General features: G+C 38.4%; 2 protein-coding genes across 2 annotated transcripts in view; one reads left to right on the top strand and one right to left on the bottom strand.

The window, feature by feature from the left end:
• Positions 1–4,747, top strand: part of LOC130610393 (5-hydroxytryptamine receptor 5A-like) — a 16,789-nt gene extending 12,042 nt beyond the window's left edge. The window contains exon 3 of the mRNA XM_057430226.1: positions 3,542–4,747. Within this exon, the coding sequence (XP_057286209.1) occupies positions 3,542–3,874 (333 nt within the window). The 3' untranslated portion in view covers positions 3,875–4,747. The remainder of the gene's footprint in view (positions 1–3,541) is intronic.
• Positions 4,748–12,752: 8,005 nt separating this feature from the next.
• Positions 12,753–64,960, bottom strand: CCDC93 (coiled-coil domain containing 93). Its single transcript, XM_057430334.1, has 23 exons — positions 64,675–64,960; positions 63,419–63,532; positions 61,587–61,681; positions 59,077–59,188; positions 53,655–53,753; positions 52,243–52,299; positions 45,592–45,692; positions 42,942–42,981; positions 41,434–41,526; positions 40,911–40,961; positions 39,812–39,898; positions 35,105–35,221; positions 30,852–30,914; positions 30,610–30,683; positions 29,990–30,071; positions 28,600–28,671; positions 27,402–27,473; positions 27,027–27,135; positions 23,796–23,878; positions 20,633–20,670; positions 19,145–19,229; positions 14,584–14,697; positions 12,753–13,135 (listed from the first exon to the last, which is right to left on the bottom strand). Exons 1-23 carry the CDS (start codon positions 64,714–64,716, stop codon positions 13,082–13,084), a joined length of 1,854 nt encoding a protein of 617 aa, XP_057286317.1. The 5' UTR covers positions 64,717–64,960; the 3' UTR covers positions 12,753–13,081.
• Positions 64,961–72,089: the final 7,129 nt, after the last annotated feature.

Here is a 72,089-nt window from a genome sequence, read left to right as displayed (position 1 = left end):
CAGTGAGGAAGTTGTTTCTAATATCCAGTCTAAACCTCCCCTGGCACAGCTTAAGACCATTACCTCTTGTCCTATCGCTTATTACTCGGGAAAAGAGACCAGCACCTCCCCTCTCTATCCCCCATTCAGATAGCTGTAGAGAGCGACAAGGTCTCCCCGATTCTTCTCTTCTCCAGACTGAACAACCCCAGTGCCCTCAGTGTTTCTAGTAAGACTTACACTCCAGACACCAGCTTTATAGCCTTTCTAAACTGATGCATATCAATGCATATTTTCTGATATGAACAGCACTTAAGATTAAATCTGTGTTTAACTTCAAAAATCTAGTTAACTTGTTCCTTGAGGAATCTGTCTCCACAGCAGGGATGAGATGCTAGCAGTCCTGTAGTAGCTGAGGAGTTGAGGCAGGGAGGAGCACAGAACTGCAAAGCTGGCACATTAACAGGGGTGTTGTGCACAGGAGTGCTGAGCACAGGGTCCCACTAGAAATCCTCTGTGAAGTCTGATCCCTTTTGGGGTAGTGCAAGCCAGGAGCAGCTGGCCAGCGGTTCGCAGGTCTGCCAAGTGGCTGGGCACATGCCAGGGCTGGCACTTGGAACAGTACCCCATGTTGGGAATGACCAAGAGGCAGGTGTCATGGTGGGTGAGCCTGATGGTAAGCCAACTGAGCGAGGGTTGTTCACAGCATGTGTGGCTGTCCAGTTAGAAACAACATAGGGGGTGAGCATTAGATACTGATCATGGAAAGCTGAGCTTTCTTGCAGCTTCCACAGTTTACATGATTGTTCAAGGCACAGGCTGAAGGACCTTGCTGAGTAGGGACACTAATTGCCTTTTTAAGATCATGCTATGTGTCCTTTTCAAAGGATTTCTTATGGAAAATTAAAGCAAAATATCTCCAGTCTGCCAGGGATATTTACGCAGTTTATTTAACGGAAGGTTCAATGAGAGATCCCAGTATTTTTCCTAAAGCACCAGGCTGCTATTTGCACTTTATTATTACTGTTACTACAACATTATTCAGAATTCCCAGATAGAACTAGTGAAAAAATAATTGTGGAAAAAAAAAAATTTATTACAACAGAAAAAGTAGAAATTCTGTAGATAGGCAGTTGACTACGGTCTTGTAATTTACCAAAAATACCAGGATCTATTTTCACTTGCTGTTTAGTATTCAGAGGCCTGATCTAACAACCAGTGGTTTGTGAAAACTTCTCTGATTTCAGTAGGTAGCTTGGCCAGGCTGTAAATACACGTTCTATTAGGAAAAACACCTAAAGACTGTTGTATCTTCTATAAAAATAAATTAAATGACTTTTTCCTGTAATACATAATTAGGTGATAAAAGAGTTGCTACTAGTAAATTCTGCAGTTCAGTTACAAGCCTTCTAAAACCTTATGTACCAAAAAGGCTCCAATTTGATATGGCACACTGCAAGCTCTATCTTCTGAGTAAGAGTTGAAGGTTAAATGTAGTGCCAAACCATGCCCAGTGCTAGTGACAAAGTCCTTTGTATGGCTCTTCCCAAGAGGCATACTTATGTAGCTATTCCTCAGGGCTAAAACATAATCTTTCAGGGTTGCTTGTCACAAATTCGTCCTCGTGTTATACATTCATCCCTTTTGCAGAGTGTGATTAAGGATGTGCAGAGCAAGTCTTTCTGGAGACAAATGGTGTGATCCTTGCTACATGAGGGGTGTCCCATTTTAATTGTCAGGACAGATGTGATTTTCATTTTCCTCCATTATTTTCCTGCACCCATAATCTGCTGCTGATACATTTTGCAGCCGTGTCTCATGTCTGAGGGTGAAGACAGGGATATCCATCTTGAAGAGTGATTGTTCAGCCTTTGCCAGTGCTTCCCTTTCCCTGAGTTGCTATGCTAATATCAAATAGAAGCCCTCCATCTATTATAAAGCTTGTATAAAGGTGGCACATACATGTGGAATATGTAGCTGATTTAACAACAAACTGTCTTTGGAGTGATGACAAAGTCTTGCAGTGTCTGTGTATTATCACTCAGGCAAATTTCAGAGCCTCAGATTGTATCCTTAAACTGGTTATTTTATTGCACTGTCTCCATAACTGAAGCAAGTAGCAGAACTTTAAACTCGCAGATACTTTAATCTTCAAATTAAAATCATAAGGAAGTATCTTTTTCTGGTTAGACTCTGAGCACGGAATAACTTGTGCCCAGAACCTGCTTTCCCCAGCCCCACTGCCACCTGGAGCACTAGGCTGTATTCACTGCACAGATTAATGAATTGCCCTCAGTGACAGAGGACAAGAAGCATCATCAGCAGCCTGGAGTAGCTGAAGTTTTCTCCTCGCTTGTGTAACTTCTGCTCAAGCCAGAGTTTGAACTGAAGGTGTCTGAAACCATGTTTTTCTGGCAATAGAATATGGTTTTTTTGTCAGAATACAGACTAGATCTGAGTGAAATAGAGGACAGGTGACAGAACAGGAAAAAGAAGGACCAGAAAATGCTGCTTTCCAGCAAAGCTTTTTGTTGATTACTACTAGAGTATTTTAGGAGCTAATTCAAAATGGTGGCACAGGGCCTGAGGGTGCATCATTGCAGGTGCATCCTTATGCTTCCATTGTCATATACTGTGTTGGCATTGACCAGGCAGCATCAGGTGCGATCTGTCACTCTCCCCAAGGGAGAAGTGCCTGTGATGAGATAGCCTCTGTCAAGAAGGAGCAGAAGACACCCACCTTCTGTTTTTCATAAGGGACTCTTCTTGATGGGTTTACTTTTCCAAAGTATTCAGTTTTATTTCAGGCATTTATGGTATTTTTTCTTTAGGGGGTAATGGACTATTGGTATTTTCCAAAGATAAGACACATTTCTTAAAACTTTCCTTTAACTGAAATCCTGTTCTTTCATTTAAAAAGTTCTGATGGAAAAAAAATCCTGCAGATTTAGCCTAGTTTGTTGCGGTATGCTTTGTCCCTTCTGCAGAACAAGTGATAGTGCCAAGCTCCTGCACCCGCCAGAGGTGGGATTCTGAGCTGTGTGTCCAGGCAGTTAGGCTAAATAGCTTTAAGAGCAGGCATATGTGGCAGGTCCCTTCCTAATACCATAGGCAAGTGAACCAAAGGGCCTGCATGAAATGAAATTAATTTATGATTTAGGCCTGAGAAATCCTAAAGGTCATGTAGCAGCATCAGAGTCCAGGTTAGAGATGGGCAGAAGGCACTTGCCTTTGTTGCCTTTGTCAGCCTTCCTTACCACCCTTATTTCTTACTAGTTACCAAGGCATCCAGTAAAGTAAACTGAGAAAGAATGCCCACAACACATAATGGCATTGGCTACTTAATTTTATTTAGTATTGTCAGTCACACTCAGAAGGTCTTCCAATGTAATGAGAAGTCTGGTAATTTTGGCACTCTGGGGCATTTTCTTTCTTTGAGCATGGAAGGAAGGGAGTTGGAGCCTTTAGTGGTAGGTGCACAGATGTCATGCTGTCATTTAAAAGTAATAGTTCACTCAAACAAACTGTCTTGGTAAGAATCTGTGTTTGCTTTTGTTTTGAGGTGAAGGAAGCTTCACATGAACCACAGATGGTGTTTACAGCTCGTCATGCAACTATCACTTTCCAGACAGATGGAGAAACATGGAGAGAACAAAAAGAGAAAAAGGCAGCTCTGATGGTTGGCATCTTAATTGGAGTTTTTGTGTTGTGCTGGATCCCTTTCTTTATTACAGAATTAATAAGTCCCCTCTGTTCCTGCAACATCCCAGCCATCTGGAAAAGCATCTTTCTTTGGCTTGGCTATTCCAATTCTTTCTTTAATCCTCTCATTTATACGGCATTTAACAAAAATTACAACAGTGCCTTCAAGAACCTTTTTGTAAAGCAGAGATAAAACGGGAAACAGAGTAGAAAATTATTCTTTTCTTGCACAATACAGAGATTTCTTGAGGGAAATGTGTGTGATGGGTACAGTTTTCATGCACAAGAGCTACCTGAGGGCATTTAGGAACAATCAAAAAGAAGATGGAAGATACTTGGATATAAATCTACTGTCAGTTTACTGTTCCCTCCTGGAAATACATACATATATCCTGCTCCAGGGACTGGCAAATAAGATTGAAGCAGTGAATACCTCCTGTCTGCTCTTGGAATCAACACGTTATGGTCTGCGAGTGAACCACTGTCTGTGTCTAATACCATGACTGTCAAATCTAACTGGACTGATCTCATCTAACCAGCTACAGGTGCCATTCTGTAGCACTCTCTTCATTAGCAGAGGCACCAGTGGGAACTGCTAATTGAGCAGTACTGAAATGTTTGTGATATGGGCAAGATGCCGGCTTCATTTCTGAGATTTATTTGGAAGGGAATAAATATGCTGTATTCAATCAGTTGCTGAATTGATGTGAAATTAAAATGGATGAACAAGCAGCTCAGAAACACACCCTAGTATGACTGAAGGGCTGTGTGTTCTCTAGCAAGCAACAGTCCTTGAAGGGAAGTCTCAGTGAAATACAGGACACCTATGTATGTTCCCTGGGGTCACATGAAACTTTAGAGCCAAGTGTAAAATTATTCAGAGCTACTGGAAGTGTACTCTCACTGCTTGCACAGGAGAACCTAGCATGGAGTGTTCACCTGCAGTGTACTCTCTCACTCTGCAGGGCTCAGGCTCTCCCTGTTTTCTTCAACCTAGGGGAGCTCCAGGCAGACACCTGATACCACTGAGTGAAGCGGGACTGTCTGTGTTATTGTTTCATGCTACCATAAAACTAAGTCTGCACCTGTATTACAAACACCAAACGTGTTCAATCATCAGGTTTGCTGGCAGCACCATGTGGCTGCTTGGCAGGAGTCAGTATCACCTGTACTGCACTGTCTGGGGTCCTTGCACTGTAAATGTTGTGCCCATCACCCTACTGAGAAGTGCACAATATGTAAGCTTGCATCACCTGCCTCCTGCTATAAGAAAGGTCTTGATGCCATCAGCTCTAACTGACTCCAGAAAGCCTAGTGACTCAAAATCAAGCCATAAATTGTTTTTCCACGATCTCACACTCATGTCCCAGCAATATATACATAAATAAATTAAAAGATAAGTATTTCCATGTATACTGGAACCCAGTCTCTCTGTTTGTTTGGGTTTTGTTTCCTCCCCTTACCTGAGAAGGGCTGCTGAGTATTTCTATTGTGGCAGCTTTTTACAGACATGGAGTCCCAGACCCTCTCCCATCTCCGGCTAAAGCTGGTTTAGCTACTGTAAGGACAAAACATTGTAGCGCTACTAATGGGGCTCTGCAGTATCACAACTAGTTTTGAAGTTGAGGTTTAACCTTTTGCACTGCCATATTCTGCCAGTTTTGTGTTTGCTGCTGCTTAAATAACCCTTTGATCCAAAGCGTACCCTCAGGCAGACAATGCAGAACTGCAGAGAATGACTAGAAATCATGAATTTCAGCTCCATCAACATACACCACTGGCATCTTGAGCTCACTGTAGTGTATCACACTCAGCCTCATCTCTGACAGTTACCAACCTAACGGGCATCGCATCAATGAGAGGGCTGATCACGAGGCTCCTACCAAAGTCTTGGTATCCTGGCAGTCCCTCACAGGCAGCAGCAGCCAGGTGAACTTCCATCAGCTAGGGACTGATGCATTTAACAGCCATGCCAGAGAGGTAGAGCAAGTAGCTTTTGTATTCTGAAAAACAAAAAAATCATGCAGCCTTTACTTGCTTAACTTTAAAGCAGGGATTACTACAGTGTAGCCTAAAGTGATTATTTACTTGGTGATGTCATACTGAGTTTTGAGTCAGATACATGAGCAACTTCGATCTGTGGAAGTTCCAGCTCCTTTCTGAACAAGTAATTTAAACAGATGCCCTCAAAGTACATGTTCCTCCAGTTCCTGTAGAGAACCACTCTCACTGGTCTCACTAACACGAGCATAGTGAGAGTAGGCACTGCTGTACTTCACACTCTGCTGTGCGTGTGTAGCCACAGCCACCTGTGCATCTTAGGTCCTTGCAGAGGATGTTTCTTTCAATTTCCATGGAAATTGAGAAATTTCAGTAACAGGATTTCAGATGTTAGATAGTGGATCAGACTTTTAAATTTCAACTTAAATAACTTCTTCCCTTTTAAATCCCTATTTCTCTATATATTAGGGAAACAGCAACAGTTCAAAGTACTGGTTGGAGGCTTAATTAAACCGGAAGACACATATGTAGGAGTTTAGAAGTTACTAAAACCTGCAGGCCTTCTTCAGAACCATTAACGAATTTTTCAAGTGAATTGGATTTTTCATGCAAGACAGACATGTCCCCAAAAGCCTAAAAATCCAAATGGATGACAGGGAAGGAGAAAATGAAGTCATCTTAAACTTGTTCTTGAAAAGCACACAAATCTCCTGCACGTGGCCACTCCTGAAGTTTCCAATAATTATGCTTTGGCCAAATTTTAGTGTGTGTACCCCATCTGCCTGGTAAGACTTGCATGCAAACCTCGTACCATCCCTACTACACTGTAGTTAAGGCCCATCACATTCTGTGCATGCAGCAGCATTGATACTTCTTCCAACTATACCTGCCAGCTGACTGGAGGAACCCTTCCAAGAAGGGACACAGATTTTGAAGGCAGATTTTACCATGGCTTGACATCTGGGACTTGAGAAAACACCATAAAGCCAGAAGGCTGCTATGCACTTTGGTGTAGCTCCATGCTTGCACTGGTGTTAACAGAAATGCTGAAGGTGCAGCAGGGCTGTCTCCAGCTACCTTCAAAACTGGTAGAAGGGCTACTGATCTAAATCTCCACCTCCACAAAGATTAATTTAGCTTCTTTAGGAGGTGAATCTGAGCCTCTGTAATTTTACTGTGAGAAGTTCTCAATATAACTAGTTCAGTGCTCTGCCCACCCAAGCATCTGTGACAGCAGGGAGTTGTTACAGAATGACAGGCTTCCCCTAAAAGCAGCCTGGCTTCCTGCTCACCCAGAGGTGACAAGAAGCAAGCAGAGCTTTCATTTCACTACAGCTCTTAACAAAATCTGCTTCCCATGCTGACTCTGTGCATGTCTGCATTTAGAAGAGCAGCGACATATTCGGGATTTAAAATCCTGGGTTTTAATCACATGGAGTCCGAGCTTAGTATGGGGGCTATGGCTTAACCTGCTGGTTGCTGGCTCCTGCTAAAAGCCAGAAAAGGCATTACCATGCTCAGCCTCCTGCACTGAGAGCATGGAGATCCACCTGTGGATTTGTGCCAAACCCAGTAACTTGGTGAGATGGGAGCATTAACTGTTGCGTAGTTGTCAACCTTGATTAAAAAAAAGTTGGAACTGTAGATAATTTTCTGCCTCCATTGGTACTTTATTTCCATAATTACTCTTATTAAAGCATCCAACTTTAACTGAGAAAAAAAGAGGAAAGAGAAAAATCAAGCACACAAGCATTCCTCTCTTTGGCAGTTCAAGCATTAGTTTAGGACTTACATTCTTACCTTGTTTTGCTTGGCTTCAAGACAGACTAAGGAAAACATAAAAAATACAACTCATGTAAACTAAGATAGATGATACAGTATCCTGAATATCTAAAAAAAAAATTAGATATTCTAAAGAATCATGGTTTGCCAGTGCTTAGATGTACAGTCATTTATTTCCTCAAATAGAAGTTGCCAGTCTGGACTACACCAGTCATTTCTGCTTGCAAGCAGCGGACTAGAAGTTTAAATTTTATTTCCTAACACTGAATTTACTCCTAGAAAGACTCACTGGAGACCTCTGCTCAGCAGAAAAAGCACTGCTATATCCTGCAACAAGGCTCTGAGAACCCTGCAGCTATATGAAATTAAGGCCTCATTTGCAATCCACAGATAGTGCAGAAATCAAAGAACTTTGGAAGATGAATGTGAGCAGAAAATGCTAACTCTCTAAGAGACCAACATCCATGCTATGCTTCCACAGTGAAAGAAGCTCTTCAAGTAATTATTTATTATTGTACCCAGGAGTTCCTCGTCTTTCAATCAGACTTAGGCATCTCCTAAATAGCTGGTTTTACATGAGAATTCCCAAGCCCTTCCTACATGAAGACTGATGCAAAACAATGAAGGGCTTGGCCCCAAGAGCAGATACTAACAAACCCCTGTGAGGATCACCTCACAAGCTACTGTACACCACAGTCACCGAGACACCATGTATTGGGAGCAGCTGATTACAGGAATTTGCTGCTGGGTGGGAAGCAGCCACCTACAATGCCTGAACTGCTGGGTAAAGAGGCACAATGCCTGTGCTTGGAGCTCCAGGGACCAGAGCCTGGGGAACTCCAATGCTAACTGGCTGAGTTGTCAGAAGCTACAGCCATGGCTGTACAGATGCTGTAAATAAACAGGCTTCTTCTGTTCATAATTTTTTTTAGATAAAAAGACCATCCTAAGAGTCTATCATTCATCCCCAAAATGGGTGAGATTTGTGTATCACCTTGTACATGTGTTCTACTTACATGCCGAATTTAGCAAAGCTGGCTCTAAGGAGGTGGATGTACCAGCAAAGCATGATACTCCAGCTCTCTGTTCCGCCTAAGTACCAGCAGCTACACAAACTGGGACCTAAAAGAAGTAATGCACTTTTTCTCCTGCAAGTAATTTTATTTTTCTAAAGAAATTTCAGTAAAGTTTTACTTCGTCCTATATGGCTGGATATACCTGTGCCACAGTGTCTCCAGAGCATAAAGAGTACAGCATGTTATTTGGCCACCCAGTAAAATGCTTTTGCATGGCGTACGTTTCTCCCCCATCAAACACTACACAGTAGGGTCACACTTCAGTAAGTAGATTTTCAAGGAAATAAAGATGAAAAAGGGAAGAACCCTTAAAGAAAATACTGGTCACATTTTAATTTGCTTTCAAAGATTTTCTTTCATTCAGAACAGCAATGACTTGGAGCAATACTCAATTTGTTTTAATATACTGCGAGAAAAAGATTGTCTGCTTTGTCATGCTTGGGTTAGGTGTGTGTCACTGATTTCCCTCTCAGAAGGTATTTTACAAGTGTGCTTGTGGAACTGCATATAAAGAAAGGTGTCACAGTCGAAAAGGTAAGTGTATGCCTTAAGTTCAGAGACTCTCAGCATCTGGAGAGCAGCCTTACTTTACAGCAGTCTATTCAAGCGCATCAAAATCATTAAATTAACTGAAATGCAAATTAAAGCTCTTAGCAGGCTCTATCAAATAATAATTAAAAAAAAAGCTTTTACTACAACTCCTGTAGATGTTATTTTACAAAGCCTGGTAACACCAAATGAATTCAGGGCAAGATCTTTCTCTTTAAGCAGTCACAAGAAATCCAGCAATACTGAGGTAACATTCTGAGAAACTCTTTGCTCCTCCCTTGCAGAATAAAGACAGATTCTGCTTGCTCTAGGTTTGTATAGTCCTTTGCACACTAGACCCACAGGTACATCCACACTCCCAGATTCTAGTGCTTCAGCTGCACAGCTCCAGTTACCAAACTGGCATTAAAAATGCTTTTAATTTTGTAGATCAAAAACCTAATGTAATAACTATGCAAAAAGACAGAATCTCCAGCAAAGGTATGGTTTGCATTGAAGCTTTCTGACTTAAATGAAGATAACCACTTTAAAGCACTACCCTCCCTTCTTTGAGAACTCTGCTTAGAAGTCACCTCCTGACACTGCTCTTCACCTCAACAAAGAGGTGTAATCATTTTATTGAAAGCCAAAACTAACTCAGTTGTTTCTGTTTTTCAGGATTGCCAAGTTTATAGCATCTGAGCATCTTGAATAAAGTTCCCAAAACCCACCTTCCCCAGATAACCATAGCATGATGTGTACTTGTTCCTCCACACTACAACTGATGGGGGACAGCCTGATCCAGCAGTTAAACCTAACAGGCATCAAATGACACATGAGGAGGAACGAAGCTGGCTGTTAGCAGAAGTGTCTCTTTCATTCTGGTACCACAGGTACCAGAAGAAAGGGCACCACCCCCCTACTCCCCAAGTCTGTGACAGAGGGCAAGGAACAGCTGATGTAACTGTTTCGTACTTCTCCAGCCTCTTTCCCTTCATTTTCACAGTGGGGTCTGAGCAGAGGTAGCATCTGTCTGCCCTGGATTTCCACCTATTGTAGAAAGAAATTGACTTGTTCCAGTAAGTTATCATCTGGACTCCCATTTATTTTCTATGAAGAGTATTAACTGGATCTTCACAAATCCCAGATTTGTATCTTAGTCAAAATCACTAGCTCCCAGCCAAAGCAATGGATCCAATGGGTAGAGAAACTGCCAGCATTATATTTTTAAGCAACTGACCTGGGCATTTCTCATTATGTATGTTAATATCAATCTACATGGTGCTGAACTATGCCACCTCCTGGTTTTTGAAATCCTATCCCGGTCAGTTCCCTTGACAAAATAACAAATAGTAAAAGAAGGTCACTGGCAGCATATCCTCCATCCACTTTATGTGGGCTAAGGGACCTAAAATACTGAGTAACAATTATAAAAGATACTATACTGAAACATCTGAAAATAATGCTCAGTTGCAAAAGAATTTTCACCAACCAAGATTTCCCTCCATCTATTCTGTTTCACTCGAGCAGCAGGCAGCCTGATTCTCTTTTTCTTCCAATATGATCACTTTCCTAACATATCTTCTAATACCAAGGTTAGTCCATGTATTTAAAGCAAGTATAAATCAAAACATTGTCTCAGGAAAAAAGGCATAATTAAAATTTGCATGAAGAAAATCACACACTTCAGAAGATATATGGGAAAGATCCTATTAGGTCACTCCTAAAACTGACAGACATACATATAGGCAAATGAGTGTTCCTTATCTTGTGAAGCAGACCTGGGCTAACCCTCATCCATCTGTGTGGGTATTTCATGTTCAAGTTTCCAGGGTACTATGTTTCTAGCAGGTAAGGATAACGTTTACTATTATACTGAACAAATAATCACACCATTTATTCTACACACAGATTCTTTAGTTACTCTACCTAGGAGATTCTGCTTGATACTACAGCAACTTTGATTAAAATAATAAATCCCAAATTGATATGCACATTCAAGTTATTTAAGTGCCTGGTATACAAATACATCATAGCTTGAATTCACAAACAAGTTATATTGGTGCCAAAGTTAAATTATTGAATTTACAAATTAGAATGAGAATTACAGTTTGTATAGAGGGCAAAGTTTGTAGACAGAAATAACATCTCCTAATATCAAAGCTGACTACAGAAAATCTGCAAGTAGCACTCAGTGCAAATGTCCCTCTTTGGAGGAACCCTGAATGTAATTTTTTTCCTTCTTTGAAGGTGCTTGGCATTTAATTTTGACTTCACTATTTCAGTAACTCTAGGAAGACTGACTTTTTGAATAAAGATATCCAGTCACTAACTGATGTGGGGGAGCAAGGTACAAGCTGGATCAGTAGAAAGGTTTTCTTTCTTTGTACTGAAGGACCAGGAAAAGTGTTTCAGAATGCCACAAAACCGTGGTCTCGTTTATGAGAGGGTTGAACCTAGCTGACCACAGTTCCGGTAGCTCACTGCATCCTACCTGCACAGAACAATCTCCTTATGCAAGGTTTAACAAATGTCCATGCTTCTCCATTTTCAGTGCTGCAGAGTTTACATAACATTCATGTGCTAATACCAAACCTTCTGTTGTATTCAGGAATGGAACCAGGTGTTGCAGTGTGATGAGCTTGTCCAGTCTCCACTGAGAATACTGTATCTTTAAGCAGATAATTGCAGAAGACAAATAAAACATTCCAGGGACCTCCTTTGGTAGTTTGTGCCAAATATCAGAACATCAAGCTTACCAAGGAGAAAAAAAAAATGTTAACAATTCCATGGACACATGAAAACATCCTTATGAGTGAATGTTGACACAATTAATCTTTCAATGTGCTTCTAATTAGAAAGCATGTTAAGGCTTCCAAAGCAACTTCCACCTTAAAAATACAATAACAGAAGGTCACTGGATTCCAAACATTCTTTATTTTATATTTGCTGCCATAGAAAGCAACCAAACAGCACTGTTATCAGTGTTACTGGTGAAAAAGAACATGGGGCTTCTTTCTCCTGAAGATGTGATCTACGTTAAGAAGTCAGTCCAAAATCCTGATGTTAAGTACAAAAAGCAACTGCTTGAATTATAAAATACTGTATATACAGATATAAAAATGTTTCAGAAAGTGTTCCACAAAGTTTCTAAACTTTCAAGAGCAAATCTTCAGCAGGGTAAATAGGTTGTTGTCTTCAAAGATGAATATCAGTTCATGGGAGCAGAAGGTCTGAATCTTTTTCTTCCTATATTACAGATGACACAGGCTCTGATTTTATTCCAGCCAGACATAAAATGATAATCCTAGTGATTAAGGTGTTTTTTCCTGGAGCTATTAATTTAACAAGTACACTCTCTCTATATAAAAATGAAATTTCAAAGAAATTTATACAACAGCTAAACTTTATAAAAATATAGATCTATAATTTTACACCAGGAATCATGCAAGGCAAATTTCCATTTTTTAGAAATTATTTTTTATCCCTTGGAATCTTATCTATGGCTAGAGTGTAAACTAAAACAATGTGAAGTCATTAGCTGGTGAAGAAAGTTTCAAGAATCCCATTTTGTAGCATTTTTTTAGCCAAAATTAACAAATCGCTGCACTCTGCAGGGCTCAGCTTCTTGGTACTGGATATATTACACAGTATATATCTATTTATTCCAGAATCTTGACCCAAGTAAAATACATCTCCATTGTTCTTACTGGAGGAAAAAAAAACAACCCAAACCCAAATAAATAAAATTAGACAATATTTCTGTTTTGCTGTACTGCGTTAACTCTTTACTGTGCAGTGGAGGCAATAACAAATAATACAGCCAGTGATGAAGGAATGTAAAACTGAATACATACTGGAAAAAAAAAAAACCAACCACTTTTATAGCTGTGCGTATATATATTTTTTATATATATATCTATATATATCTACATTGCAGTTATAACTGTCACCTCACAAAAGAGATTCAATGGACTGAACAATCATCTAGAAACTTCACCAGCTGAAGTTCTTCAGGAAGAACTGGCTTTCAGCTTGGACAGCAGTATTTCATTCTTACGGCATTCCTGTTAATAGAAATCAAGCAGATAAGGTGGCAGTCGCTCTTTATTAGATACATCTTCACATCAGCAAAACTAAACCCTTTTATTTTGAGTGATCTCCAAGTAGTCTGGAGTGAGTGATGAGCTGAAAATAATTCTGATTCATCCATAATGGTATTCAAATGGTAATATTCATTAAATTTTCATTCATTAAACATTTATTAGACATTCAAGCCAAAAGGAATGCTACTTATCCATTCATCTGAAGCTTACAGAACCATAGAATGGTTTGGGTTGGAAGGGACCTTAAAGATCATCTAGTTCCAAACCCCTGCCATGGGCACAGACACCTTCCAGTAGACCAGGTTGCTCAAAGCCCTGTCCAGCCTGGCCTTGAGCACTGCCAGGGATGGGGCAGCCACAGGTTCTCTGGACAACCTGTGCCAGGGCCTCACCACCCTCATGGTAAAGTTGTTACAAGCAACTACAGCAAATCAAATACATCTGAAACTAAGATTACTTTTAGCTGACCTGGAACATCACAAGACAGTTTGCAAAAATGTCAGTGTTAAGGGCACAACTCTGGGTCAAGAAAGATATTTACATAGTACATGCCACCTGGTTTCAATACCACAACCGCAATTTCATTTATTTTTAAGGATAGCAAGGTTGAGTAGAAGTTACTTCACAAGGCAGCAGAAGAAAAACCAATTACTAAAAACAAAAAAACAAAAAAAAACACAACCAACCAACCAACAAACCCCAAAAATCCACCTAACTTCTGCAACTACAATGTAAAATTCTGTATGTCAGAAGAGCTGTATATTAGCTGAACAGTACCTATGCCCTAGAGTGTATCATCCAAAACAGGAAGGAACTGTCTCAGCACAAAGCAGGACAAATGACAGGAAGATGTTTTTCCTCAAAAAGCTGAAGCCAAATGACTGTTTTGCTTGGCAGCACTACTTTGTCATTCATTATCATGGAGACAATAATTAAGAGAAACACATTATGATTAAAAGCTTGGAAAAGGCTAAATTAACAAAGTGTTAAACATGGCTTTCACAGTGGTTAGAAAACAAGGCCAGTTCCTAAAGGCATTTATAACCACTGAGACTCTGGATTCCCTCCCTTATTCACATGCATTTTCACAACCCTCTTTGCTCCAATACCTAACTGCCCGTAGATCTTCAAGAGATTCCATTTGGAAACCTAAATATACAGCTTACTTTATAACAAATGTTCCTTCCCCTGTAACATGGAGGAGTAGGCTAATCTATCAATGAAAAAAAGAATTTCCAGAATCAAATTCAAGAGTCCAAGAAGGATGTGGAGATTACCACCAAGAGGCATCGTGAACATGGTGCAGTAAGCATCGTATCAGGGAATCTTGTGCATATATTAATGCACAAGTCAAGCTAAAAATGGGTCACTGAACACTTGACAGTTTACTTCAGCAAAAATGTTCTTACCTCTTTAAATTCTTTCACTGTTTTAAAGTAAAGCCTCTGTTTCTCTAGAAGCTCTAAATATTCATCATTCAACTGGTCTCTTCGCATTTTGTTTTCTTGTTTCTTCTTTTCCATCTGTTGATACACAGGACAGATAAGAGATCATTACATACATTGTATAAGGAATATACACACATATATATACTATATAAGGAACAATTATCTATGTTAGACAATGGGAGACAGATGCTTCATAAGTGATAACCCTGGCTTGTGCTTTAAATGCAATGAACATTTAGGCCAGCTTTTAAATTAAAAAGCTAACACTGAGGTCTCAGTACCAGTTGTACCAGTGGTAGTATTCAGAGTTAAACTACAGCTCGCATCTCTGCAAGCTAGGAATCCTGCTCACTGAACAAGCCTATTGCAACGATGACACAGTGAAATAATTAAAAAAACCTCCAAAACAACCAAAACCAACACAATTAAATAAATAAATAAATAAATAAATTCCTGATGCAGCACAGATCTTGTTTCGGTTGTCTGTTAGTTGTATCAAATGGGGAGGGCAGGAGACATCTTTGCCTTCCTACGCAATGCTGTTCTTGCTCAAGACCCACACAAAAGAAAACTCTCTTCTTTTTTCTGTGTGCCAAAGTTGTGACAAACACAACTTCAGTCCCTAAATGTGAAGGGGATTGGTTCTTATTCTAGAATAGATTGCCTTCTCTCGGGGATAGTTCTAATGAAGTTCTTCCATAACAGCATCACAGGCAAGTTTGGTGCTTGTCTGGAGAGTAAATTTTCCCTCCATCCAGTGCTAAGGCACAACCACATAAAAAAGAGCTCTGCTGTATTCCTCTCCCCAAAAATTATTTTTGCATACTCTGACAAGCTTTCACCTCCTAGATTTTGATAGGAAAAATGCAATTCTAAAACCTGCAAGAATCCCCCAAAGCCCAAACAAGCACGTAATTACACAGCACCAGAACTTGCTGCATTTCTAGATTTACACATCAACATTGATCTTATTGATATGGCTAAAAAAAATGAGCAGATCCCAAACTTTCTCTGCATATGAACACTGCTGACAAGGTATGTCTACTTTACAAAGCCAGCTGCTGTCCAAAAGATATGTACTCTCTCCTAACATAACCTATCAGGGCCAGTATGCTTTTAAAGTTATGCTTGAGGAAGAAGCAGCATCACATGTGTTAATGCAGAAAAAGGTATTATCATGTGCATCCCATCCTTGAGGATGAGGCTAAAACCAACAGTGCTGGAACACCCAGGACCTAGATTTTGTTTACAGATAAGGCCCTATTACTATCCTTTGATAAATTGCTTCTTTTATGCATGACTATCACACCTCCCAACATACTCCTCATAAAGGAAACTGTCCTACTCTGTCCTCAGCAAGTCTCATGAGTATCTGTTATAACACTGACATGCTTGTTCACAAATTCCTTGTCCTTGGTAGCAAGTATGTTTGATTTTTCCTTAGCCCTCTATCCTGGGTTTAGCAGTAGCAGTCATTTTTCTCCTTTCTCAGTAGCTGGTGCAGTGCTGTGTTTTTGACTTTCAGCCTGGGAACAGCACTGATAACACCGATGTTTTTAGTTGCTGCTCAGTAATGTTTACTCTGACCAAGGCCTTTCTGAGTCTCAGGCTCTGCTAGGGAGGAGGGGAAGCCAGGAGGAAGCAGAGACAGGACACCTGACCCAAACTAACCAAAGAGGTATTCCATACCATCGCACGTCATGCCCAGGATGTAAACTGGGGGCAGTTACCCAGAAGTTCTAGTTCACTGCTCAGTCGGGCTGGGTATCGGTTGGCAGATGGTGAGCAGCTGTATTCTCTTCCCTTGTTATTTCCTTTATCATTATTATTATTGGTGGCAGCAGCAGTGATTTGTGTTATACCTCAGTTACTGGACTGTTCTTATCTCAACCCATGGGAGTTACATTCTTTCGATTCTTCCCCCCATCCCTTTGGGAGTTGAGGGGGCAAGGGGGGAGTGAGAGAGAGACTGTGTGGTTCCGAGTTACAGCTGGGCTTAAACCACAACAGCCTCTTTTATGATGCAATTACGTATTATGGGCTTTGCAAACTGAAATTTCAGGTAGAAGGTGTAAGGTTTTCAGAGCTGTACAGAAAACAAAGTGGATGTACTGTGAGCACTCTGAATGCGCAGCAGATAAAAGTCGAATAGGTAGGACTAAACCATGATGGGGATGAATAACCCTTGCAGTGCACAACTAGCCTGTCTATTGAAAGAATCCTCCAACAGCCTAGGCGAAGAATAAGAAAACCATCCCTTCTGCTGTAGAGCTGTTCCCCAAGGAATCATGTGAATTGTTAACATTTTTTGAGCATCCGTTTGTTGTAATTTCACTGAGAAATCAACATCAGAAGGTAGTGAATGATTACCTACTCCATCACTAACAATTTTTTTTTCCCCTCAATCGAGATAAGCTTAGCTTTTTCATTCAGCAAATGCTTTTCTCCATTAGTTGTCACTGCCACCTCCTGCTAACCCAAATACCTGCACCTAGGAATGAAATGTCACTTTTGACCCCTTACAATATGCCAGTGGCTAAACTGCCAGTGCAGGAATGAGGCACAAGTGAAGTGAGCTGCCACGGCTTTCAGCAACCATCAGAGATGCTGAAATTGTATTCCCCACCCCCCCCAAATAATGAGCCATCTGACATGATAGCTCTCATTCATTTCCCTCTCCCTTATCTGTACAAGCAGATTTCTTATTTGGTATATTAATATATTTGAGAATATATTAAGAGAGTCCAGAATGATTGCATGGACTTGAATGAAAAGATTGAAGAGTTCAACTGCAAGAACATGAAGTCAGTCACAGCAGACCTCTCAGTCTGCTGTCACTCCTTACACTTGCTTGGCTGTTATACATTTCTCTGCATGTAACGAAGACAAGACAGAAGACAAAATACTGAACTCCTGGACAGTTTCAATTTGGAGCAGTTGCTTGCTGCAGCCATTAAAATAACGTCATTCTTCCAAAACAAAGATGTATAAGCATCTGACAGTGAAGCTCATCTTCACTAGTCAGAACTGCACCGTTCTATTTTCATAACCTCAGTTTGATGCCAAGCCAGTCATTACGTTAACAGCACTGAAGATAGAAAGATGATCCACACATACAACCACCAGTATCACTATCCTTTTTGCTGTCATTTTGTCCTCTCTGAAAATAAGAGGTCAAGCAAATAAAAATAATTCACTGCAAAAAAATGGCAATGAACTAGCCACTTTTCAAACACAGCAGTCTATAGTGAACATCATATATTTTTAGAGTTTATTAGTGCAAAAGCTTTATTAAAGCTTGAGCTGCACCCCATTCTATTTTTTTCTACATACAAATGCTTACCATACTTGGTACCTGAAATTTTTGTTTAGCTGTTGAGATAAAACAGCCCAATACCTGGACAGACTGCACTTTCAGTACATACTCTATATTGATTCACAGTCTATCATACTTTCATTTGAACTCAAATAAAGAACAGCTATAATCCACTACCAAGAATCTTGTGGCTCTACAGAGAAAAGAAACTCAGACCCCTTTTATGTGACTTAGGAAAATATCAATATATTTGATTATGAAAATAAAAGAGTAAAACAACACAATCACAAAATCATAGAATAGTTTGTGTTGGAAGGGACCTTCAAAGATCATCTAGCCCAACCCCCTTGCAATGAGCAGGGACATCTTCAACTAGATCATGTTGCCCAGAATCATACCCTCAAGTTAGTAACTATCATTACCAAGAAGTACTGAGCCAATTCATTGTATGCAAATAAGCCTGTGGACAGCTTTACTTGGAGCTGGACCTCATGCCTGCATTGCCCCAAGAAACAACACAAGTCCACTGAGGCTGTGCTTTTACAAAATAGCTCCCAAATGTTACCAAAGGCAGTTTTGCCATCTTTGAGTGAGCACTGGGCCTCTGCTCCCACACAAACACCTTTCACTTGCTATATGAACACCACACACATGCTAAGCCTTTTCTAAATCATGTTAAAAACAATAAAAAACATAAAACCAACAACAACAATGAAAAACACAGACCAAAAACCACCTGAGTGGATTCAACAAGGTGTCAGATGAGTGCTGCAACTGGCACAAAGCAAGCTGATGGCTGGGACTCTTGTGAGGTGCTGCTGACCCTCTTCAGCAGCAGCAAGCAGCTTCAATCAGCTCCACCTGCTTGGGGAACCATACCTGAGACACAGGTCTGACTGTCCCCATGAAATCCAAATGGAAGAATTCTCATTGACTTCAGTGACATTTCAAGCATCTAAATCACTACACTGACAATAATGAAGCTGCTCCCTGTCAGGAGAGAAACGTTATGATACCTCTGCTCTATTCTAGTCAGTAACATTTTAGTAGTGAGAAGTTTCTTATGAATGTGAAAAGAAATACTACTTGTTATTTGCTTGCTTAATTTGCAGCTCTCATAATGGACTTCTCCATGCACAGGTATCCAAGAGGCTTTTCTGAAATAATTCCCAGGTTTTAGCATAGAAAGTGTGAAGAGTTTCTGACCTTCATTCGATTCTGTTTGATGCCTTCTACAATCTGCTCCATCTGCCGTAAAAACTGGTCCCGAGAACCAGAAGATGACATTGCTCTGGAGAGAAAAAAAAGCAAAAAAGGTAACAACTGACAGGGATGTGGGACGTGTCTCACCTACAGTTGTCTTATGCATTTACCCATGTCCAAGAATTCACACTGCTTAGTGTTCTATGTAAAAATTTCATCTTTTTAATCACTGATTTTGGATAGCACTGCAGCTCTTCAGCTGGTATTAACTATCAAAGAGATGGAAAGGGAGATTTCAGAGCTCATCACAAGTCCTGTCAGTTCAAATCTGTTCCTTTCCCTCGTGTTGTACAGAAATAAATTGCTATTAGCTAACCAAAATCACAAGCTTTTAAAACCAGCTGTTGTGAATATTAAGGGGTGTAGAGGACTAGAAGATAGGGAAATATTCTAAAACAAAAAATACTTTCATGCCCTAACAGGGAAAGCCCAGAAGTAATTTTAGACTTGTAACATCTCTCAAACAGGCTAAAAATAATGAAAGAAAATACAATGCCCACATACCCACCCACCCAACAAAAAATCCAAACCCCAGGTGTCAATTACAGTATCTGTTTCTTCTGCCTGGACAGAATCAAAAGGATCTCATCACTGAGCAACACAGATCTACAATCCTTGCTGCAAAGATCTGAAATACTTAATTCCCAGGTTTTCTTGTAATTAAACGTTTAGCACATTACAATCAAGAAAAAAAAATTAAAATCAAAAATTCTGACTAAACACAGAAGGAAGCAGTTGGATAGAAGCAAGTAAAGAGATAATTACTCTGGGGAAAACAAAACAAAAAACCAAGCACCAACAAAAAAGAAGCTTAGAATTTCACAACAGAATTACAAAACGATGTAACAGGAAGATTTGTTTAAAACTATTAAATGGGCATCCCCTCCCCCATGACTCTCCCCAAAAATTCATACTGGATTTTTTTTAAGTCAAAATCCCCCAGAGAAAAATAAACAGTGGCTGCATTGCAGACTGATATTTGAGCTCAAACTTCCAAGGAAACCACAATTTTACCTAAAGGCTTCACACTACATTAAAACCTTTAAATGCAGAATTGGTTTACAAGAAATATGTCTAAAAATATATCTGAGTCTAATGCTTTGTACCTAATGTAATAACCACAACTTCATAAATAGAGAAAAATACTTAAATTAATGCCAGGAAAATTACTAGCACATGATTTCTTTCCACAACTGCAACTGAAGAGACAGATATTAAAAACATATCTTGGCTATAAAAGTTAGGTAATTCCAAGTCCATGATTCCCCAAACATTGGCTTAAACAGTATTAAGCTATATAACTATTTTATAAACTAGTTTATAAAAACTTCTAACAAATTTTTTGTCTCTACAACTCATGCTCACTCCCATTTTTCCAAACCAGCCGTACGACTCATCGCAACTATCAAGAGAAAAAGAACCATTACTTACTGATGAAAGTTGTCATGAATAGAATTCAGTAAGTTAACCTGTGAATTAGAAGAAGAATTCGTCCGTTCTGGCATGACTTTTCATGGACAATAGAATGAAATTTAGTTAAAAAAATTGACTACATATATATTCCCCGGACAAGAAGACAGCTGTATGAAAATCACCATAAGGTTACTTTCAGCACAGAAACCACAAGACCATGTCAACCAAGACTCCCCATGTCACCCCACCAAACCACCACAACAAGGAGTAACTCCCCACTGCCCAAAAGTAACTCAAATTGTATTTAACAGTACTGAAGATGCTAGCTTTGAAGCTATTAGCAGCACAGCTGCGTCAAGAAGCTGCAACTTAGGTCATCAGCCTATAACATGAGGAAAAAAACCCAACAAATAAAAAAAACCTCAACAGAAAAAAAACCCACAAACTTATTTGTGCTTGTGAGACTGGAACAGTGTCTCCACACACTACCCTAAAGACTCACCAAGTTCTGCAGGAACAGGAGGTGAATTCCTGCACTGCTTTCATTATGCAGATGAGTTTTACAGGTTTCCACAAACAGCCATGTATCATTAGTTACTTTCCTGATATGCATTTTACAGGCTGTTAAAAGACTAAATTCTAGCAAGTACAGAATGGCATTTTGCATGCATGGCTTCTCTTATACTAACACTGCACTGAATCAAGACAGAAACAGAAATTTGTAACAGGCATAAGGTATATTTTGTTGGTCTCAGTATAAACTCACCGACCTAATTAAACTATAAGTACAATATGGAACCACCTTTGATTTTTTTTTCTTGCTTTATCTATATTGCTGAGAGTACTAAAATTCACCAAGTAGCAATTAATGTGATTCTGGCTCTTGGCTTTGAATATTTCTTGCAAGTCCCCTGTGGTTAAACTTTCCAAGCAGTTTCTCCCTTTGATGAATATTTTAAAGTGTTCTGCACTAAACAAACCAGAGCTCTGCAATCAGAATAACTTGCTCCACTGCTATGGAAAGCTAAATTGATCTCTCTCAAATCAAAATCTCTCTTCCATCTGAATGAGACAGCGGTAAGCATGTGCATGGCAGAAACTGCAGTTCTTCCTGACCTTATTTTGACAAATTCCAACAGAAATTCTGAACAGACTCCAAAGCAGCCAAAATGCTTAAAAATTCGTGTTACTTAGAGGAAATAAATTATTGCATGACTCATCAATATTTGCCAAGTCCACATCCCTGCCTCAAGATACTTCCAATAAGTATGTTTAAGAATATAATTATAGTTTATACAGCAAAAAATTTAAGTCATGAAAAGTAACACTGCACAGCTATTGCACAGTAAGAGTGCTGATGTGTTATATTAGACAGTAAAATCAGTATATAAACCCCAAGTCAAAGACATTATGAAAAAAAAAAGTTTAAAAGCATTTGAAAAAATTAATCACAAAATATGATTAAAATATGAAGCATACTCAAGAGACCTTTCATGTCAGAACTAACCTTTGTAGCCAAAATTTCACTGTGTAACAGTTGCTACTATTGTTATTTTAAAGCAATTATGCTCAGAGTATTTTATGAAAGGGTTGGGTTGGTTTGCGAGGAGAAAGGGGAAAAAAAAAAAAAAAAAAACACAAACCAACAACAAAACAAGACAAGAAAAAGCACAAGCATATTCCAGAAATCTTTGTGAGGCGCTCATGCCAAAGGTATCTTTTTTACATTACTAGACAATACTTACTTGCTGAAACCTTGTTCTAATACTGAAAACAAAACAAGGGAACTTCCACTATATTCTACATTTAAAAAAAGGTTGCATCAGAAGACACTCAGAAATCTCTCTCGTGACTGACATCATGCTAAAATACTCTGATTTGTCTTTTGAAACTATATTCATGTAAGTAAAGCCTGGAACTGGGGAAAACGCAAACACCCCCTACTCCCAAGACACTGAATTGTATTTGCAAGAATACTCCCAACTTATACAACAATGAAATATATCTGCTCTTTATTCTGTTCACTGTTTTTTATGTGCCATTACAAGAACAATCTTTGTACGCTTTTTAAATTTGCAAGCTTACCCTCAAAAAAAAAAAAAAATCTGCATAAAACTAACCTCGGGGAGAAGTTAAAGAAAGATGAATTTAATAGCTGCTACTCAATGTAGTATTTTAAATCTGGTACATTGTTACCTGCAACTTGCTCTATTATGAATACATTTCACTATTTGGAATAAGAAAATAAAATCAATGAAAGACCACAGGAAAACAAAGCATGTGATAATCCTCTTACAGACTTAGGTAAGGCATTTGCTAGGACTCCTGGCAGCCATTATACAACCCACTCTTGCACAGGGATGAGACACTGGAACAGGTTGCCCAGAGAAGCTGTGGATGCCCCATCCCTGGAAGCATTCAAGGCCAGGTTGGATGGGGCCCCTAGCAACCTGGCTGAGTGGAAGGTGTCCCTGCATGAGGCAAGGGGGTTAGAACTAGATGATCTTTAAGGTCCCTTCCAACCCAAACCATTCTATGATTCTAAGTATCAAAACATTATATATTTTACAAGTAATGTCATAATTCTTAGTAAGCTCTGCTTGTCATTAAAAAAAAGACAAAAATCGAGATCACTTAATTAAGTCACCCCCCAAGAAGGGAGGGGAAAAAAAACAAACCTACATTGCTTTCATGGAAACTACTCTTCTGATCCCAATCCAGTAGAATCACCAGCAACTTCAGTGTAGTCAGGCTCAGACCCTGAAAACTAACTCTGATGTTGCTGACAACAGCTGGAATTTGCTCTCCAAAAGCTACTGGCTTTTCACTGGTTCACAATAAGAGATATTGACCAAATAGAGAAAAGAAAAAGAAAAAGAAAAAAAAAAAGAGGGTAATTTGGTCCTGTAATACCAAGACAGAGATATTTGCTAATCAAATATTACTAATGTTTTGTGAATGCAGCGAGTAGTTTAAACATGCTGTTGTAATAGCACTTACTTTACAGCACAGACCATTTCCCCCTCAATGTCAGAAATATTCTTACAAGTGAGTTGTTTCATTTTTACTTAGACTGTTAACTCTGCTCTGCCACAACTGAATGTGGTGAAAGCCAAGTAGAAACTCCATCTTCTTCTCCACAGACTGAATATTTAGGAAACAGTGATTAACATTTTCTTACCTCCTTTTCCAAATATACTTTTTTATCATCCAGTGTATTATAAAGAGTAAAGAACTGCTTCGTTTCTTTGTGTGTTGCTGAGACTGCAAACAAAACAAAATAAAAAGGTAGAATAATAAAGGAGCATGAGGTGAAATGAAATCTGTAAAAATACTTTGTCAGCTTTACATAACATACTTTCCACTATCAATAATGACACACTTTAATACATCCTGGAAGGATATTCCTTCTGCATTTAAATCTCCAGCAGGGTTTGCAGCTATCAGATTTTATGAGAACACCACAGCTCAGTGTTTAAATTAAGCCCCAACTGCTGACAGAATATATGTTGGCGCTACCAGCTGTGCTTTCTTGACACTGTCTGTTCACCCTTCTTTCATAAGCTTTACCCTTATAGCATACAGCCCGTTGTGCTGCCAACAGTTGCCCGCGCATAGCTTTTCCATTGTGGTGGAGAGGCACAGGCATAGGCTCAGCAGGGACAGATACGAAACATAATCTGACAGCACTGTGTGGAAAAAAAGTGCATTGTATTATATATTTCAAGTTAATCATGTGCAAGATGCCCAAGAAAGCTCTTATGCTTTAAGGCCTTCTCTTCTTACAATTTAGAATTAATAATGCTTTCTTTTCAAATACTTTCTGGCTTAGGTGATTATAGCAGATGGTTGGTCAGAGCTTAGTGGGGAAGGTAAAGCTCAGACATGCATTCCCTTTGGGCCTACAAGATGATGACTGATACTCAGATATGCGAAGTGTTCACCTATTTTTTGGTTCTTCAGTGCCTAAGGAGACCTAAAGTATTCGTGATTCCCAAGGGAAGAGTTCAACAGAGAAGGAGAGTTGGCAAAAACTGTTATGGCTAATATATTAAGCACTGCGTAGAATCCTAAACCTGGAAAAAAGGTATGGGTTAAAAAAGATATACCTGAGTGAAACCATGCTTGTTACATTAAACTCTGAAGGCTAACAAGTTCCCATCTTTAGATAAAACCTTTACTGAACTGATATGCTAGACTAAGCTTCTGAATGGAAGCATTTAGAGACAGCATGACCTCCCCTCCCACATCACATCATCACTGAACATACAAATTTTGTAAGAAATACCAACTTCTGATTTGAACAATTCTGTTCTCCAGCTGAAGCCCAACAGCAACCCACAGCTCAAAGCTGAATGTTTTAGTGACTGCTGCTTTTGCAGTAATGAGATGCTGGGAACCAAAGAGCTTTCTCACTGCTACAGTATGATTGTGACACATGTTCTACACATGCTGTAGCCTCAAGAAACATACTGAGTACTGGGAGCCTGAGAGCACTGAAGAATTCAGGGAAGCCTGGAATAGGCTGACAAATTAGTAAGGGCTGTTCAGCATGTTCCACACAGATTTTCCAAATGCTGAAATAAAGCTACTTTTTGAAGAACTGCATGAATACAAAGATCTCCAACAGGCTTACTTCTGGTGTGCTCTATTAGTTTGGTTTTAACAGGACTGGAAGATACATTTCCCTAACCATTTCCTTCTTGCAGCTCTTCACTTTCTGGCAGCAGCTCTGGCAGTCACACACCTTTTGTGAGTGGATTCCACATACCAACTCAGCAGAAAACTTTAAGACTTCCACTGGGTTAGAAAGTTGTACCATTTCTTAGAGCCTTGCGGGCACACACCAGAGCCCACATAAGGTAAGACAGGCAAAGCAGGAAGAGGAAAAAGGAGCCATTTGGCTCACTGATTCTCTTGAAACCACAGCTTAATGTTCTCAAGGAAAGAGGTTCAGTTAGGTCAAAAACTAAGCATGAAATTCTAGTACAGAATCACAGAATCACTAAGACTGGAAGGAATTGCTGAAGACTGCCAACACCCCTTAGATCAAAGTTCAAAAATACCAGGTTTTGGCAACTCCAAATATCACTTGAATCTGGCCTAATGAAAAGCCTCTAAAAAATGCAATTCATAGGCAGACTTTCTAGAGGTTTTCAGATCATTTTCCAAAAGCTTAGCTTGCACAATGCAAGTTCCTGGCTACACCTGAGCAGTGTGCTATAAGTACACATATTTTGTACTATAGAAAACAAAGCCCCATAAAATTCAAGGCATCTTAGATCTACAAAGCTTCCTAAGTCTCTTCAATCTTAATCTTTCTTTACTTCTTATACAAATGAAGCCCCCATCTTCCAAGCAGGCAGATGCTCTGAGCACAGATTATTTGTCTGAAGTCACCTTGACATGACAGAGAAAACAATCTGTAGAAAATTTAATGCAAGACAAAGTTGTCTTTATAGCTGGACTTGAATAAATAAACTGCACATACATAAGAAGCAAAGTGGGGGGAAGGAAGTACTGGATTTGTACTCACTAAAGAAGTACATCTATTCCATGCACTGAATCAGGTAACACATGGAAGATACCACATGATTATGTCACCAGAGATGCTTCATCAGGGCAAAGGATTTGCATCAAAGTTAGATAAAAATTTCAGAACTGCTCAACCTTCAAGAGCTTGGTTCACACACACATTTAAAAAGTGCAAAATATCTTTAGAACACTAGCTAGTTCTTCTTGATAGAAACTTATTTTAGCTTATGCTAATACAAAAGCTACATCAAATACAGACCACTAAATATACCGGTCTATTATCAACTGAATGGAATAACTTCAAAATTTTATTCAGTTTGTATGTTCCATACCATCTTTGCACAGCAAGTGCACAGCATACACACACCTATGAAAAAAATCAACTGAGCACATTTACCGGGTTTGTAACATCTTATCATAAAAAAAATTACAGACAATTTGTAGTCTAATCCTACCAAGATATTGCAGGATATTTATTTTGACATAGTTTGCTTCAGAACCAGGTATCTCATGTCAGTGAAAACAATGCAAGCAATCTAAAGTTAAGAGCAATTCATTAAACACACCTCAAATTTACTGCAACCTCATTTGTACACGGTGAATTAAAGACTTTCTAAAAACACATTATCCAAAATGACTGAACCTGTTGCAGACAAAATTTACTCCAGAGATCCTGTGCATCAAGTTTCACGCTCAATAAAATTCTTCTAGCCAGTTTTTAAAACCTTGAAAATAGGGTATATAACATGAATATCAAAAGGTCCTTAAGAGATCACAAAGTTAGCAAGTGCTGTTATGTGCTATATGCGTAAAAATGCAATTGTCCTCCTTTCAGGGCTTTAGTTTTCAGCAGAATGATCCTGCTAGATATACATACCCTGACTGTAAAGTTCAATAAATCTCTTCTGATACTGTGTTAGCTCAGCTCGGCTGGGTACTTCATCAATCTTGCGCTGCAAAATGGCTATTTCTCTGTTTCTTCTTGCCTGAACAGAAAGTTAGGAGGGGAGAAAACAAAGCCTATTCTTGTTCTCTTCTTAAAATGGATGAAGCCCCCCCCGCAATATTTTGTTACTAAATAGTTAATTGAAAAAAGCATTGGCTGAGGCTCAATATCTTTCGTAATTGATTTGTGAAAGAAAAAATTTAAAAAAAAAAAAAAGAAAAACCCCAACAAAAAGTAGTATTAGAAGTTACAAGGTAAGAAAATGTCAATAATTTTGTACAAGTAAATTTATGAAGAGTTACTTACCAGTAACAGACGCATCTTTTGAAGCTTATCTTTCTCAGTTTTGTACTGCTGTTCTATAATCTTATTTGGCTCCTAGAATTTAAGAACCCAAAACAATTGTGAATTACAGTAGCATGACAGCTGCAGTGCAAAAACATGTAGACTGAGTTTATTTGCTGTATTTGTCCACTTCCCATTTAATGGCTCTCACAATAATGCCACCATTTGCTCTTATATTTTTTTTAAACAATGATTCGTAATCTGCTTTAAAAACCCAACATCTTTTACTGTAAACAAGTGCATTTTGCTGGCTTTTAAGCCTTTGATATTTTAGTTGTTAAGGTTTGTCAATTTTTCCACTGTTTTACAACAGTCACGCTTTAAATTAAGATACATATTGGCACATTGCCCATACTCCTTGTCCAAATGTTTATGCTCTCATTCAGTAGGGGCGTTAAGGACAAACATGGTCTAGGCCATTATATAAACACTCTGACATGTATTGTAGATCTCTTGGATTGTGGACTTAAATTTTTAAACAAGAAAAAGATTATCTTTAAGACTTAGGTTTACATTTTTTTATTCTGTGTTCAGAAGAACAGCATGAAAATCTGTTTTCTACCTGTAACCTACCTCATCTCAGAGGCATTAATATATCAAATGTTTACACATTGAAAATACAAGTCATTCTAGCTTTTCCTTTCCTGTGCATTATTCGTTGGCATCAGGCTGGATGCACTTGTGTTAAAGCCTAACTTCTGACAGTTACTCATGGCATGCAATGTACTGAGCCACTGAAAACTTGTGTTTTCATCCTTCAGACAAATTCACATTTAAAAAAAAAAATAAATAAAAAAGATCAACCAAACCAAACACGCTTTCTGAGGAAGACTTTTTTGTCAGAGATATGCACTGCTCTTAACACAATATCCAGAGATTTTCTTCTCTGGTACTTTAATGAAGTTAAAGACACAAAAGCATCTCTAAGTTAGCCCATGGATTCTGCAAGAACAAAGAATACTACAGCTATTTTTGGTCTACGGTATTTCTATAATTATTAGCCTGAACTGTGGCTTTACCAGTAGGGAGTGAGGACAGAATTTTTCAGAGAATGCAACAGATACTTAAATGCTTACAAGAATGCCCTGAAAGGAAGCAGGGCCTGAATCAACATTTTAAAGCACAAATTGAAAATAAAAACTTACACACTTGTTATTACCTGTTCCTCCCCGTTTTCCACTGCCTCAGCTTTCAAATTCTCAATACTTTGTTGAAGTCTCTCCATTTCTTCCTTTAAAACAAGAAAAAAAAAAAAAAGTTGCTGTTAACTGAGACCTATCCTCTTAAAAGGGGAAAACAGGAAGCTTGACAACATATACCTCTAATGAGCTGACACATACTTTATATTTGAATTTAAGATTAAACAGCATTCCCTGCTTAAGGGTCAGGCATCCATTATTACTCATGATATAAAACTGCTTTTATCAAACACAGGAACAGATTTATTTCTTAGCTGGATCTACTACATTTGCAAGTGAAACAACTAATGAGTGACATGGAAAAAGGAACTGAGGAAGCAAAGAAATATTATAGTAGAATTGGCATGACATGGGACTGCAACATACGGCATTTGTAAAAAATGAATGAACCTAAAGTCACTTGCAGGTTTCCACTACAAACTTGCAGTTTCCATTACAATTTTTTAGTACTTTCCAAAGCATTATGTATGGGAAAATAAGGTTCCTAAGATCAGTTTATGCCTCTGGGCACTATTTCTTTTTACTTCTTTGCATTCTATTGAATCCCACCCACTATTGTTCAAATAGAAGAAAATGAAGACAATTCTCTCTGATCACGTTTCCAGGCAGTCCATAAACACAGCAGTAAACAGGGCAGCAAAACATAGCAATTAAGTGGTAAAACTGAAATGTGCTCTGAAAACTGCAATAGCTTCATCTCAGTCTGATCTCTTTTGGTGGGTTGCTCCAAAGCTCAGGGCCTTCACCAAGCCCTCCTCTTTGGCAGTCTACCTCTTCTCAGGTCACTCTTGGCTGCATTATCCAAGAAAAGACAACCTATTTCAGGTGTGAATAGCACAGGTGGGTATTTAGCACAGCCCAACCTCGAACTTAGATTTTAATGCTGTCAACCCACCCCAAGTTGCTCTCAGCAGGATGGTAACAGGAACAAGAAAAGCCACAGCTATGACCAGTATATGGCTGATGTCTATGTCTACGAACTGTCCTGTATTCAAAAATCCAGGCACAGCAGAACATTGAAGGCCACACTAATTCAGATGCCTTAGCACCCTCCCTTATACCTCCCTGCCTCAGGGTAGGGGATAAGTCCTGGTTAATCTGGTTCCATCCTCCTTGGACATCAGCCTTGTTGCAGATACGATATACTGCAGAACCGGGCAACTGTTCATAGTTCTGCTGCAAATCAAGCTGGTGGCAGAATTCAATGAAAACCTAGAACTACCAGTAAACGGGAGAAGGGGACAGGGACAGATGACAGACAGGGACACAATAAGACAACAAATCAGGAAGAAGTATAATACTTATTTCCAAAGTTTTAAATGAATCCTTACTTAAGAAACTAAAACTTACCCTACAATGTGCTTTGAACTCTTGCTCCTGGCTTTTTAGGCTTTCATTCATGGCCACCAGTGCTCGCAGACTCTGTAATATGCTAAATTTAAAGATCCAGTAAACCACATTAGATTTTCAGTTTCTGATTTAAATAGATGGCAAACTAAAAGACTTTAGAACAAGCTTAGTTCTAAATAAGTTTCCAATAAAACCTTGTAAATTAAAAACCCAAATATCAAAGACAAAATAAAAATGTAATATTACACTGAGCATTTTGACGGTTTTGCTGTGTTCTGGCCTCATTACTGTGGAAGTTTTGAGAGACTCCTCTTTAGTGTATGTGAGATGAAGCCTTCAAATATGAAGAAAATAAGTAGATGAGGCCTTCCTGATTTATCAACTGTGTCTCGGGTTCTTCTGCTTTACACACCTACAATTATTTTCAACTACAGATCAACACTTTTCATTTCAACTGAATACTATGGTAATATTTTACTCTCTTTGGAAAATAAGCTGGAAACGATTTCATTTCTAAATTGTAGTTATTTGTTTAGGTTGACAAAGCAAGAAACACTGAATGACTAATTTTCAAACCATCAATTTTCAGAATTTCCAAGGTCACAAAGGAAGTAACTTACCTAGAATCTGCTTGGGATTCTATCGTTTCTAAGGCTGCCAATTCTTTGTCCAGCTTTTCACTGTAACTCTTAACCTAAGGGTTGCAGTTAACAATAAATTGAAATACACTTCTAGACATGAAATGATTCATGGTACTTAGCTTTGTCAAATGTCTTCTCCATTTAATACATCCCTCTACACACAAAGCTTCTCAAAAATGATTCAGCTAGAATCAGTACACAGAAAAACAAAGAAAGATTACCTCTGTTAACGTCTTTTTTGCTTCAGTGCATTTTGACTGCAGATCAGTACATTTAGCTTGCAACTATTATGAAAGAGAAAAAAAAAAAACCAACATGCTAATTACACCTGTAATGGAGAACACAGTATTTGACCTGTTAATAACAGTTGCCTATTAAATAATAGGCTAACCATCAAATACACTGTCTTTTCTTATCATCTACCCTGAGAGCATTTGATTGCAAGAACTCTAACTGAATATTAATAACAGCAATCATTTTCAACCTGACCTTCTAGATGTCTGGATGCCAACGGAATGACAACTTACTGGATAAAATCTCTGCTAAATCTCAATGTTATTTAGCCTGGTTACACTGGTCTAGTTTCATACCAGGCTAAGAAGATAGCCCCATTCTTTACTTCTCCAGATAAGTTAGGGTGATCTGAGACTTGCATAAAAGTGCCGTGGCACCATACCACAGACATGTCCATATAAATTAGGAAAGCTCATTGATGTTTTTCTTTTGTGTAACTATGGAAAGTCTAGTAAGAAGGCAGTTAGTAAAATGTCACTGTATATTTCACTTGTAAAATAACTTACAGAGACCAGTTTTAGAAGATCCTTATGATTTAAACATCCTTATTTAAGATAACATTGCAAACAGTAACAATAAAAATGGGACATGGGTTAAAAGTGGAGCAGAAGTGCTACAAAGAAAGAAATGCACATTTAGCTTTCTGTTCCACTTCTTTTCATGCTGGTTTAGTTTGCTGTTCACAACACAGAGATTTGACTCAACGCTCGTTACTTTCCACGTCTGAATTTATAAAAAGAGAGCTTTTTCATATTTTTCACCAATAATTCAAAATGTAAATTTAAGCCTGCAGTTCATATCTCACAAAGCTTAAGGAACATTTTTTATAAGAACTCTTGCTGAAACTTACTGCAGCACTGAAGCCAGAACTTCACAATCATTTTTCAGGAGAGGTGTCTTGATTATCACTAAGTTCAAAAGCTGTCTTTGGCAAGTAATTAAAAAAAAATAAAAACAAAAAACAAACCCAAAACCAAAACCCCACCCAGGAGTTTTTTACTTTACTAAAGTGATAAAAGGATTGTATTTGTCTTGTAGCTGTCAGTATTTCTTTTCACTTCTAAAACCACATAGCACTGAGACTGTTATGTAGTGGAAATAAGCAACACAGAATTAAAGGGCCCTCAACTACTAAACTGACAAATAGTATGATAACAGATTTGGAAATTATTTAACTTCTCCTGTGGATTGTGAAGTTTGCTTGGCTGTGAAAAGCAGATCTGTAATGAATTAAGGACTCTACCAATTTGTGTGGTTTATAACCATTTTTCCTCCCTACTCCAAATTGCTTTCTTCTTCTCAACAGTACAGAGAATGCAAGCAAATACATACATTCATGTGTCTGGGAAACTGGCAGAGGAAATTACTTGCACCAGGCATGAAAATGTAACTCACTCAACATATATATAGTTTGAGGCATATTCGGTATTACTAATATAGTAGCCACACTATGATACAATTTCCTAGAATATAAGAGCCAAGTACTTCCAAAAAAAAAAAAGAAAAATGAAAATGAGAAAACCTTCTGAATATTTCAGAAGAGCTGCAAAAGCCAACCACAACTGCTAAGCACATTTACCAGCCTCTCCTACAGCTCAACTAGGCAAGAAAGATCAAGGAAACAGCATGGCTGGAGAACTATGCTAGTGAACATTTTCACTGTTTGAAACCTGAGCTTTCTGTTCCAGTTTCCTAATGCTACTCTTACTACACAATTGTACCTAACTTGTCCACCCCAATGTTAAACTTCAGCTAACTGCCTCCAAGAACATGAGCTGTTCTCACAATGCAAGGGCTGGGGTGCAGTGTTCTAACACATGCATTCATTCAAACTGAGCATGCCTTCTGCTATGTCTACATACTGCCTGCAGACAAAATGTAGATGGATGTAAGCTGGTGGACACAACCAAAATCTGTAGAACTATACTAGAACATCCTTAAACCTGTGCCACCTTTTATAATGGGGCTGTGCTAAACCATTGCCATTCATGACAAACGAGGCTTATCTGGAACAGATTTGCAATCTGCTAGCTCAGAACAGATTCTGTGAGGGAGCCTTCATCTGTCTCCATTCTATAATATACACAGCACATCTGTATCTCCCTTCATATGTAGTTGCCTTATAGCCTTTTAAAAGAGTTAAGTGTGACAGAAATGTACTGCAATGAGTTAGGATACAATGAACTTCATTCTCTTTTTCCCCACTTCTGAAATTGAAAGATCTCACACTGTAATTTGTGTTTCTACTTCAGGAAAAAAAAGAACTCAAACCAACATGGCAATTCACACAATTTAACTGTCTGTAAGCCCATGTTATGATTTTTGAAAGCCTGACACTTCAGCTTGCATTTAATGCTAGATATTGTCAATACTTTTTTACTAACAGTCATCATTTTGAAAAAAACAGTAAAGTTATGCTTGACATAAACAGACATGGAAAATTGATATTACCAAAGTGATAAAAGACTACAAACTAAAGTTTTAAAAAAGGTGTATTTAATTTCAGATCATAATATCATAATTATACTATACCATTATACGTTCTCATATTCCACTCTAGAATGGAGGGAATTGTGACAGACATGGTTTACATTCAACGTAAAATAGAAATAATAATTGTAGTGTTATTGATGAGGAAAATATGCTTTTCTTGAACAGATGGGGCATGCTAAAGGGCAACACAGAAATGCATCAGTTTAAAAATGAAACTAGTTCAGTGTGTTCCAAAAGAAATGCATTCTAATATTTATCACTTAATACACTGTCATACTCTACCCTTCCAAAGTCTTTTTTTTTTTTTTTTTTTTTTTTTTTTACGCAAAATAATTTAAGAACGTACACTGTTTTTTCATGAAGCTTATTATTAAAGTTAGAAAAAAACAAACAAAGAACAGGACAGGGAATTTGTCTTTCCAATTTCTTGTGCACAAGCTTTATTTCTATATCTTAATTTAAACTAGGTATTGAATGTTACTCACAGACTTCAAAAAATGGTTCACAGCATATGCTTTTCTGAAAGGAGATTTGAGCTTTGAAGGGATAAATATCCTTAAATAAAAAGCATTATTGCACTGTTATAGAATACTTTATTCTCATTTTAAAAATAAATAAAAAAGTAGTCAGGTCTACTAGTGGCTGAGCAGGAAGGCTTAGCAGGGAAGGCTTTCAAAGCTACCATTCCTTTACCGCTGTTTGAAAGACTGAACCTATCACTGTCTCATAAAATGTGCCACACAGACACCTATCTTTCAGAGCCCACATACCACCACCATTTAATAGGAAAACACAGTTAAGATGTAAGGGGTTAAGACATTACTGACAAGAGCAGAGCAAAACAAATGAAAAAAACAGATGAAAGTTGCTGAAGCAGTGATGTATTTGACAGAAGTCATCAGCAACTATTTTTCCTCAAGTACTATTTGGGTTTTGGCAACCTCTGCCAATTACTGACTCTGATGCAGTATGTTTTCATCAGATTCTGCAAGCTAAAGATAGCATCACACTGATTACAGCAGTATGCATAATTAAAAGCCGCATTTTATTAATGGCATAGCTTTCCCACTTGTACTTTCCTGGGGTTAAATGGCAATAGTCTAAGTAGGCTGAAATACAGGAATTGTGGCTCTTGCTCGTCAAATTCAAGAGCCGTTCCACCCCCCTAAAACAAATGTGAAGATGTGAACCAAGCAGTGACTGTGCAAAAACACCCCCAAACAAACAAGCAAAAAAACCCCACCTTAGTCAGTGAGACAAGCTGGCTCATACAAAGGGCAGGAAGTGATACAAATAATCTGTGGCATATTTTAGTGAAACTTGCTAAACTGTTCCTGTGAGAACAGCCCATTCAACACTACAGCTAACAAGTCAAATAAAGATACTACGTTTTTCTCCGAGGTATGCAAAAAAAAAAAAAAACCAACCAAAAAAAAAAGTTAAAGCATGATTTGGTTAGCTAGCCCTCTTCTCACAAACAGGGCTATACAATTCTCTAATGTAAACACAGCCACATTGTCTCCATAATAAATGTGCAAGCAAGACGTTCAGAAATGCAGAAATAAATGTTCAGTATGACAAATTGATGGTACAGAAGACAGCTTGCAAATCTTTTCTGGATGGCAAAAATTTTGTGACCAGCTACATTTATTAATGTTTTCTTCTTTATTAAACACACAATACTTACCTCTTCCAGGAGTTTGTTTTTTTGCAAAATCTGCTTATTCAGAGATGCCACCTTCCTTCTATGCTGTTGGGCAGCTCCAAGCCTTTCTGGTCGCTCCTCAGCAGAAAGCTCAGATTGCTAAAACAAACAATAACAACAGCCTGATGGACCTCACACCATTACTCTTTGCTTCTTCAGTAGCTCAGAAAATGCCAAAATGGGACATACCTGTGATATTCCTTATCAAGAGCTGTTTCCCACTATACAACAGAAAGAATGACTTACCACTTTATCTCACATCAAGATAAGGAAGTGGCTGAACAACTGAATTCTATCCCAAAGTTGACAGGTAAATTAAGCTAAAAATAAAGTCAGGTGCCCTGGGTGAGGTGGGAAATACTATAGTAAACTAGAAGAAATACATTTTTCACATGAGCATTACAGTTAAACCTGGCCTGGTACAGTCAGTTCTTAAACGGAAGAAATTACCAATATGTCAAAAAACCTCCTTAAGCAGTGTTATTTACTGAACTCATTGTATCAGATGAGGAATACTGCTCCATACCCCAATTAACAGATCTAGAACTTGAAAAATTCTATATTTAGATTTTGAAATACTGGCTTGGATGTATCTTTATGCTGTATGACAATGACATACTCAGCATGGTAGATACATTTACCGCTCTAAGTGGTTTCTTTTTTTTTTTTCAGTGTGCATGTGTGTACAGTTGACGCTAGCCTTTGAAAACTACTCAATCCAGCATGCATTGCCAAGAAAGTGTCTCATAAAACATAATGAAGACAACCATCTGGACCCTGTTCTCTCTGAACTGTGAAAGGAAAGCTGCCAGAAACCTTCTTTACCAGGAATAGCATTCATAATAGAAATTGTGTATTTGTGGTAGACAATAATTAAATAATAATTGAAAACTGGTGATAGCTAGATGCCTACGTGATTATTTGCCTAAGCATTGTTTGTATCTTTTGGAAGTCATCACTTAAATACATCCATCTGTTTTGGTAATTTGCTTCATGCACCCAGACTTTTTTTTCCCAGTTAATCCATTTTCCAGTATTTTGCTAGAAAAATGGTTAATCTGTAAGTACTTCAGGTGCTAATATTTGCAGAGTCTGTCAAAGACTTCAATACCAAGTGCTTTTTTGAATATTTACCAAATGTTGGCAAGCACTACAATGTATAATCAGCAGAAATGGTACAAGAAGAATTAAATACTCCTCACTCATATTTGCTCCTGGTATCCACTCAGGCAGATAGGTAAGCAGATGTTTCCTTAACAGCTTAATTTTAAATGAAAATAAGGGGCAAAACCTGTCTTCCTCTTCTCCGTTTTCTATGTTATTCATATCGAGAAGCAGCTTAATGATTTGTTAATACTCCTACATCCACAGAAAGAAAAGACCAATTCTGACATCTTAACCCAGCAATTCACAAACTTCCTTCACATATGTTAGGAAAGGAAAAATGCCTCTCAGCAGCACCTGTTAACACTGAACTATTCGACAAATAAACACTCAGATGTACTTAGTCCTCTCATTATGTAGCCAAATCACATTCCCTCATCATGTCATGCAATCTAAGACCCCATCCTGCTCACCATACATTCTGCCTATCTAATATGCATACCATGCAAATCAAGAAAACTGGAAATGCAAGAGAAAGAAACATCAGCTAAATCAACCCAAGACTGATCTTGCAAAAATAGTTAAAATCCATACAGTACAGGTTTGGTATGAGGAAAAGCTCATGTCTTAAGAAGTGGACTGTTACAGCTTACTTGAAATGGGAAATAACCATCACTGTAATACAGAGGTTTCTGAAAAAAAAAAAAAAATCCTTATGGACTGCAAACAAAAAAGCTAGGGTTAAACCTCATGCAGTCAAAGTGGGCCAAGGATCTGCTCTGCAGTGACACTAGAGCTTTAAAGTTACTGAGAAACTGGGTTCCAATTTGTGGAGAAAAATGCATCTTTCAGCAGAGAAGGAAGAAAACACAAATTATAGAAGCTACTTTGCTTTTGACAATACTGTTGTTACTTGGTCTCTTACTAGACTGAAACAACAGTTGCCTTTTGAACATAATGTAGGAAAGCTGTAGCTGAGCACTAGTGTATGACTGTTTATTAATTTGATACTCTATCTCAAAACAAGAACTTAAATTACATGTGATACATGGATACATCCTTCAACACACTATCCCCACCACCAACAGGTGTAGACTCGCTTCTGCATTCTTCTGCATTCCCTGCAACTGCTCAGTTGCCCTAAAAAGATACAGCCCATTCAAATAAACAAGACCAATTCTGTCATGGGCAATGAGGATATTATTGTTTAAGTTAAAACACCATATTAATTATGCATGAAGATCACTTATCTATGTCAGCTCAAAAACTGCTAGCTAAAATAAATGGCTAATTCTAGACTTAAAAATCCTGCCTCCCACTGTTCACATGTAAAAGTTTTAAATGGGAAGGCAGAAGGAAATATATGCAATTGTTATTCTTTGTAATGAGGTTCTCTCACACACATTACTGCTATAAACTTTCCTACAATTAAAGAAAGAGAATTCAATCATTACAGAACTTCACATTCTTAAAACCAAAATACAACTGAAAACCAATGAAAGAGTATCTGTACAAAACCACAGACTTTGTAGCAGTAAATAATTTTGTTTATCTCTTCATGTTCAACCATCTCCTACTAGCAAACAGATTTCAGAGGTGTAGGTCTGTCTCTAACTCCCTCATAACTGCCTCAATTGGAAGGCCACTGTCTGAAGCCCACTGGGAAAAAAAAAAACAACAGTCTCCAAGCTTGGAACAGCTCATATCTGTTTTCAGTAAAGTTCCACATAAATCTTTCCGGTCATTTCAATGTAATTTGCTGACACCTTTCCTTGCCCCTTTCTAGGGGCTCAGGAACCCTCCGATTCTCACTTTATCACTGAGGGTTTCCTCAAACTAAAAAGATATAAAAATATCCAATTTAGTATTTTCCTTGAAAGACAACAAATAAACATATTAAATTATTGAAATGCTTATTGTATGCTACTTCAACTGGCTGTGTAGGGTGCACAGTATTCTTCAATGTAGGATTCTAGAAGCCCAAAAATATTCCGAGTCAACATCCTAAGATAGAAGCAACTCACAAACTACATTTAAAACTGTTGATGAGGATCCTCCTTCAGGCATTTTTGAAGGGGGTAATTTTGAGAGAGCACTTCTTGAGTTTTAGCATTCCCTAATTTTACTTTTCCTCCTTTTCTATTCCTAGCAAAACCACCTGTTATATATGACTATACTTGTAAATTTGCTAAAACAGTAAAATCAAAACTACTTTGAATAACTGGCCTTAGAGAGCTGCGATGAACAGACAGATAAAAGCCATGTCTTCTGCCAGGATTTTCAGGAAGTGAGGCACAACCAAACTCTTCCCAGTTTACCCAGCAAGTTAACACAGCAGCAGAAAGAAAAGACAAATGCAGAAAACTGTATGCACTGACTTTCTGCAAAGGTGCCACCTTGTAAGGAAGGTCTTGGCACATGGCAACATCAGATCTACAATTTTCTTTGCCAGGTATCTTCACTGGGGAATTATAAAGACTCTGGAAGACAAATAAGCACTGTGCTCTTCAGACTATGTATAGTTACAAGGGATTAAAACTATTGCAAGTCTACATATCCAAACACTGCTGATGCTTTAATAAACTGATAACATACTTAACTCTTTTTTCCAGGTATATGCATGCATACAGAATTTTTTATGTTGGCCATATCTAATAGATCTGAAAAGCAAAACATTTTTTGGTTTGATGTGAATCAGTTCTTATTTTCCAGAGTATTAATCATTCTTCTACTATAATAGTCAAGGTCCTGCTGCCTTCTCTCAGAACAGAAGAAATGTAACACTGAAATATGACCCTTGGGCTTCTGTTCTTCCATTCCCTTTTAATAAAGAAAGAACAAGAATTTGTGATAGACTACGTTGAGTTATAGGGTTTATCTCCCAAATGGGAAAGCTCCATACCTCATGTGTCAACAAAAAGAAAGAAATATGAGAAGACTATTGGACAAATAAGAGCTTCCTATAACTCGTATCTGGCAGTGATGTATTTTATGTATTAATTGCTTGAAGAGCAAGATTTTCTTTTCACATTGCTGTAAAAACAATTACAGTTGAACACAATAAATGGAGCTAATAGGCACATTTAATTGCCTTGGATTCTAAAAGCAACAAAGTTCTGGTTTTAATACTAAATTCAGGACTAGAGACCCAAGGCATGACAGAGAATTGAAGCCCAGAACAAGTAAGAGCCCAGAGTCTGAAAATCTGCTTGGAGGAGGCCTAGACTTTTCTCTGAGCAGGACTACAGAACTTCTATGCTTAGCATTGAACACATTAAAATGCATTAAGAGTGTAGGTCTTATTTGAACAGGTATCAACCCAGGCCCTTCTTTGTTCATTAAAACATTTAATCAGGTGCTTAAAATCGAACACAATCCAGGAACAGGTACTAACACACTAAAAGCTTGTGAATGTTTAAATCTCATTGAAATACTTTCCTGAATCCTGACTGTACTATCTACAGCATATATGAAACAGTGCTGTTTCAAAACAATCATGAAAATTAAGTTCAAAACTTAAGGCCTAAATTAACAAGCTATCAAACACAACTTGGTAAGCCAAACACAATCAGGTAACACACTTACCTTTTCAGCATATTCTGACACTATTTGCTTGATCTCATCTGACTGGAGTCCAACAATCTGGCCAACTGTGCTTGCTGTCAATTTGCCCTGCAATGGTATCAAGAAAACATCTGGAATTTTGCAACTGCTTGTGCTTTTTACATGGCAATTTCCCCAAGCTCCAATTTTAACAGAAATTACAAAACCTTCACACTGGGTAATAATCTCTAGCCATAAAAGACCGTGAAACATTCCACCCCCAAAAAACTTCACTGATGGAAATTCCCATTTACAACCTTTTAACAAACTTGAATTCAGATTTTCGAAAACCTACCTAATTCTATTCTGTACACTGAATTTTTCATGTGCAGTAATAAAACTATTAGACCACATTTGGAGCCAAACTATGACAATACAGATGTGTGAAAGAATGCACCTTTTGAATTGGATGCATGCACAAAAACAATCTTCAAGCAAAACTGAATTCTACAGTGGATTTCAGTAGAAAGCATGTCATCAACTTTGAGACTAGGCTAATTACCACCTTTGCTTCTGTGACTTCAGAATAAACAGAAACAATGTTGCACAACTGAATTTCTTCCCAGTCCTCTCAGTCAGGTTCCATTGTATCATCAACTACAACCAATTAAGAAAGGAAGATATGTATACAGTATTTTCAGTGTTTTAGACTAATGGTGGTGTTTGTAAATATTTTTCAGTTGCTCTGAAAAACACCTGGAAATGAAAACAATTTTCCTTCACTCTTCCCAGTAAAATGATTACTCCTGTGGTTACCTTCACAAGATAAATAAAGATCAATCACACTGCATCTTGGGTAGCTGCAAAGCAATGTCTTTCCTCTAAAATTCTCCTTGCAGAAATTATTTTAAAGAGGCACTTATTTATATTGCTTTCATTATTTCAAGGCAAAAGATTAAGTCACCAGCCTCATAAAAATTACTGTCATCCTATTTCAACCATCTTTTCATGCACTCCCTTCATGATAATTTAAACACTGTCATTCCAAGATTTCAGACTCATAATTAACCCAATTTTAGGAATAATTGGCATAATCAACTATAATGTAAACAAAGCTTTATCAGTTTTAAGTGCTGTTTACCTCTTCTGTTGCCATTGCAGCCATTCCGGTCATCAGAGTTTTAATGCGAAGCTAGGGCAAAATATGAGGGATTACATGTGATAATTTATCTTTTGTCATTTAACTTGCTTCTGCTTAGTAGCAAGGACACATATATACAATTAGTATCATATAATATGCATATTTTATTGCATGTAATAGCAGAGTAAGTCTACAAAAGTTAAAGAAGAGATGGCTGAAGTTACCAAATTTAAGGAAAATTTGTTGTAGTAGTAAAGGTTCAGAGTATTCAGCTCCCACTGTCAACTAAAACCTGGCCTTTTAAAACCACTCAGATTCCAATGCAAAAGCACTGGTTTTGGTATTAAATATCAAATATTTAATGTTGGGCATTAATTTCAGGTCCCATATTCTCCTGTGAGTCAGAATCCTCACTTCAGCAAAGCTTAGTGATTTTCTCTCTTTCAAAGAAGGACTGTCCAGTGATAACTGATGCCCTCCCCCCACATCAGTAACATCAATGCCTACTATTGATGTGGCACACCTCTTCAGCAGCTCGAAGGTCATCTTCATCACAAGGCTCAGCTTTTCCTGCTGCTGCAAGCCCTGGAGGTACTGCAATTTTTTTATCTTCAGCCTTTTAATGAAGAATTAAGAAAATATATCTAGTTGTAGTATTCTAAAGTATTAAGGAGGACGGCAAGAAGAACTTTGCAACACAGCTGTTCTGTTTTTATGAATACATTTCAGCTATTCATGCTAACTGAAATGTAACCCCCTCCTTGATTTCACAAGAATTCCAGCTGTTCAAGATGGGTATCTAGCTTAATCTGGGCCAATCTGGGGCAATGATCCTTTATTACACAGCTTTCTGAGAGCAACCAACCTCACAAGACAATTACTTACCCCAAAATATAGGGGAAAGTGGTTGGGTATTTTCTAACATATATCACGTATATATATAAAACGTATTTTCTAACAATATCACAATCATACAACATCAAGTGTTAAATTGCCTAGTTCAGTGAGAAGAGTAGTAAGAAGTGGTAACAGACAAACTTCTAGGTCACTCTAGTGCACCACCAACCTGAATAATCTTCCACTTCTGACTTACCGGAGATTTAATTTACACAGCAATATGATGACGGTCTAATACACAATATTTCAAAGTCAGTAATGCTTTGAAGAAAAAAAAAAAAAAATCAACTCTATAAAAGTCTACTCTATTAACTCTATATGACTGCAGTCTGGCAATTACTTTGAGGAGAAAAAGGTATGCCTAGATTGGAAAAACATCTCCATTTCTAAAATTTAAATGCTAGATTTGTCTGTGGACTATTGAGACAACAAAGAAGTGCAATGCCAATATACTCAATGTACTGCTGGGTCCACAACACACTTACTGCATTTCTTCACTATCTCTGTCTGTAATAAAAATTTGTAGCTAAAGTAATATCTGCACTGAAATAATAAAACTGCAAATACTCTGACAAGGACATTTTATGATTCCATAATCATCAAAAGCACAGCAAGGATGCTACTTTTCAAGAGGCACTATGATTTATTTATGACATGTTACCATGTTTCTCTATCACATTAAAAAACACGTTATGTAATAAATGCCTACAAAATTTCTTACCAAGCTGAATGGTTCTTTGAAAAATAAAGGAAAAACTCTTTAATGATCACATCATGGAACCTTTAGTTAAAAGTTACTCATTAAACAGACAGGATATGTCATTACCTCACATTAAAAACCAAAATCAAAACACCTAAACTCCCTTCCTTCTAAGCAAAAAAATAAATAAATTTTGCAAAATGCAATGTTTAATTACAAACAAAAGAAACCCTTTCAAAAAGGAGGTTAAATTGCATCTTTCATGGCATGCAGATTTTTAGTTCCAGTTTACCATTTTTAAGAGATGGTAATAATAGAAGCTGCAGCTGGTTACTGTTGTATTCCTTTAAGCTCTTACAGTAACCAACACTTCAGTAAAAACAGTGCAATTCTTCCCACAATTTGAGTATTTAAAAATTGTGTATTTTTTTTACCTGTTCTGTTTTTCCTGCTTGTCTGCTAAATCCATATCTCCTAAAAGAACAATAACAAAATGAAAGACATTGGTTTTTTTATAATGCATTAAGTTTCTTCAATTTTCAATGTAAGAAATGCACCAACAGCCAAATTCAGGTTAGTTTTGGAATACTTCAAATAAACTAAATAAGCAGGTACTGCAGCATATTTGAAGAATGATTTCAGCTTCATCTATTCTTTCCATTATGGTTTCCAAATCTAGACATTTCATGTTGTCTTATAATGCTCATGAAAGGAAAAAACAATGTTCTCTTTCCATTTGGAAGTTATTCCTGAGCTATTATTAGCTATATACAACTGAATACTGGAAAGGCTTCAGGAAATCGTCAATACAATCTCTACTCCTCAAAACATTCATGTTTGTGTGCTTTGATGAATTCACAATTTCTTTCTGAAGCATGGCATTCAGAGCTTTAAATACATATTCAAATAGACTTCTTTACATCTGTTGGTTTGGTGGTTTTTTTTGAGGGAGAAAAAAAAATATCATTTGAGCTACGTTGTTATTTTGGAAATACTACCTTATAGAAAAAAACAGGTAGGAAGAAATTTTAGATATGATCTTTGGCCTTACAAAGCACTAAAGCCATCATCAACACAGATGTGGAAACAAAAGTGATGTTCCTGACTAACTTACAGCTACAACTGTCGCTCTTATTTGTCCAGTTCCTTAACTACTGCAGAAGCAGGAGCCATTTAGATGATAACCAAGAGGCAGTATGGAGGAGAAAAAAAAAAATCCTCTCCTCATGATTTTCTGTGACTGCAGTCTACATGCAGTAAAACAATGAAAGGTTCACTTCAGCCATTTTAATTCTAAAAATTTTCAACTCTATTCCTAAATCTAACATTTAGGATTTGCCTTTTTCAGCAGCATTCTTGTTTCCCTAACAGTGTTGAAAACTGGACAGTAATCCCCACTGCCCCCACAGATTTCCACGAGTAATCTTGGAGTCCTTGTACTCTTGATAATTTATTACTAGGTTCACAGTAGACATACTATCACCTTCCCTAAGGGTTTCCTTCTCTACCAAAACATGTGAAGCAGATATTTGTGTATCTTACTACTGTGGTTTTCTTAGATGTTCTTTATTTTTGCACCATACAAAAAATAGTTTTCTGATCACGAGTTTTATGCTTTGAGAATTCATTAAGAGATCAATACCAGAACACATTTAAATCCAGCAATTATTTTCTTCCACTTCCATCCAATTAATGTTAAGCTCTTCATATGAAATAGATAATTGTATGGTCTTTCAATAAGCCCTGTCCTTTCTATCATGAATTTAAATAAATGTCTTTCCAACATCAAATACCTCTTCTCCCTTTGTTTTTCTGCTAGGGCTCTGATACACTGTCAAGGTCACCTCCGCGAATATTGACTCAAAGAGGTATTTTCCTTCCCCAAAGCTCACAATTTCTTGGTCATCTCATTAATCCCAAGCGACTTCTCATGTGTGTGTACTGATGCACACTATACAACAGAAGAGTTGTTCTTTTGTATTTTCAATGCCTCCTACTTTTCTATTCTTATTTCCTCTGCCTGTGCTTCAACTCTCCATCATCCATTTTCATTGTTTTTTATATTAAAGATTTATCTTTTTTTTCCCCAGCAAAACCAGTTTTACTTGGGTCCCAACTATTCCCCAGTACCTAAAGCTAAAAAAATTGTAAGAATCTATAAAAAAAAATCTTTCATTTATTTATATTTTCACACTACATAGTGATTTCAAGTTTTGCCTTAAAAAAAAAAACAAAAACAAAACAAACAAAAAAACAACCAAAAACCCTGAAACAAACCAAACCCTAAAATTACTCTAGAAAAATCATACACATGAATTCCCTTAAAGGTCATAAACTGATTAATACTTTTTTTGTTGGGAGATGTCTGTTGACACCAATATGGAGTAATGACATTGAAACAGTACAAGAACTATAAATAAAGAGACTGGGAATACACCAGGACTTTGTTTTTCCATACCAGCTCTTTGGATTCCTATGGTGAGCACTTCAGAGGCAGCAATGACCTGATCTAAATCTAGATATTTCAGTAGGCATGTTTTCTGCTGAAGAGTCAGGAAAGAAAGCCACATGCCAAGTAGAATAATACCTGACACTATCACCAAATTACAAATTCCATTTTCACTGGGGAGGAAGGAATCTGACTCTAAAATGGATGAAGTAAATCAAGCCTAACGCTACTAGCATTAGAAAAATAGCAAGACTCATTTTTTTCCCCCACTTTCTGGGATTGCTCACAAAGAGGCAACACTGATTGACAGATGCTACCTAGAAGCATCATGAATTTAAGATACTTTTATGAAGCAAAGAACAAGTATGTTAAATAAAAAAACCTCAGCATAAAATCAGAACTTGGGCTCCCACTATTAAATAGCACACATATGAGGACTGTCCAGTCCCCAGAGAATTTATAAGGTAAGCAAACAAAATCTGAAACCAAAGTGAAGTCTGAAACAGTTTGATTCTCAAGTAGTAGGGAAAAAAACCCAACCCAACCAACCCAAAAGCTACAATGCAAATTTTATACAAGATGCTTTTAAATACACACAATACAAACCCCACAGACAATTAAATGAAGCCTTTCACCTGCCATATTCCAGAAGTGTAGCATGAACCTTTGATTCTTCATCTAGCAGTTCTTCAGCTCCCTTCTGACGTTTATATTTTCTCTGGGGTTTGTAAACCTCCTGAAAGACAGTGAATGAATTCAGAGCTGGTAAAAGGCTTTTCTGAAATAAATGAGTTGTTATCTAGAGTGACATATATACCACTGCATGCTTTCCAGCTCCATATACTTACCCAAATAAACATCTTTCTCTTTTCGGAATTACATGATAAAATCTCACTGAATTTACTTCTAAACAATTTGCTACAGGACATGTCTCTCCAGGCTTAAAAAAATTACAAATTGGTATTTAGCAACAAACATAATTTCTTCAACCATCTCCCCCACTATGTTTGAAAAAAAAGTGAAAAATAACATAATCAATATCTATTCAATATCTGTGATTTAGCTGATAATGCCAGTGTCTAGAAATGCACCTCCTTTACAAGTTAATACTGATTTGTAATCTCTGATTAGACACTAAATGTAATTATTACATTAAGTAATAATTACTCAATGATCACAGGTTACGATGGAGTTAAAACAGATATAATTGCAATTTAAGAACAAAATATCTTAAGACATTTGGTATTAAAATAATTTGATATCATGGTATCTCAAAGTGACCCTACTGCTGGACAACAGCCCATCAAATATAACAAGGGTTCACAACATTATTCTGTGCTGATAGAGCTACTTCTAATTTAAAAACAAAATGGAAACAAAAACGCCATTATCCTGACTGTTAACACAGACACAACTGCTACAGCACTGTAAATACAGCCTATATTAAAGTACCTTTTTATAGATAGTACCTTCCATATAGATAACTGTGTCACTATAAAAAGTCTACACATACAGAACAACATTAGAGAAATTATTCTAACTCAGGCACAAAAAAACCAAAGCTAAACAAAAAACAATCAGCAATCCTTTCTCTGAGAGCTTTGGCAGATTAGAATTTGGAACCAAGACAACATTTACTTTGACTGGAACTATTTTTGCTGCTTGTTTGGTGAAAGATTAGGGTGCAGTGAGTCTGTAACACAACATTTCTGTTGCTGGAATACAGATCTTGACGTTGACTGAAGTCTAGTATTTAGTGCTATCCTGCTAGTACACATAGTAAAAAAAAAAAATCTAAACAAGAACCTGTGACCTCAAAGTTTTTTTTTTTTTTTTTTTTTTTACTCCAGTTCATATTTTTTAAAAGTATTCCCCTTAATCAGTTAAATTACATTTTCTCTTCTCCTTTTCCTGAAATGAAATCATAGCCCTTATCACAGCACAGAAAAACTTCATCATCGCCATCAAATAATCAGCATCAAAAAGGAACATGACCCTCTCTTCTGGTCTGTTCCACATTAATATATTTCAAATATATGAATTTTGAATAGATGAATTTAAAATATGCTTAAATATATTTTCAAATTTAGATTACATATATTTTTAAATTCATCTATTTTAAATACATTAATTTAAATATATGAACCCTTTGAGGGCCAGAATGCTTAGGAGAAATACATTACAAAAGCCAAAATTGAAATGAAAGTTTGGTCTTTCCACATATACATTTAAATTCAGAAAATTATATTCACATGGCATAAAAGGTTCAATGCAAGAAACTGCAAAGATTCTAAAAGAAAATAGAAAAAGATTTTTTGCTTGAACTGACTTTTCGTACAAACACAAACTATTATTTTCAACAAGCAATTCCTACACCATAACATTGCCAAAATAGCTTTCAATCTTTTCAAAGGCATGTAATCCCAAAGTAGTAAGTGAAAATAGATAGTATTCCTTGGCAAGTGTCTCCTGAATTTGTCAGTTAGCTTTTGCAATTTTTACTTTATTTTTGATCTCAATTTCTGTCATCTTTGTTTCCAGGTATTAAATCTTGCTACATTTTTGATTGTCGAATGAAAAAAAACTTTTTATGATCAAGAATCTCACACTTAATGTACTTTCACACCTACAGAAAAGCAATGTAAGTTATAAAAAAAATTATAGCTTTTAGGATGACATTCTGTATCATATCTGTACCATACAAAGTGTAGACATCATACCACAAACATTAATCTTGGCATCAGATAATTGAGTACTTGAACAAGACCACTGCAAAATAATCTCAATCCACTAGTCAGTCACCTTTCAGCAGCTATAGTTCCTTTTCCAATAACCATTACTAATATTTAATAATCCCTTTTCTAACCTTTCAGCCTGAGCATGACCATAAATCTCACTGTATTGTCCCCTTGAGGAGAAGAGGACAGGCCCTTAGACCAGTTATAATAATGAATTCAGGCAACAGAGTAATCTTTCAAACTTGGTGGTCCTCTTTTAGGAAAGTGGATTTCTCTTTCAATTCCAATGCATAATAGAAAAGCAACCTGCAACAGAGCCTTCATCTAATAGCTGCCACCTTTTTCCAGTTCCTATGGATAGACTGGTAAGCTTTGCAGATTCTCCCCTGAAAATTCATTTTGTTCTCCTAGACTGCACTCATGCCTTAATGCCTTAAGAGATCTCATTAACTAATCTGCCATTAACAAGTCAGGTGCCAGCTGTAGTTATAACAATAACAGATATAATTCTGACAGAGCTCATGTTTAAGAAAGGTGTTTGTCTAGCAATATCCTGAGTAATGATGTCAAAATAACAAACTACAAAACTTCATTTACCATGAAGATGCACCTAAAAACTAGAGATCTGTGATCCAGAGGAAAAGACAGAATACACCTTTATCAACCCTGAAGATAGATCAAAATTTGGGAGAGCAGCCATTATGCTGAAAGGCAGGAGAGCTATTCAGAGCTATTTAGACAGGGCAGGCGAGTGGTACAAAATACTATCAAACTTTTAAGATTGCATCCCACATGGCATCCTTGTCTCTAAATTGGAGAGACATCAGTTTGATGGATGGACTGCTTGGTGGATAAAGAACTGGCTGGATGGCTGCACACAAAGAGTTGTCTTCAATGGCTCAATGTCCGGCTGGAGACCAGTAACGAGTGGTGTCCCTCAGGGATTGGTGTTGGGACCAGTCTTGTTTAACATCATCGTTGCTGACATGGACAGTGGGATTGAGTGCGCCCTCAGCAAGTTTGCCGATGACACCAAGCTGTGTGGTTCGATTGATACCCTGGAGGGAAGGAATGCCATCCAAAGGGACCTTGACATGCTTGTGAAGTGGGCTGATGCCAAACTCATGAAGCTTAACCATGCCAAGTGCAAGGTCCTACACCTGGGTCAGAGCAATCCCAGGCACACCTACAGGTTGGGCAGAGAAGAGATTCAGAGCAGCCCTGTGGAGAAGGACTTGGGGGTGTTGGTTGATGAGAAAATGAATATGAGCCAGCTTCAGTGTGCGCTTGCAGCCCAGAAAGCCAACCGTATCCTGGGCTGCATCAAAAGGAGCGTGACCAGCAGGTCGAAGGAGGTGATCTTGCCCCTCTACTCTGCTCTTGTGAGACCTCACCTGGAGTATTGTGTGCAGTTCTGGTGTCTTCACCATAAAAAGGACATGGAACTGTTGGAACAAGTCCAGAAGAGGGGCACAAGGATGATCAGGGGACTGGAGTACCTCCCATATGAAGACAGGCTGAGGAAGTTGAGGCTGTTCAGCCTGGAGAAGAGAAGGCTGCATGGAGACCTCACAGCAGCCTTCCAGTATCTGAAGGGGGCCTATAGGGATACTGGGGAGGGACTCTTCATTAGGGACTGTAGTGATAGGACATGGGGTAAGAGGTTAAAACTTAAACAGGGGAAGTTTAGATTGGATATAAGAGGAAATTCTTTCCTGTAAGGGTGGTGAGGCAATGGAATGGGTTGCCCAGGGAGGTTGTGAATGCTCCATCCCTGGCAGTGTTCAAGAACAGGTTGGACGATGCCTTGGGTGATATGATTTAGCGTAAGATGTCCCTGCCCATGGCAGGGGGGTTTGGAACTAGATGATCTTAAGGTCCTTTCCAACCCTAACTATTCTATGATTCTATCTTGTTTTCCTCACTTTCCATTATCTGTTTCATTATTGAACCCTGAAAATGGAACTGTTCCCTTAGCTGCAGAAGTAGACACATGCATATCCACTCGAGGACCATGACCTATAAATTTTATAGTAATAGCCCTAATATAACAGGTAAGTGAAAACCAATTCACTAGCTTCAACCACCAAAGAAACACATAATTTGGCATACATGTACCTGCTTCATTGTTGCCATGTCATTCTCTTCAAGCACTAAAAAGCAATTCCAGAAAACATGCAGATAGATATGTAAAGGAAACCCAACTAAGCACCATGGGACTTTAGACAAGCGATTTGAATGGACCCGATGTTTACTACATAACTGCAAACTCAAAGTAGATTGCATTCCTTCTTTTCAGAAAAGGTCTCACAAATAAATGCATTAATAATACAGGGATCCCTTCATCAATGTTAATCAAGTATCTTCTGTATGCTTTCAAATTACACCAAAAATTCTAGGTATTGATGTCTCATAACAGCATTGTTAATACCTTGTATCTTCAGTTACAAGGTTGGTATCAGCCACTTGGACACAGAATCCTTGATGCTACTAAAGACAACGCACGTAGAAAATGGACACATTTTAATCACTTCAAAAATTAGGACAATTATTCTGAAAGTTGAAAATAAGCAGATGCTCAATGAATTTCAAGTGCTAATTGATCCAACACACATTTGGAATTTGCTTTCTTACATAGATTTGCATTCTCTCTCAATTTAAAGGGTTATAAAGGTGCACAAACAGAACAATAATAGCCATTCACAAGGGAAGCTAACTTGTAAAACAGAACACAGATCTCACTAGGAAGACAAGTATTGCTGGCTGGAGCAGAAGATTCACTCAATATCTGCTAATAATTAAAAAACCCAACCAAACCATGGGGAACAACACTCAGAGATTGTAATTGAAAATTTAAAAGCAAGAGTAATTACACAAATAGATTAACAAGGGATTTGCATTGGTCATCACCTGGAGACTTTCATAGCAATGTTTTTTTCTATAAACATACACTGTAATTCAACCACATATTAGGTTCAATAGCACTCACGTCATTAATATGAAAAAACAGCTACCTCGAAAACATGACAAAAGAGTGAGATGACTTGTCTGGTCTGTTATGTAAGCTATCATACAACTTCTTATATTGACACTTAACACCTGTTCCACAGATGAAGAGTGCAGGGTGTCTAGCTAGAGCTATCTGAAGTTACAGAACTACATAATGGTTGAAGTTGGAAAGGACCACCGGAGGTCATCTAGTCCAACCTCCAGACTTAAGACAGGTTACCTAGAGCACGCTGCTCAGGATCGTGTCCAGACAGATCTTGCCTATCTCCAGAGAAGGAAGGAGACCCCACAACCTTTCTGGACAACCTATTCCAACACTCAGTCACCCTCACAGTTCAGGTGGAACCTCAAATTTCATTTTATACTCACTGCCTCTTGTCCTGTTCTCTGGCACCATCAAGAAGAGTCTGGCCTCATCCTCTTGACACTTTCCCTTAGGATACTTACATGCATTGTACGTGTGCAAGTATCTGTACACCCTGACCCTCCTCTTCTCTGGGCTGAACAGGCCCAGTTCCCTCAGCCTTTCCTCATACGAAAGATGCTCCAGACCCTTAATCATTCTAGTGGCTTCTCATTTGACTTGCTCCAGGAGCTCCTTATCTCTGCTGTACTGGGGAGCCCAGAACTAGATGCAATACTCCAGATGAGGCCTCTCCAGGGCTGAGTAGAGACGGAGGATCACCTCACTTGACCTGCTGGCAATGCTCTTCCTGATGCAGCCTGGGGTACTGTTGACTTTCTCGTGCACAATGGCACACTGCTGACTCAGGTAGCATTGATTTTCTCAGAAGCATGGGGTTTCCTACCTACTGAATAGCCTTGGAAGTATCCCGTTCAAAACACACCAAGATTTCTCATACCTTCCGAAATGATGGCCTGAGAATTTATCACACGCTAGCTACACATCTGAACTCAGTGCTACAGTCTATGTATTTTAAATGTTACTCCCTGCAGTGTTCATGAACAAGCGTCCAAAAAAAATACAAAATGTTTATTCAAGATTTAGAAGAAATGCATCTGAAGAGGTAGAACATTTCCCATATATTAGGGAATCACAAGAGGTGATACCACATTTCCCAACCAACATGTGCTACTTGAAGAAAGTATTTTCAAAGTAGGGTATTTCCACTACTAATTACAAGGAGTAAAAACGACAAGTGCTGAAATGTAGACATTTTAATTGAGATCACTGCTATTTTGTTAAAGACAAACAGTCCAACTGCTGATAGCTTCAGAACAAACAGTCTGCTGAGGGTTTAACAGCTTATAAGCCACTTTGTGGCTTTTGTTTGAGCACATGGAACTCCACATTATCTCTGCAGACTGTTGATACAGATTATATATTCATACAGTGCACACCTAACAGGTTTTCTGATATGCTGGTATTTGAGACCTGATTTAAATATGAAGCTTGACATGTAACTTAACTGAGGCCTCATCATGAGAAAACCTAGGACTCGCTGTATTAAAAAGAATTTACCACCACCATTTCTTAACTAAACCCATTAATCGATCATAAAAATCTAAAATACTTACAAATATATCAGTGACAGCTTTGATAGCCTTCTCTTTTCTTTGCATAAATTCACCATCCTGCAAGACATTAATGGAGGTGATTAAAAATACCAGGAACGGAGACTAAATCTCAGACACTGTAATGAGTTTAGCAAACTAAACTGCCAAATAGCTTCTAACCAAATTATCTGGTGAAATGTTAGTGGTTTCCTCTAACACAGAAATTTATTTACTTCCCTCATCAGATGGGTGGTAGATGTTTAAAACTGTATCCAGAAATACAGTCTTTCTGCTTTCTGCTTATAAAGTACCTGACACAAATGCAACGCCAGCCCACTACCAGAGTCTCAAATAATTCCTACACTGTGAAGAAATGAACTTAGGCTGGATTTAATGTGGAAAAGAAAAATTTCCCCTACTCTTATTTCAGTTTCTAAGCATTAAAAACAATAAAAAAAATATTATCTAAACCACCCAAAGCTAATAAAATCCAGCTGTCTTTCCCAGCACTAAGTACATCTACCTTTAATGCTGTTACTGAACTAGAAACAAAACTTGGGTCCTAGGTTTTAAATATGGAATTGCCTTGGGGTATGCATGAACAGAACTGGTGACTTTGCACTAAAAGCACAAACCCAAGCTCATTCTAGCCCTTCTCCTACACCAAGGAAACTTGTATCATTACTGCAGAATAGTAGGAAGAAAGGATCACAACACTGTTCTAAGCATGTAATTTCAAAACAGGTGGTATCTGACTATTAGAAGAAATGTTATTAAGGTATCACAAATGGTGTAAAATTACTCTTACCACTACACTTTTAGATAAAACTCTACCTATCACTCCTCTGGCAATTATATTTTAAAGAGACAAATGTATTTCCTTTTAACCCAAACCTGTCCCTCTCTGTCTTTCCTCAAATTCAGTTTCTGAATGAAGATTTTTAGGAATCTAGTTTTCAAGAACAAATTTTAGGGTTTGGATACAGGGAGACAGGAGATGACTTTGAACAGTCTAAAACAAAACCCAAGTTGGAGAAAACTGACAACACATCAATTCTCATTTAGCTTGATCAGCTTCTTCAGAGCATGCCAGGTGTTTTCAAACACATTTCAGGCAACATAGCTCCAGTCACACAGGCTGTATACTGCATAGAGCTCTATATCCACTCCAGAAGCAACCTACCTGGCATGTCAGACTGACAGAAAAGTACCAAATATTGCAGAAAAACTAAGGCAACTATAAAGCAAAAGTTAACCAGTATCTATGAACTCTCTCTCAGAACATTTTGAATTTCTACATGGATTCCTCTAGAACTGATTATGAAAACAAAAGCAAAGGCAGATCTGGTATACTGGGCTGATATCAGAGCTGTGAAGCTGGTACTGCACCTAAGCATCTGACATAACAGAAACAAGAACTGGTTTAATCTTACCTCAGGTAGTCTATGAGTTTTTTGAAACTGTGATATTGAGTAAGAACGGATATAATCTCCCATTTCTTCCCTTGTTTCTATTGCACGTTTTACTAGCCACTGGAAAAAAAGAAAGTTTGTATCAATTGAAAGGGGGGGAACTAACAGCAGCAAATATCAAACTACTGCATAATTGGTTTTAATTCTTTTGTATGATAAAAGCTAAAGGCACATTTTAAGCACACAAACAAGAACATTTATTTGTAAACATGGTGATTCAGAGATCTACTAACAAAGTGCTTCAGTATTAGCTATTTCATAAACTTCATATTTGCTCTTCAATGTACTAAAAATAAAGCATAACCTAAGAAACCATGTTTTTTCTTATAACCGGTTTTACATTTAAAACTCTAAATACCCTTGATCTTGCTGGACAACAGCAAACCATACAAACCTCAATGAGCCATACTGTTCACACCACAGTGGGATTCAATAGTCCAAAGAAGAACAAACTGCCTTCCCTTATAAACTCATTAGAGCAAAGCTTGGTATCGCCCCCAGAAACCACTTTTCTAAATGTTATTTGTAAATAGTGTATTGCAAAATTACTTATTTTGTTGCATGATTTCCCCCTTTTTAGCTTGCACAGTAACTTCTCATATACTGACTTGCTTTTTGCATTCTTATTATTTTTGTTTTAGTAAGTATGGAAAGAAAATTCTATTGTGAATTTCAGCTATTAGGAATTCTTAGTTGACAAAATCATTTATAAACAAAAACATACGAAATCTTCTCAAGCATAAACAAAATTCACTGGAATTTTGCCAAATGAATTACTGTAATCCAAGTATTTGTATCTTCAATAAATTCATTCCAAAAAAGAAAAATGGAGAGTATCTGTGGAATAGAAATGGATGTGGGCCACTTTAAACATTATTCTTTTAGCCTGCATCTTTAAGAAAGGAAAAAACCCACAAGATGTACCCTCAAAAAAACCCAAAACCTGAAGTGCCCTCCCAAAACTCTGAGTTGCATGAAACATTCTAGCAGAAGACATCTACTACTTAAGCTAAAAGTATGTTTTTAAAAAGTACATTTCATCACACTAAGTAGTTATATTAGCAATAGTATTATTACTTGTTAAACATTAATAATGTTAATATAAAAAATAATGTAAATATGAAAATACAGAGTAATACGTAATATAGAAAAATACACAGTAGTTCATGAAACAAAGAAATGTTAATTTTCTGGCTTTTTCTTTTCATCTGTACCATGGAATAGCCAGCATACTTCACAACTAACCAGACCAGGAATTCAGCTGTACCAGTCTGCACAACATACATCTTCTTCTACATTCAAAAAACCTCAAAACTCTACTGTACTTTAAAAGCTATTGATCTTGTAGTCCTACTGGGCAGGCCATACTGAATAAATAAGAAATCTCTCAGTACTGGGAAGCATTTCGTTTACAGCACATACACAAAAATGTGTCTACATGCATACAGGGTTCGCAGTCACAGAATGCTTGAGGCTGGAAAGGACCACCGAAGGTCATCTAGTCCAACCTCCCTGCTCAAGAAGGGTCAGCTAGAGCACATTGCTCAGGATCATGTCCAGACAGCTCTTGAATATATCCAAGGAAGGAGACTCTGCAACCTCTCTGGGCAACCTATTCCAATCATCTCTCACTACTCCAAAGAAGCCCTTGGGAGCATACTTTAAAACAACAGATATCCCAGGTGGCTTTTATATAGTCTGTGGGCTTTGTCACAGTCATCCTCCTACAAAGCAAGCTTGAACTGTTCATAGCACCCACCTCTATCAGCCTGAGTGGGAGGAGACAGGCTGAAGCTCTACTGGAATGTGAAGCAATTAGAAGTTGAACAGAAAATGTTCTTGGCTCTCAGTGCCAGGACCCAATACTGAACCTGTCTTGTATCAGTCGTTCATTATACTCTGACATAAGACACCATCTGGAACATGATCTCATCTCACTAATCTTGGCTGTATACCAGGTAGAAGCCAATATAGCTAGGTTATGTGCATTCCTATGATTCTTTTTTTCTATTACAGATCACTTACTGTTTTCAAAAACGGCAGCTCCACCATGAAAATACATATCTTCAAGCCTATGAAATGTTCAAGAATAACCATGTCCGTATAAGAAAAAAAGACTTCTTCTGACATCTATGCGACCACACAAAAAGCCACAAAAGACTGAAGTACATTTTAAATAATGCTGGAGAAGATAAATCTTGTGGGCTGTTGACAGCCCATGCAGGAGGTCACATAAGAGATCAGATCAATCTCAGGATCCAAGTTTGAACCAGCAACTGTCTTCTCTGCTATAACCATGAACCCCTGGAAAGTGAGGGGAAGATGATGACAACGAGAGAAAACGCAGACTAGTAATTAACAAAGCACATCTGAACACAAGTTTGTGTACATTCTTTTCTCCGGGAATATAAGCAGAATTTACTAGTAATAACAGCACCATTTTTGGCTGCTGAAATCTGTTTTTAGTGTGTATATATATATATATATATATACACACACACACACACACTCTTTTTTTTTTTTCCTAAGTTCTGCTACAGTCTATGGCAGTGAGCCAGCTCAATCTAATATTCTTCCTGTAGGGAAGGATTAATTCCTCCCATCATGTTCACCACTCTAGTTTGCACAGTGCAAGAGCTTTTGGGACACAATGCCAGGTAGATGAAAGAGATTCTGTATTATTTGGGGACTGATTTGAAATTTACAGTTAGTAAGTGAAATTTTGAATTTAACAGGGAATTGAGTAAAATGTCATTATCAAATACATAAATCCTACAGGCCATAGTGTGGTCAGTCTATTATAGCTCTTCTATGGTCTTTTTCAGAAGACAGTATACTAGTGACACCAACAAGTTTTCTTGAAAGCCTCCTTGAGTTGGGATGAATAAGGAACTAACGGTATCTGAAGCAGGCAGAACTTTACAGGGACCTATCAGAAAGCCACAGTTTCTAAAAACAATCCTCTACATACAGAAAAACTAAGCTCATCAAGAATTCTTCACCAAGTTTGGGTTAGATATACCATTTACTGGCCAGCTACGGAGAGTCAATGCCCTGAGAAATCCAGAAGCTGATTTCTTCCCTGTTCAGAATTAATGTTTTGCCTTTCCAGAGGTAAATATCCCAAATAAGGATTTTTGATCAAGCAGGTCAGAGAATATTTCATGTTCTCACTTTAGCAGAAGAATTATTCTTCCTGTGAAAGAAATCTTGTATTTGATAAATATAACCATTCATTACCACCAAGTGACTAGGGCAAGAAATTAACATGGGCTGGATTTTTATTATTTAGGAAATTACAAGTTTAGAAGTAAAAACTCACATTAACAAGATACAGACTTTCCACCTTAGGCAGCCTCAGCACAGCTTGAAAGCTGTGTAACAGTAGTACATACCATGTAACTTTATGTGGAGAGCGCCCTTACCCTGGGCTTCCCCCAAAGCCCCTTAACTAAAACGTTACAAGAAACGGACAACAGGAAATTTTCCCACTTCTTATGAACTGGGATTTATATTAACATCTTGGTAGATCCTTTCATAGGCAGGAGGTAAGGAGATATTTGATGAAAAAGAAGCTTGCTTAACAGTCTTAATTTTCCCTATTTATCAAAGTTAAATTGTGTGTGCTGATGAAAGTAAAACAAAACAATGATAATGAAATACCAAGGATTCTCAAGATACCACACGTAACTGGAACACATCACATGTTAGCTTAAACCTTAATAAAATGGGGAACTATGAGCATGCATATGGCCAGTTCATGGTGCTCAACTGACACACAGTTAACAGGATCACATTATAGAATCATAGAACAGTTAGGGTTACAAAGGACCTTAAGATCATCTCGTTCCACAACACCGACACCACAACTGAACCATATCACCCAAGACTCTGTCCAACCTGGTCCTGAACACTGCCAGGGATGGAGAATTCACCACTTCCTTTGTGAATTCTGTTCGCTGGCACTGTTCCAGTGCTTCACTACCCTTACAGTAACCTAAACTTTCCCTGTTTAAGTTTGAACCCACTACCCCTTGTCCTATCACTACAGTCCCTAATGAGTAGTCCAGTCCCAGCATCCCTATAGGCCCCCTTCAGATACTGGAAGGCTGCTATGAGGTCTCCACGCAGCCTTCTCTTCTCCAGGCTGAACAGACCCAACTTCCTCAGCCTGTCTTCATACGGGAGGTGCTCCAGTCCCCTGATCATCCTCGTGGCCCTCCTCTGAACTTGTCCTCAACATAAAAAGGACATGGAACTGCTGGAACACCAGAACTGCACACAATACTCCAGGTGAGGCCTCACAAGAGCAGAGCAGAGGGGCAGGATCACCTCCTTCGACCTGCTGGTCACGCTCCTTTTGATGCAGCCCAGGATATGGTTGGCTTTCTGGGCTGCAAGCACACACTGAAGCCGGCTCATGTTCATTTTCTCATCAACCAACACCCCCAAGTCCTTCTCCACAGGACTGCTCTGAATCTCTTCTCTGCCCAACCTGTAGCTGTACCTGCAATTGCTCTGACCCAGGTGCAGGACCTTGCCCTTGGCATGGTTAAACTACATAAAGCTGGCATCAGCCCACTTCACAAGCATGTCAAGGTCCCTCTGGATGGCATTCCTTCTCTCCAGCGTATCAAACAAACCACACAGCTTGGTGTCATTGGCAAACTTGCTGAGGGCGCACTCAATCCCACTGTCCATGTCAGCGACAAAGATGTTGAACAAGACCGGTCCCAACACTGATCCCTGAGGGACACCACTCATGTGGTGTCCCATTACCATCATCCTCATGGCCCTCCTCGTGACTTGCTCCAACAGCTCCATGTATGTTGAGGACACCAGAACTGTACACAGTAGTCCAAGTGAGGTCAGAGCAATTTATTTTTCCACTCGTACAGTTTTAGAGTGATACAAATGAAGGATCAATTAATCTTAAAGAAAAAACCTCAGCTGGCTTCTGCCTTATTCATATCCTTTTGATCGAGTGACTATCTGCATAACTTACTCCATAAGCTTAAATACAGACTGCGAGATATTTGTTCTGTTTTCTAGTGTTGCAAAATGGACTATCAGATTCTGAAACAAGCTTAAATTTTAGGGGTTTTAGGCAGGCATTCCATTTTTGCAGAATCTGACTCCACTTCAAAAAACGTAAAGCTTGGTGTGTGTTTTTCTTAAATGTCGATCAAACAACACATAAGAATTCCATCATCCGTAATGTCACTCAATTCTTTAAAAACATTAATTTAAACTACTTCTCTGTAATTATTCATTCCAAAGTTAAATAAAGAGCCGAGTAATACTACATATCTTCGTTAATCTCTTTATGCAAAGTTTTTTTAGCTTTTTTCAGCAAGGTATTGAAACATCACAAAACTATTACCTGTACAACGGGAAATATATGAATGAAATCCAGTCCCTGGATCTGATGTGGTTCCAAACGATGAGGACACTTCATTTTTGGCAATACCGATACAATTTTTTCGGTTAAGGCACTACAATAAAACAACAAACACACGCATGTATGCTACCATTTTCTCTTGTAAGTTACAAATTATTTTTGCAAACACAGTTAGAAGTTAAAAGGTTCCCTCTAGTGGCTTCCACTGTACACAGCTGCAAAAAGCAATCAAACTTCCATTTAGAAAATAGATTTTAATTCTACTATATATATAGTTAGTCTGTGAAGTGGTGATTAAACCCCTAGTGATTTCATTTATAGTACTGCACACAAAATTTTAAGATCTGCATGCCTGATGAGATAAAATACCTATGTTAGATATATCTACAGACACCTTTGTATATTATAACATACATGAAGAAACACTAGCTTTAAGAACAGTTCTACTAAGTAAATGATATGCACTCAAAGAAAGTCCAGAATCAAATGAAGGACTTAAAAATTTGTTTGGCATAACTCCCCAAATATACCTTGATGTTACTACTGAAATTTTGAGGTTAAATATATATTGCACCTAAAAGCTAAATACACAGCATGCTTCACAGTTTTGAAGTGAGTAAAACTGAATTTGCTGGCAATCTTGTTCTAACAGCTCAAGTAAGAGCTGGTAAAGCAAAAGGATTACCCTAACACAAGGGATTCATTTACAAAACCATCAGACTGCTTCCACTGAATCCCTTATAGGGCAAGCTATTTCTCTATTTCTTTGTTGCCAATATTGTCAAACACATTTGTAAAGCAGGTGTCAGCACAGAGGACGAGCACTTTATTGGAAAAACTAAAACTACTTTTCCATGAAGGAAAAAAATTAACTGGCCCAATACTGACTTCAGTGACATTCAGTACTGCCCAATGTACAACTAATATTCTATAAGAACAAAGGCGAGCAAGACATGAGGCACAGACCAAAGTCTAGGAACAGAGCCTGAAAAATTATACTTCTAAAGAGAAATAAAAACCTTGACATAATTCTTACAAGGCAATAGACGCAAGATTCTCTCCTAATGTATGCTTCCATGTTTATTTCCAACCCAGCAATTAAATAATAGGACACCATCAAAATGTCTTCAGAATAATACTGCGAAAATACAACCTAACTTTTCCTTATCTTGAGAACATCCAGAAGCACTGAGCCACCACCAATATAAACATTTTAAGGACATCAAAACAGCCTATACTTCCACTCAGAACACTTTAGATTTACAAAAAAAATCATTGTTGCTGTTTTGGGAAAGAAACCTGATTTTTGTTTTACTAGTTTTGCATCCAGTTAGCTGGAAAAAGAACATTTTGAGAACAACTTAACTATTTCCTACCTTGCTGTTCTTAAGAGTAACAAAGATGGCAATTACAAAAACTAGGCAATTGTAAAAGCCACCTTCAATCCTAGTCTGCACTTAATGCTTTATGTATTTAGTCATTCATGATGATTTAATTGTCTTATTAGAAATCTTTATTTATAATGTGCTACAGTCTTGCCAATGCTAAATGACTTTAAAGAAGGCGGCACAGAAGGACGTTATTTTTAACTACATTGAGCAAAAAGCTCTCTTCATGTAACTGTAACTTGACAGGCTAATCTTATTTCCTGCAAATTTTAATTATGGCTCTTTTGTCACAGAAATGTATAAAGCAATAATGTAGTTTAGAATGTATTTCCTTTCTCATCATAAACAACATTTACAACCTCCCTAATACAGGAATTAGCTATCTTGTGAGCAAATTCCATGCATAAGAAATGAATCAATCAAATACGGTCTCATTGGGTCACCACAAAGAAGGAACTCTTCCTCAGTAACTCTTTCAGAAACAGTGTCATGCTTTAAATTGTTTGCTGATGCCTACAACTATAAAGGAAAGCCATAAAGGAAAATCAGAAGTGTAAATAACAGCAACACTGCAGACAGAGACATCAAGGAAGATCTTTTAATGTTGTACTCCAGTTTCCAGCAGCATGGTCTCCCTCTGCCCTTTGTTTTGGCTTCAGCATCATCCCCTTGTGCCAGCACAAGCATCTGTACAGCTGCATAAAGAACTGGATCCAGGAACTGATTCATGTTGAAACTATATATTTTTTTTTGGTAGGTTTTAATCTGGATCAGTTCCCAATCCAGTTCAAAGTACAGCCCCACAAATACTTTCACTACTTAGTACGGATATAAGAACATGCAGCACAGAGGGAAACAGCACTGTCTTTTTTTGGAATAAGCTTCTTTCTGGTTCTAGAGTTTGTGGAACTACAATCTGAGAAATCCAGAAACAAGTGCAGTGTTTTACAAATAGGTAGTCTTGAAAAACCGGAAACTTGGACTAAAATTTTTTTTTACAAACAAGCAAGTATCAGCTAACTTTCCCCCCACACCAGCCATTTCTTTTCCAAGAAGAAAAAAAAACAAAAAACCCCCGCCACACCTACCATTTAACCAACTTACATTTTTTGACCAATAGTAGAGTTTTCCTGAAACAATAAATCAACATCAATATCAAAGCTGCAGGTAGTGATGCACCACGTCATGCCACCTACCACCTACCAAAGGACCAACAGCATAGTTAGTTCCATTTTAATTTGAAGAGGTAAAACCAAGGTACACCTTAAAGGCTTTATTTATTACAGAAACTACAGCTTAGTACTTTCTCCATTCTCAGTATTCTTACATGGAGACTAAAACACACAGAAAGTAGACAACTTCTACATATAATACACATATACAAGATAAAACATATATAGAAAAAACAGCAGTTAGTGACATTCTAAATTCCTCTCTTACCTTTATGCTAGTTTTGACACAGTTTTCATTAAAAAATCCAAACCAATAGATAAAACACAACAGTATCATAAATTACATGATCTTTAAAAAGTGACTGTATAAAAATTTTGTCAAGGATCATAATTTCTGTATTCATATATTTAATTTTTATATATAACCATTGCTACTATTATTCTTTGCTTGCTAATATAAGCCACACCAAATGCTAGGCATAGTATCAACATTGCAATGAAAACCACCAGCTCTGCAGAAATTTCTATTTCAGGCGCTATTCCTACAGCTAGTTAGGCATATTTAAACTCCCAAGCCATTTCATCAACTTTACATAAATTACATAAATATTTAAAGACAGCCTGCATAAACATATGCAAGTTAACCTAAATGTATGCAAAGGCAATCATAGAAATAGGGATTAAAGTGTGGAATAAGTTACCAACATCACACAGCAACTTAGGGTGTTTTATACAAGGTTTTGTAACACATTACCCTTCTCATTACCCTCTGCAACAGTTAACCAGTACCCCTTTTACACTAGCATCTAGATTATTTTCAACAGCAATTCTCATTATTGTATAGGTTGGGTATTGTCATGAAAAGGTAACTTTGCAATTGTATTTAGGCAAGTATCCACCTGATGCATCCATTTCTACACATAAATGCAATAATATTACATCCTAAGGTGGTCTCCTTGGAACTACTTTGTGTCTGTGCACAGTCTCCTGAGCATGTAAGGTCAGTAATGCCAAGCAGTTTGAAGAAACTAAAATTGCACTGAAAAGTACAGCTGTGCAATGATCAAAGAAATAGCAGAAAACAGAGAGTCTGTTTCAGGGTTGCTGTAGTTCTGTGTTTTCAAACCTTGGTTCAGGAATTTCTCAAGAGTCAGCACTCAAATGATTCAGAAGTCTCTTTTCGACCTGAACTTTGCTCACTGTAAGTATCACATACTTCCTTTCTAGGACAATGAAAGGTTAATGTACATAACATTCTAAAGATACATAAAGCCAGCCCAAAAATAATCTCACTAGGCTAACTCTTCCATTCTTAAACAGACCTCTCAAGACAAGTATTTCCTCGTTTCTTACTAATATTTCTTTTTAAAATTACCATTCTATCTCCAATTATCAAGTCTTTCTAGCTATTATAACTGGAGCTGAGAGAGGGGCAAAACTCCCCATATATAACTTCGGCCATAACACCCTAAAAAAAACACACCAGCAATTAGTTGCATCCAGTTGTCTCCTTTAAAATAGGCCTTGTTACACAAAATTGTTTTTCAGACTGAGCAGTTCCTATCTGTCTGAAACTGGGTCATTTGCAGAATTATTTACATAGAAAAGCCTCTTATGTTGCAAGCGTCTTCTTCTTTAAAGTCACCTAGAACTGCTAAACTACCCAGCAAAAGAAGTCTAATCCTCAACTGCTAAACTACCCAGCAAAAGAAGTCTAATCCTCATACACTTAGGAAATTAAAAGAAATACCGCACTGGTCTCACCTTATCAAAGGGTGATAACCCTTTGATTCTGGCTCGAAAATACCCAGCGGCCACCAACAGTTCCAAAATTTCAGTCAACTTGATGTTTTGTTCCTCATCTTCTCTTGTTTCAACCTGACAAACGAACAACAGAACACTAATTAACTGTTTCTCTTTCATTCTTTCCATTAATATTTTCCAAACTTTATCTTAACACAAACCATATATCAGGGAAAAACTTTACTTCCATTAGCAACTGGGTTGTTAATTTTAAAGATGTTAAAGAAATAGGTAATGCATTTCTACATGGATTTAACAACACTTTTTTTCCACCCAGTTAAATACTTTAATCTGCTTTCGCTGTTCAAACTCCTGGTCTACTGCTTGCCTCCAGCTAGACAGACTGCTACTATTGTTATAAGACGATTTATTCTCCTTTGTGCACACTTGTTTCAATTTCAGGGTTCACAAAATCATACACCTTAATTTAACACTTCTATAACTTTTTTACAAAAACATGAGGAGAAGTTCATGTGGAATTCCACTTTTTGGGTAATGCAATTTTAAGCAAAGTGCACCAATAACAAAAAAGTAAACTCTGATGAGCAGCCTGGATAGTTTCAGTGCTCCAAAGCCTTATCAGCGCAGCAAGCCTGTAAAAGCACTTTTGTCCCCACGTTACAGGATGAAACCCTACAGCTCCAAGAATATATACGACTTACTCAGACCAAACACCTCAGACCCAGACAAGAGAGACATCTAACAGGGCTTCAGGTCTCCCCTTCGAGGCTGCAGGGGTGCGCGCGCGCGCGCACGCACACCACACACCACCATCCTCTTCCCCAAAATCTTTTCGACAGCCTCCTCCTCTCCTCTCCTCTCCCTCGGAAATATGTAAAACCTCGCAAGTGGGGACAAGGAAACGCCATGGTGCGCAAGAAGTGACCAACACAGGCGCTGCCCACAGCCCCACAGGCCCCCCCCCGCGGGAACGGGGCGCACAGGAGCCCGGCTCCCCACTTCTCGAAGGACCGCCCTCACGGGGCCGCGGGCCGCACGCGCGGAGGGCCGAGCCCGCTCAATAGCCATGACCCCCGGGTTCCCGGCACAGCACCAGCCGGCGGGAAGGCGAAGAGGGGAAGGCGCAGGCAGGGAGTCCGGGGAAGCCAGGGCAGCGAGGCCGGAGAAACAGCGGGCGGCCGCGCCTCGCCAACGCTGCTCAGCCTAACGTGAGGGGCGGGGGGAGAGGGAGGCTGGGGGAAACGGCGATACGGTACCTCCTGGGGAGCCTGGTACTCCTGTCCCCTGGGGACGACCATCGCCCTCCGCCTCCGGCAGCCTGCGCCCGGCCACTCAGCCTGTCACGTCCGCTTCCCCCCTGCCGCCGCCGCAACGCCCGGGCGAAGAGGTGTTCCCAGCCAGAGACTGCCGGGTTCCCCCGCCCCCGCTCAATGGTTCGCCCGCACCCTCCCTGCGTACAAGCGCATCCGGGCCGTGCCATTCACGACCAAAGGGGTGTGGGGGAAGGAGGGCGGGGGCTGCGCGGCTCCCCGGCGGCTCATGTGACTGACTGCATGAAGCGCAACCGCCGGAGAGCCGTCCCACCCTCACCCACCAGTGCCCGCGGGCGGCGGCCCTGGGCGCTTCCCGGGTTACCCCCGTGCCCGCGGCTGCGCCTGGGCCGCGGTGGCAGCGTCCGCGCACGGCCTCTTCCCGCCCTGCGGGCACCCACTGGTGCCGGGCGCCCGTCCTTCTCTTTTTATCTTTGGCAAGAGGACCTGAGGCCTCGCACTGGCACGGAGAAGCAGCTACTGAGTGCTCTATGACCTGAGAGATCAGCCTCGTGACCCACAGGGTGCCGACACTCCTCCATAGCACCTGGGTTTCGCTTGATCACCTAGCAGCTGAGGGGGATTTAACTACGTGTCTCTGTCCTGCACACAGACCCCATGCTCAGGACCCTTTGCGCCCCCTTAACATGGTTCTACCTCAGCCTTGGGGCAGCAAGCGTGTTTTCGGGCCCATGTATGAGGGTAGCGCTGTTGGGAAGGTGAGCACCTGTTTGCCTTCAGGGACCAGTTATGCTGGAGCCTGGCCTCCCATCGCATCTTCACCAACTCTAGCAAGCCCTACAGCATGATGAGTGTTCATTGGTAGTGCCAGTGTTAGGAAGGGATGTCTGTGCCTAGACACCATTTGGTCACTAACACCTGTAAAATTACACCAATGCACAAGCATTTATTGGGTGATCACAGTCTGGTAGTGAACTAATTCACAGCTCAGCAGCAGGGTAAACTTTCTTGTCAATGTGTCGTGGTTTAAACCCAGTCAGGTAACTTGTTCACTCACTCCCAGTGAGTGGTGCCGAGCTGACAACAATCGAGGTCCGTGTCCGTCTCACCCCCCCCTGCACCGGGGCTCTCCCCTTCCCCGCTCCCGGAGGAACGGGGAGGAGGATCGAGAGAGTGCAACTCCTACGGGTTGAGACAAGAACAGTCCAGCAACAAATCACCACCGCTACTATCAGCTAAAACAATGATAAGGGAAAATAACAAGGGAAGAGAATACGATACCACCGGCCAAGAAAGCGAGTTCCACCCGGAAGCCCCTGTCCTTCCGGGTAACTCCCAGTTACCCCCCACCCCCGGCATGATGTGCTGTGGTATGGAATACCTCCCCGGCTAGCCCGGGTCAGGCGCCCCGTCTCTGCTTCATCACAGCTTCCCCTCCTCCCTGGCAGAGCATGAGCCTCACAGAGTCCTTGGTCAGGGTAAACATCACTTAGCAACAACCGAAAACATCGGCTTCACCAACACTGTTCTCAAGCTAGAAGTCAAAACACAGCACTGCACCAGTTAACACAAAGGAAAAACATGACTGCTACTGCTGAACCCAGGACACAATGACAGCTTCGGAAATAACTGACAGAGGTCTCTTTTCACACCTGCCCCATGTGTTCCATTTCTAGGCTCCTGGCCATTATAAAAAATAAACTGTGTAAGGCTGTGGCTGGAAACATCTCAAAGAGGTGAAGAAACAAGCCACGCAAGAGCATTGTTTCCATTCGTTGAAGGGCAGCGGAGCATACCCAAGCCAGTCCACACCAACTGCTGCCCTGACAGAGTAATCAAAACAATAATAATAAAAGCAAAAATATGCCAGGCTGGCCCAGGCTACGTACTGGTGTAACGACAGGCCATGTCTTAATTAGAGTTGCCAAAAACTGTTATGCTGCCCCACAGGCTAATATGCTCACAAGAGCAATGCTGCTTTCTGCTCTTTGTCTTCCTTCTCACAAAGAACTGTATGGCTCTAATTTGATTGGCATGCAGAGGGAGACTTAAACAAACAAGGAAATAAAAAACAGGGACGAGAAGAAGGGTTGAAACAGAAGAGTGTTAGGAAGGGATGTACATGACCTTCAGACACAGTGGCCAGCACAGGTTATAACTACTGAAAAGAAACATCAACTTGTAAAAACACTTCCTGAGCCGTGATATGGTCATAAGACTCTTTTTCAAAGCAACACACTAAAGAAAAAGGGTAAATAAAAAGCCAAGGGTAGTATAAACTAGGGGCTTAAGTAGTAACTGAGTATTAGACAGGGTTTGAAATTATATACTTGCAGAAATGTAATAGGTTCTTTTAATTTGCTTTCTGTCTATGAGACCGCAAGGAGTGGAAACATTTTTCTCCTTTACAGTGAAGACTTGAATGTTCCTTCACCTGGTACATGGTTAGGAAATGAAAAGGAAAGACAGGAAAATAATAAAAAAAATGTATCTGTTGTCATTGCAACTTGTATTTGATGACTTGAACCTCAAATCATTGCTTCCCAATACCTAATTGTTATGCAAATTGACCCTGTTATCCAGACAGAGGCATTGTCCCCTATTACATTCAGATAATCAATTTTCTAAATACTAATTAGATTTTAAAATGGTCCCAAGAGGGGTACCATCTAAAAAAGAAAATCCTCCCTTCCTTCAGATCTTTAGATTTTGTGCTTGCAAATCTCTAGCAGGTTCAGCTTTTACTCTCCCTGCTCTGTTTTGATCTGTGAAGGTAAGCAAGCTCTGGTTCTTGGTACAGCTGCTTTGAACAATCCTGTCTTGATTTTTGAATTTCATTAATCTTGACCCCATGAGGCTGGGCTAAAGAGCTTCCTCCCTTTTATTATAACCCCATGATTTTTTTAGCTGTTCAGCCTGGACTTCTGACAGCATCAGACGGTTACAACTGAAAATAGGTTTCAGTGTATCTTTTAGCACATACTTGGTTTTTCTTGTAACAAGAATTAAGAGATGTGGTTAAAACAGCAACAGCAAGGGCTTCACTCTTTGTTGGGCAGGCACAATTAGATGAATAAATAGACAGACTTTAGTAATTTTCCAGTGTTTCTATGCTGAGAAGGTCTAAAAGAATCTATTTCCATAAATTCTGCGTGATAGGTAGCGGAAGTATAGCTCCCTGTGCAATGGTCCTTTGCACAGCATATTTTTGTTATGGGTAAAAGTTCTTTTATGTATACCATAAAATGAAGTGTCATGGATAGATCTTGGGAGTAAATGGAAAGAATCCCACTGAATGCACTGGACCATGGACTTCAGTAATGCCATGACTGCATCTTCTGAGTTGTATGTCCAGCTACAGGAGAAGCTGAAGCCAACTGTAGGGGACTGAACCCAGTTCCACAATCAGTTTCAGTTTTTGCATTGTTTTCTGCTGTTCATCTACTGTACAAGCTCTGTTTTCAACCTATTTTGTTGTCTGGCAGCTCCAGCACAGAGATCACTTCCCGATCCCTAATGAAATGACTCTGCCATGACGGTTTCCAGATAGATTTCTGGAATCAGCAATACTGCCAGGAGCCATATCATCCTCTGTGTACATTTATTCTTTTTTTTTTAGTTGTTGTCTTGATCATATCCCTTCTGCTTACAGTTATTCAGCTACTCTTGATCTATTGTTTGAGATGTAGTAGATACAAGGAACCAGTAGGCAACTGCAAATTCCCAATTATCATCACTGAAGTGAGACCCTGCACTGTGAAATGAAAAAGTCACAGACCTGTTACAGTAGCCATTGTGCCAGAGGCTGCATCGAACACACTGATATTTTTTGCAAGGTATAGTGCCATTTCAGCGTAACATCTAACGTTAGTGATTTTTTAAACATGCCCACTATCACATCCATTGATGACATCTAGAAGGTACAGTCCCACAAAGATCCTATTCAGTCTCACCTCTGAATGATTCCTATTCACAGCATTTAGTAGTTTAAAACGTTCAGGGAGACAGGAAGACATTTTTCTTGAAAATTTTGTTTGTGTAATTTTTATTATTTTTTTATTAAGATTGGCAATGAATATTTTTGGCTCACTCACCAAGCTGTTAGTTTATCCCAAACATACACAAGGCAATCATGAGTAAAACAGGAGGGAGTAATGGATGAGAAAACAGAAGCAGCTCCTGTTCATGGTCACCTTCCTGGTGATGTAGTTAGCAAATGGCCAAGCGATAGTTCCTTTTTAAGCAGAAGGAAAATGGAAAATTTTATGGCCTGTGGAATTTCTAGAGGATAATACAGTCCAATAGTGAAAATGCTGATGTTCTGGTAAAAAAAAAAAAAACAAAAACAACAAACAAGCAAACAACCAAACAAACACATCATGGTCCATATGACAGAAGTTGACAAAATTGGTGACTGGTCCTCTCTCCAGTTTCATCTATGCAAGCTCTTTCATAGCAGTCTGTCTGAAGAATACGAGAATGTTATAACTAAGTATCTGATTAATACTAAAGTTTTTACCAGACTTCTTTCACTTTTGGTCACATCCCTCAAAGACTGGGGTCAGAATATGCAAGTAACTAGTCATTTGGGGTACTTCAATTTTTGAGAAACTTTACAAGGAGCTTGATTTTCAGAGAGTGCCTACTGTGCCCAATTTGAAAATCAGGCTGCTGAGGAGTTTCTCAGTTTCTACATGGGTACACGTTGCAAAGTCCAGTTAAGGACAGGCACAGTACACCTTGACACAGAGTAATGACTCATAGAAAAGTCTGTTTGGGACAGTGCCATTACACATCATCTCTTCTGAAAGTCTTGGGTCATCTGTAGCTGTCACAGTCAAGAAAAATTAAGCTATGGGAGAATTAAGGTTTTTTTTCTGACATATCATCCATGGAACAATTAAGTAAGACTAGTCATCAGGTCTTTACCTAAGATAAAAAGAAAATGAGAACAGTTGCACTTTAAGTGCATCACACAGTCCTCAATTTGGGCCAGGATATTAAATTTGAGATTGCAGCTGTGATTATGACGCAGCACTGGGAAGATTTTTTTTTTTATTTTGATTTTATATTTAGACTGGGCAAATCTGATTTGGAATTGTTGGAAAACAAAAAGCTCAGGAATTTAAAATATACTTTTAAAAGGTAAAACTTTTCCCAACAGAATCACACTTTAAAATTTATTTGGTGTTCAAAGATTAAAAGTAGAGAGGTTGTTGGATTGCTGGCTGTCTTGGAACAAATCCTTAAAAAGGGGCAGAGAGGCATATATTTTCTCTGTGCCTTTTTTAGGCAAAATATATGGATTTAGACTTTACCTTCTTTGTGTCATAATAGTATGGTACATGCTCCACTTAAAATAGTTGTTAAGAATGAACAGTTAAGTTCTGTGACAGTCAGATAATTTAAAACAGTAACAGACTTCTTACACATACATCTCACTCCCAAGAGAAAGAAAATCTCAAGTGAAGGTGTTTCTTTGGCATTTTCTTTCACGTCAATTTTTGTGAAAGAGAATTTAAAAGGCACAGAAGTAGTAAGATGAACAAGAGAAACTACCAGTGATACAGAGGTAGAAAGGACAGAAAGATAGAGATACAAGATGAACACTTGAAGTGTAACCTTGAAGAGAGCTAACCAAAATGGAAAATAGGCTGAAGGCTGCGTGGAAAGGCATGTGAAGTACGGAACAAAGACATTTCCACTTACTTGATTTCTGTTTTATTCCAGTAAACAGGACTTCACCATTTCTGTGAATTACAATCACTGCATCAACTATTTAAATTTAGAATAATCTGCAGCCTTTTGTGATGAAAAGGTTTGGATGAAAAATATTAACTTTTATAAATCCTCCACCTTCTTCCTATACTAGTGTCTCATTATGGCGCTAATAGCAAACCTTTAAGATATCCAGGACTACTCATAAACTGCTTACCATGCAGCTTGCCTGCAGAAAAAAAATTAGCTGTATATTTTCTGGGTAGACATCAAGTTTAACTTGAGTAATTTAAACGTGTATATGTGATTTGAAATGAAACAGTTTCACAGAACATTGTTTTTCAGGAATTTTAGCCTGACTGCAACTAAACCCTAAATGAAGAGCAAATTTTGCTACTGTTCACTCTACTCCCTCCATCTTCAGACTGCTTTTTAAGCAGTAGACTCTGGCATATTCCAGAACTGCCATTAGGAAAACCTATCTTTTTAAGAATCAAATCTTGCAAAGGCACTTTGAAAAATGGTGGAAGAGCACCATCTGGTGACATTGGGCATATCATTATATTCTGCTGCCATTAGAAAATATATTCATGATGTACAGCCTGTGTTTTGGAAAACCTGTCTAAATGTGTTTTAAAATGTTTTAATTCATTATTCAATTGTGCATAGGAGTACAGGAGTGAACTTCCTGAAAACAAATCTTAGCTGACAGGGACCCTATCTCTATTATCCCTTCAATCACTGAGAAGTTCTTGTAATTTGAATCAGACATTTTCTGAATTGTTTTAAGGCAATTTTTTTTGTTTGTTTTTGGAGGCTTAGGAGCAGATTTTATGGGCACCATGAAATGTAGTCCCAAGTTTTATTGCACTGGACATTTCAAGGTTTTCCTGTGTGTGATCCAAGTATTATCTTACAGTGTTCGAGAAACTTGGCTTAACTGTCTTTTCAGAGATTTTCTTTTTCCACAGAAGCAATTATTAAGAAAAATGAATTACCTTTTGACATTCTAGCTATTTGGAAGTAAGGAAAAAGGATGAATCTTAACCTGACTGTTATTTGCAAATCATAGCTAATTTCAGCACAAATTGAACCTGAATATGGTAACAAATAAAATACATGATTTTTCTGAATATGTTCTTTTTTCACAATGATGATGGCAATCATTTTATTACAGTTCAATAGCAAGTTCGTGTGAGTTTAGTTAGGAATTATTAAAAGCAGTCAGAAATTATAGTAAGCTTAGAAAACACGTTCTGGAATTTTAGACTGCACAGAACTGTTTTTCTATGGCTGTGGTTTGTGCAGGCTAACTCACACTTCAAAAGCTTTGCAAAACTCTTAAACCTCAGGGAACCTTGCCAAAAATTAGATAAAGGTCAAGAATGTGAGAACCATGGAAGTTATTAACTGTTACATGGGACTCAAATGTACAATTCATGAAAAACATATAATTACCAAGTTATTTTAAAATTTGTCATATGAACTTGGTCCACATGTTGAGTTAATCTTTAATAAGATAATAAAGCATTACATCTTCAAAGTGGAAAGACGATAATTGGAATGTCACTTACCATAAAACTGTGCAGCATGTCCAAGTAAATCTCCACATAGTGTATGGTGATTATCCTGAAAGAAAAGTGATATGTCCTGCTTCCTCCTACCACCTCCCACCACTTCAG

Source organism: Pezoporus wallicus, unplaced genomic scaffold (assembly GCF_028554395.1).
Source record: "Pezoporus wallicus isolate ANWC-B61680 ecotype Strahan unplaced genomic scaffold, APGP_CSIRO_Pwel_v1 contig_5261, whole genome shotgun sequence".
NCBI lineage: Eukaryota > Metazoa > Chordata > Aves > Psittaciformes > Psittacidae > Pezoporus > Pezoporus wallicus.
This window is presented reverse-complemented; position numbering and strand designations above follow the sequence as displayed.

Excerpts from the sequence above, each read along its gene's own strand:
- CCDC93 (XM_057430334.1), bottom strand. The coding sequence starts at position 64,716 with ATGGTCGTCCCCAGGGGACAGGAGTACCAGGCTCCCCAGGAG. Across the intron at positions 61,682-63,418 it reads GGTTATCACCCTTTGATAAG|GTGGTAGGTGGCATGACGTG; the intron begins GTGAGACCAGTG and ends GTCCTTTGGTAG. Across the intron at positions 23,879-27,026 it reads TATTGAACTTTACAGTCAGG|TCTCAGCAACACACAAAGAA; the intron begins GTATGTATATCT and ends TTTTGTTTGCAG.